At 41.2% G+C, this 72,089-nt stretch overlaps 2 protein-coding genes across 4 annotated transcripts in view; both read right to left on the reverse strand.

Moving 5' to 3' along the window:
• Window positions 1–4,515: 4,515 nt before the first annotated feature.
• Window positions 4,516–33,436, reverse strand: GDPD1 (glycerophosphodiester phosphodiesterase domain containing 1). Of its 2 annotated transcripts, none has more exons than XM_054709151.1 (10): window positions 33,159–33,436; window positions 25,012–25,054; window positions 17,888–18,023; window positions 17,065–17,110; window positions 12,882–13,000; window positions 12,281–12,370; window positions 10,005–10,138; window positions 7,291–7,350; window positions 6,185–6,236; window positions 4,516–4,640 (listed from the first exon to the last, which is right to left on the reverse strand). In XM_054709151.1, the coding sequence occupies exons 1-10, from the start codon at window positions 33,298–33,300 to the stop codon at window positions 4,623–4,625; spliced, it is 840 nt and encodes a 279-aa protein (XP_054565126.1). In that variant the 5' UTR covers window positions 33,301–33,436; the 3' UTR covers window positions 4,516–4,622. The 2 variants fall into 2 exon arrangements, with proteins under 2 accessions (XP_054565126.1, XP_008147701.1); XM_008149479.3 differs by having other exon boundaries at window positions 4,516–5,793.
• A 21,959-nt stretch (window positions 33,437–55,395) lies between these two features.
• GOSR2 (golgi SNAP receptor complex member 2) overlaps window positions 55,396–72,089 on the reverse strand; it is a 17,998-nt gene continuing 1,304 nt past the window's right edge. The window contains exons 2-6 of one of the 2 annotated variants that reach the window (XM_008149477.3): window positions 65,990–66,054; window positions 64,433–64,541; window positions 63,485–63,617; window positions 60,752–60,892; window positions 55,396–57,656 (exon numbers count right to left, since the gene is read on the reverse strand). In XM_008149477.3, the coding sequence (XP_008147699.1) occupies window positions 57,495–57,656; window positions 60,752–60,892; window positions 63,485–63,617; window positions 64,433–64,541; window positions 65,990–66,054 (610 nt within the window). In that variant the 3' untranslated portion in view covers window positions 55,396–57,494. The remainder of the gene's footprint in view (window positions 57,657–60,751; window positions 60,893–63,484; window positions 63,618–64,432; window positions 64,542–65,989; window positions 66,055–72,089) is intronic. The other variant, XM_028157478.2, reaches the window with a different exon arrangement.

The following is a 72,089-nucleotide window of genomic DNA, read 5'->3' on the forward strand; positions in this document are numbered from 1 at the left end:
GCTAGCACTTATTAATTTGTTTAATCAAAAGTTTTACTTGGAAGAAAAAGGAAAACAATGACATGAGAGAAATAATTGGATTTCTTTTAACACACTCTTCCTAGGATCGTATTTAAGAAGTTCAGTGACAAAGATCATGGAGAAAGAATAAGCCTGGGAACAGCAGTGTTGTGTGGTGAAAACAGGTTTGAACTTTGTCTTCGAAGATAAGTTTAAAGGTTTTGCCAAGTAAGTTTGTCACCTTACTAGCTGGGCAATCTGTGCATGAAAAATTTACCCAACCCATCTGAGCTTCCATTTCCTAATCTGTAAATCAGAGATAATATCACTTATTTCACAAGACTGTGGTAAATATTAAATAATAGGTGTAATAATACCTGGCATACAAAAGATACTGGATACATGTTAACTTTATTCCTTTTTCTAAAGTAGGGTTACGGTTGTCTAGTTATTTGGTAGAACTTACAGCATGCATTTCTAACTCTTCTGGATATTGCTTTTCAAAGAGTGACTTGAATTGAAATTTTTCATACTTCCTCCAGAAACTCGTTTCTTTCTCATTTCAGTAACTGGCTCCACCATCCAACTATTCAGTTGTATAAGCCAAACCTACCAATTAACTTAGAGTTTTCCCTCTTCCTTTACCCACCAAGTCCATTGGTTCTACCTCTAAAATAGATCTCAAATCCAGTCACTCACTCCATCTCCACTCCCACTGCCCTAGCTCTATTTCCATCCTGTCCCCTTCCAATCTATTTTTACTTAGCAGCAAGAATAATATTTAGCCCTAGCTGGTTTGGCTCAGTGGATAGAGCGTCGGCCTGCGGACTGAAAGGTCCCAGGTTCGATTCCGGTCAGGGGCATGTACCGTGGTTGCGGGCACATCCCCAGTAGGGGGTGGGCAGGAGGCAGCTGATCGATGTTTCTCTCTCATTGATGTTTCTAACTCTCTCTCCCTCTCCCTTCCTCTCTGTAAAAAAATCAATAAAATATATTTTAAAAAAAGAATAATGTTTAAAAATGCACTACATCAAAAGTACAGCATAGGGAGTACAGTCAATAATCCTATATAATAAAACCCTAATATGCAAATCAACCGAATGGTGGAAAGACGGGTAGAACTACCCGGTTGCTATGATAAGCACTGACCACCAGGGGGCAGCTCCTGCATTGAGTGTCTGCCCCCTGGTGATCAGTGCACAACCACAGGGGGAGCGCCGCTCAGCCAGAAGCTGGGCTCAGGGATGGCAAGTGCAGTGGTGGTGGCAGTGCTAAGGAGCAGCGAGCCAAGTGGTAAGGAGCAGCAAGCAGTTGGGCGGTAAGGAGCGGGCAGTAAGGAGCGAGGGATCCCTGACTGCAAGAGGGTGCAGGCCAGGCTGAGGGACCCCACCAGTGCACAATCGGGGCCTGGGAGGAACCGTGGGAGGGCTCCTGAGCGTGTCTGGCCCATCTCGTCCAGTCCTGATCGGCCGGACCCCAGCAGCAAGTGAACCTACTGGTCAAAGCATCTGCCCCCTGGTGGTCAGTGCGTGTTATAGCAACTGGTCAAACGGTCGTACAAATGGTCCGACACTTAGCATATTAGGCTTTTATTATATAGGATGTTACCCTGGAGTATAAGAAAAAAAAGATACTGCTTCCTCCTTTTCTCTCAGCTCAATTACTTACTAACAAGACCAAAAGCTCTAAGGAGGGCAGGAATTGTTCTGTATGGTTCACAGCTATAACCCACGTGCCAGGCACGGCAGGCGTTCATAAATATTTGTTGAATAAATACAACCCATTCAGTCTTGATAGAGATCTTTTCTCACATGTCCTCTCTCTCCAATATCTCCAATCTCTCTCCACTAGCTCCTTCTCATTTTCACACATTTATAAGCCTCCCCATTTAGAACACAACTCACTTGATACTGCTGTCTTTTCAAATGTCCTGGGTTCTCCAATTCCTTTGAATAAGTGGCTGATTTTTACTAGCCTCATTTAGTACCATTCAGTCCTCTTCAGCCCTTTGCAATCTGGTATCAGTTCCACCAACTAGAGAGATAAGTGAACCACAGTTAAGGAGGCCTCCTTCTAAACCAAATGCAGTCATCCTTTCCCAGGCCCTGCCTTCTCAATGTCCTATTTTGGACACTGCTGATAACCACTTTCTCTCATAAATTCTCTGCTTTCATGGGGTTGAAGATGCTGTGGGCAAATTCAAGGGATTGACTCTGTCACTCTTTTCCCCACACTCTTTTCCTTCAAGAGTTTTTCTTTTTCTCTTAATTTAAATTATCAACTCTTTTGTTGATGAGGCTTAATAAATCTCAAGTGAGTTTATTTCATTTTAAATACAGAATCTCAAGCCTTGAATTAGCATTCAGAACAGTCCAGAGGCAGAAAAGCCTAACATCACTAGCGGCTTTATGAATTGTGTTGGTATGCTCTCAGCATTCTTTAAAACAATTAAATTTTTTTTCTTTAATAATTTTTTTTCAATTACAGTTGATGTACAACGTAAGTTTTTTTTCAATTACAGTTTACATTCAATATTATTTTGTATTAGTTTTAGGTGTACAGTATAGTCGTCAATCAGGTACTTTACAAAGTGTTCCCTCTGATATTTCCAGTACTCATCTGGCACCATTGCTCTCTGCATTCTGATCTCTGACTTTTGAATCTGACTGTTTTAGCTCTGACCTTGTTTTGGTGCCTGGTCTCAGACCGCTATTTACATTTTCCTTTTGTTACTGAAATGATTATGTCATATTATTGCCTAGCAGTTTTAGTTCTTGTTTTTAATGTCTTGAGTTTAGACACCTACTTAAGTCATAAGACTTTCAGTTCAGAACAAACTCTTCAACCTGGCACTCTTCCATTGGCACTCGTATGTACTGCAGATTCTCTCTAGACCATTTAAAAAAATTTTTTTTACTGATCTGATAGAGAGGGAGAGGAAGGGAGAGGGATGTCGGGGGTGTGGCGAGAGAAACATCAATTTGTTGTTTCACTTATTTATGCATTCATTGGTTGATCCTTGTATGTACCCTGACCAGGGATCAAACTCGAAACTTTGGTGTATTGGGATGACGCTCAACCAGCTGAACTACCCAGCTAGGGCCTTTTTTTTTTTTTTTTTAAATGTACCTTCCCAGGGCCACCATGTTATACAACTCTAAGCAGAATCATCATTCACATTGTATTCTGTTAATGGTTTCCCATACTGGAACATACTAAGATTTACGTTTTACGTTCTTTTATCTCAGTTCACTGCTGCCATTCTTTCTCTACAGTTGTGGCTTCTAGATGCCCACTGTTGTCAAAGCCCCACCCCAGTTTCTAGAACCAGCCCTGGCCAGAAATTAGAGATGTAATAGCTCTAGGACTTTGTACCAACTTACTACTATAATTAGTCCAGTGTTATCGCTTTGTTCTTCCGTTCTACTAAATGAGCTTATTTCCAAGACCGGGCGCTAGCTCTGGTTGGTACCTGGTGTTCTGTTTTGCCTTGGTAACGTGCCTAGGACTTTAGTCCTACAAAGAAGCTATTACTATTTCATGTTAAAACTCCCTCATGCCAACTGCTGTCCAACTGCCATGTAATGTACCTGGGATACTACTGACATGCTGGACTAGACCTATAGCTGGTTCTGTCAAATTTAGTGCCAGCTGCACCTCAGCAGAAAGGTCTTCCCCACTATGCTGTCCACCATGCCTACCAATAGCTATCTCAAAATGAAAGGATATTTAGCCGATTTTATTTATTTATAAAAATATATTTTTATTGATTTTAGAGAGGAAGGGAGAGGGAGAGATAGAAACATCAATGATGAGAATCACTGACCAGCTGCCTCCTGCACGACCCACACTGGGGATAGAGCCCACAATCTGGGTATGTGCCTGACTGGGAATCAAACCGTGACCTCCTGGTTCATAGGTTGATACTAAACCACTGAGCCAGGCTGGCCGAGCTATTTAGCCTCTTTTAAAACATGATACCCCAATCAGAAAAGCAGTATTTAAATGTTTTCTGATAGTGAATATCAACTCTCTTGTTAAAGCTACTATACTTTTATTAAGTGATTTAGTCACCTTGACTATAAAATCATCAAACTTCTAAAACATGACTTTCTAAACATCTTTATCACACTGGGTACTTTATCTTCTATTGGTTGACACAAAATATATGCTGGCCCTACAACATGAACTGCTCTGAATCATAACAAAGCAAAATTTGGTAAAAAGAAATAACAAAAAGAATTATATCAAATATGATCCCTAGCAACTATAATAACAAATTATTGTGAAAATGACTGATATAATGGATTACCTGCCCAAGTTATTTGTTCACATGCCAAGAAGCAACTTCTTTACCATAAAAGTGTTTCCACATTTTCTTTACTCTAGAGAGAAATCTCAGGTGCATTTAACTCATCAATTCATCACCTCATCAAATTCTGCAAAAAGAAAAATCTACAAAGTATATGTGAATTTACAACTATAAAAACAAATAATGAAGGACCCTTATTTTGTTCTTGGAAAACTTTATTTCGGTATAAACAAAAAAGGCAAATGTTACTTATATCATCCAGAGATAAGTGGGAGTCTGGTCATCCTTCTTAGCTGTAAACTGGCAGACTCTAAGTGAGAGATGTGATCTAGGTAAAAGATACTTATTAATTCAGATTACATTCATCTCCCAAAGAGATCATGAAAATTAGTCAATAAAATCAGAAACAGATTTACATGAGGTCACATCAGAAAAGCAGAGAAAGTGATGGCTAGTGCCTTGGAAAATTTCATTTCCACATTAATACTCAGAAGAATACATTCTTAAAGATCAGGAACAGGTAGTTTATACTGTAAGTATTAACAAATGATATGCACTTTCATCAGTTTCATGTGATTAGGACTCAAGATGTTACTTAAAATCTAGATGTAGGCCCAAACACTTAGTCATTGCCCAAAATGGAAAATTTAAATTTCTTTACAGAAAACATAAAAATATGACTATTTGGATCTTGTCTTAATTTACAATTGATAAGTCTAGTTTTAATATTTAACCCCCACAAAAAGAAAAAGGACATGTTACACATCTGAAGAGGATTTCAAATAGAATGTCCCCATTAACAACAGCAACTGTGAAATCTAATTCAGTCTACAGATTTTATTTCTGATCAAGTAATAAACTTCCAGTTAATTCTTTGAGTCTGCCTTCATGTACAACTTGTCAGGTAACCACATCAATGATTTCCAAGCTCTCCTTCCACTGTATTTTTTCCCCACCAACTAAGATGTAGCTAGAAATAACAAGACAACTCAAAATAGCTATAGTGGCCTTTAATAGTTTTGTTTTACTAATGAGCTGGCCTTATTCCAGTGAAATTATCAAATTATCCAATAGTCTTTTGATTTCAGAATTACTTATAATATAATCATATACAGAAATCTTGATCAATAATCTTTCTAAATAAACTATTTACAAATGCAAAATATGCAATATTGTTTAAAATAAATATACAATATAGAGTTTCTACATTCTCAGGCAGCTTAAAAATGAGGTAATAAAAACTTAACTGATTAAACCTTTTACCATTCTGAAAATGGCTTAGGAAAATGATTATGAATTTTTTTTTCCCCCTTAGGTCTTTTCATGGTTTCTTTGAATGCTTCTGAATACTTCCTTTTCTATGCTGAAAAACTGTGTAAAAAATTCTTAAGCTTTGTTGGATAATCTGTCATCACCCCAGTTGCTCCCAAATCAAAAGCTCTTTTGTATTCTTGTTCTTCATTTAATACCCAAATATATACCTGAAAATTAGAAGCATGAGAAGTATGAGAACAAATGTTAACATAGAAAATTATTTTAAAAAGAAAATTATTTTTATAATAGCATTTATCTGCAATTTTAAGAAATAATTGAACTCTTTAAAAAATTCCACTTTGCTCATTAAATATGCACTGACCTACCCCTCTGCCTTTAGCTACTCTTACCTCTACATAAGTGGACTTGTAGTTACTGAAATGCCAATGCTTTCTTGTTCACTGTAAGGCAGAACTTAAGATCTTCATATGTCAACCAGTCAAGCATCATCATCAGAGTTGGGACTAAATTAAGTCAATTAAAAGTTCCTGCTCCTTATACTTGTGTTAAACTAGTAAACTAGTCTGTTTCCAAAAATACATCATTCCAGAAACTTACCTGAATGCCTCGGGCAGTAAGGTGGTCAAACAAAGCTTTTCTCATTAATAAACTAGAAGAGAAAAGCAGAACAGATTTAGGTAATTCTTAGCCTTAGGAAGGACTAAAATTAGTCCTTAGTCCTAACTTAGTCCTAATTTAGAGTTTTAAGCAATGGCCTCAAATAATAACCGCTGCTATGGATGCATTTATATCTTAACTGCTGGATCTCTTTTCACTGCTGGCTGGTGAACAACCAGAACCGACTTTCTACTCCTTGCTGCCACTAGATCCTCAAGAGACCCATTCTTATTGGAGCAGCTCACTGGAGTCTGTATTCTTAAGTTTGCAAGTTAAAATAAGACAGCAAACTTGGGCCAAGTTCTATAACATCATAATTCATTTAAGAATGGATTAGTCTTTTGTGAGCTCTCTTAGAAACCTAATGTCCATTAATTACACTATCTATATATAGGGAAAAAAACTTTTTTTAAAGCTCCAAATAACCAATTGAAAGTGAACTTTTAGAATACAAATCACTTGAGCAAGATGAGAACTATTGTACTGAACAGCTTTACATCTAATTTCTTTCTTTTTAAAAAATATATCTATATTGATTTCAGAGAGGAAGGGAGAGGGGAAGAGAGAGAGAGAAACATCAATGATGAGAGACAATCATTGATTTGCTGCCTCCTGCATGTCCCCTACTGGAGATCAAGCCCACAACCCCGGCATTTTTCCCTTGACCAGAATTGAACCTGGGACCCTTCAGTCTGCAGGCTGATGCTCTATCCACTGAGCCAAACCAGCTAGGGCTACATCTAATTTCTATTCCGTTTATGTTTATTAGAATGCTACCAACTAGCTAGATAACCCCAAGTAAATAATTTAACTTTGGATGGGTTGTGTTCAAGTTGAATGAGATTATCTCCCTAAATTCCTCCTAAGGCTTTCTGACTAGTAATTAAACTAATTCTAAATGATTCATACACATTCATTTGTATAAGTGATACTCAACTCATCCTTGTTACAAATTACATGAAGAACGATCACACTAAATTTGAGCATAGTATTTAATAGATATAGTTAAAACACTAACTTGTATATCAAGAAATGAAAATTCTTACATATCAGAAAGCCAGATGAGAAACTTCTGACTTTTGGACATTTTGTGTGGTTCTTTTAACCTGAGACAAAATAAAATTTGAATAAATTAGAAACACAGTGTGATAAAATAAAACAAGTTCAAAAACAGAAAGTGCCTTATACTTAGTATGTACTAAAAAAATATTCCTAAAAGGACAAACATAAATTAAAATAAAGCCCATTTGGGTTCTCTATTTTCCACTGATTTCAGGCTTTTTGCAACCATGACTGAAAGGTTTAAAAAAGTTATCTTTCTAGAGACCCTGAGTGCCTAGGGCTCATGTCTCTTCTTATTTTGGTGAAGCCACTTTCTCTTGCTTTGTCTGCTATGATTTAGTATATAGTAGACTTAAAACACACAACCAAACTTTATATGGATTAAAAGATATTTGGGGTAAAAATGAGACAAAAATATCCCTATAAAAGCATGTGTTTTTTTTCTTTCCCTTTCAATATTTGAAGATCTAGGCCCTGTACTTTTTAATTATTTTTGCTACTGAAAGAGCACACGACTTTTAGACCTATGCTGTTTCTTCTTCAGTCTTACGATGCCCAGAGCAGCACCACTCCTTATGCTATTAACTTTGGGTTGTGACCATAGGAAATCTCTGATTAGCCTCTCTACTATGAAGATTTCTCAGTTTCTTTCTAAGTTTAACAGCACATAGTGATTCTCAATCTCCCCAGATCTTCATTTCTTGTTTTCTTTCTAAAGCCACCTATTTATACTCTTAGTATAATCTTGAGTCCCCACACTTAAATTCATTTTGTTCTTTCTCTCTGAATTCAGTTTTTATTTAGAAGCTCTCTAAATAAAATCCTTTTTTCCCTAACTCTAGCCAAGGTGGAAAGTCCTGGTTGCTATTTCAGGAATCTCAGGGATTTAATACCTCAAATACTAAATTACCTCACTAAACACAAATTATTATGTTGTCTTAGGAAGTTCCCATTGTCTCCCATAAAAGAACCCCAAAACAGTACAGCATACAACATAATGTCTTATCCATGTCTTAATCCATAATCACTCTTTAGAGAAAAGATTAATTCTATGAAGTTTTTTCATGTCTGTGTTTCAATAATATTAGCTTCTAAAAAGAACACATAGAGATAATCTAGAGAGCTCAACAGTTCATCCCAGGCCAGAGAAAAGCTAAGTACACTAGGAATAAATGGTTAGGAATCATTTTATTTTTTAAAATATATTTTATTGATTTTTTACAGAGAGGAAGGGAGAAGGATAGAGAGCCAGAAACATCAATGAGAGAGAAACACCAATCAGCTGCCTCCTGCACACCCCCCACTGGGGATGTGCCCACAACCAAGGTACATGCCCTTGACCGGAATTGAACCTGGGACCTTTGAGTCTGCAGGCCAACACTCTATCCACTGAGCCAAACCGGCTAGGGATGGAATCATTTTAATTTAGCAATGAAAATTATTTCTTTGTAAACAAGAAGTGGTTTCTGTTGCTTTATCTGAGAAATAGCCACAAAGACCGCTAATAAACATAACTAGGAATAGATAAAAATGCTCATCACTAAGTAACTCAAACTGGTATGAAACATAGATGCTGAATACAAGGGTACTGACCAAATTCCTTTTCTTACCAATATTCTCTAATGGTTAATGACTAATATTCAGCTTGTTGTTGTTTTTTAATAAATATTTCTTATTGATTTCAGGGAGGAAGGGAAAGGGAGAGAGAAAACATCAATGATGAAAGAAGATCATTGATTGGCTGCCCCTGCATGCCCCACACTGGGGATCGAGTCCACAACTGGGCATGTGCCCTGACTGGGAATTGAACCTCGACCTCCTGGTTCAGAGGCTGATGCTCAACCACTGAGCAATACCAGACCGGCTCAGCTTGGTTTTTAAAAAAATTCTGTTTGGAGAATGAAAAAAGTTTTCATGCAGGTGAAATCACATTTAAATGATCTCCCAGGAACTCTGAATTTCTTTGTGATGATTCAGTTATTATTATAAATTTATAGCTAGAAATCACATTCTGAGGGTGCAGGAGATGAAACTAGCTGTCTTTAATAATAATGATAAAGATAATTTAACAATAAAAGCTATCATTTATTGAGTGCTTATTATTTGTCAGGCACTAATTATTTTACATATTTTTTTCCTTTGTAGTAAATTAGTATGTGAAAAGCTAGGCTTTGTACCCTGTAGAGAAGTTATGCATACAGAGAAATATCTTATATAAATGAATTCTATCATTTTTCTTTTTCCTATCTCCAGAGGTTTCTTTTGGGTTGTTGTGGGAGTGGTTGTTTTACTTCCTAAATGTATTAATACTAGTGGTGAATTTCAAGTTTAATGGAGTTTCAGCTTCAAATAGTTGTAGGAAGAAGGGAAGTTGGAGGGCAATTGCTACTAGATGTTAGAATAAGAGAATTATTAAACTTCAATAATTAAGCTCAATTCTTTTTATCTGACTTCTGAATACATAGGCACAGAAAGTCATTGTTACGTGAAATGGGCCCAGATTAAATACTTATAATCCTTTGCTAGTATTATTCGTTTTAGAGAATGTCTTAGGGCAAAAAGCACTGTTCTTATAGGTCAGCCAATAAAACACGGACATAACTATAGCAATCTATTCTTTATCATTAATATTGATATTAATGAGCTTTATCTTAGTCCTCCTGTAATTGATAATTGATGAAAACAGGTAACCACTTACTTCAATATGATAGAAGGCATTGGGACTTCAAAAAACTGTTCTCGAATCGGCACAAAGGGCAAGAGACCAGTGAAGAACAGGCCAAGAATGAGCAGAACACGCTGTACACTGAAGAGAATGGGAATATCTGAATTCTAAAAGACACAAACAGTATTATGTTACTTTGCAACTGCTCAAAGAGAGGATTATTTCACAATCCTCAAAATTTCCCAAGACTCTATCGTTTATTTTTTGGGTCAATCCTCACCAGAGGGTACTTTCTCCATTAATTTTTTTAGAGAGTGGAAGGGAGGGAGAGAGACAGAGAGACAGAGAGAGATAGAGAGACTGTGAAACAGCCATGTGAGAGAGACACATCAATTGGTTGCCTCTTGCATGTGCCCTGACCAGGGCGGGGATGGAACCTGCAACCCAGGTGTGTGCTCTTGACTGTGAATCGAACCTGAGACCCTTTGGTGCATGGGCCAATGCTCTAACCACCGAGCATACTGGCTGAGCTACATTTGAGTTTTTTGTATAAAAGTAATATGTTGGGGGGTGGGGGAACATTTAAAAAAGTAATTTATTTTAAATAGTAACTCTAAATTACCCACCTCTTTATTTTCTAAAAAATAGAGTAAATAAGTTTGAGGATCTCTTTTTCCCCTATGTTTGCATGCTGCTTTGTAGTATTTTCAGCTTATTTATATATACAGGTGTGTCAGCTGCAACTTAATATACAAGTCCCTGAAAAATCTTGATTTCTGCAATTTCAGACCCTAAGAATAACAGAACTTATGGGGAAAATGGGGTTAGGGGCTGAAACTCAAAACTTATGCAACTTTGGAACCAGAGAACTAAAAACAGTAACTGGTACTTCTGGAGAGTTGTGCAAGGCTGCTAATGGGGGAGGTGGGGAGGGAATTGGTATATCACTGGCATAACAACTGGCCACACCCCATGTTTTATTTTTTTAAATATATTTTTATTTATTTCAGAGAGGAAGGGAGAGGGAGAGAGAGACAGAAACAACAATGATGAGAGAGAATCACTGATCGGCTGTCTCCTGCACGTTTCACACTGGGGATCAAGCCCACAACCTGGACATGTGGCCTGACTGTGAATTGAACCATAACCTCCTGATTCATAGGTTGACGCTCAACCACTGAGCCATGCCGACCAGGCCCCCATGTTTTTTAAGTAAGAAAATCTGGGATGGGACCCAGGCATCAGTAGTTTTTGTAACTGTTCAGGTAATTCCAATATGCAGCCAAGGTGAAGAACCACTGCATTATCCAGCTGGCATGGCTCAATGGTTGAGCATTGATCTATGAACCAGGAGATCATGGTTCAATTCCTGGTCAGGCACATGCCCGGGTTGCAGCCGATCAATGAATTTTTCTCTCATCATTGACGTTTCTATCTCTCTCTCCCTTCCTCTCTGAAAAAAACACACAAACAAACCAAAAGCCAAAACCATTAAGTAAGAATAGTGCCACATGTTTCCCCATCACCAATGTATAGCTTCCTTTCCTTTCCTCCCCTCCACTCCCCTCCCCTCCCCTCCCCTCCCCTCCCCTCCCCTCTCCTTTCCTTTCCTTAGTTTCTAGCATCTGGGAATTAAAGGGCTAATGTAAAATTCTTGTAAATCACACTTTAAGAATTATAAAAGATGCATGACAATTATATACAGCATTTTCATAATATGAATGACAAACATTATTGACACAATCTTATTTGATGTTTGAAAATTACTGTTGAAAGAAAATATAAAATAAAATAAAACAAACAAAAGAAAATTACTGTTGAAACTTGGAAGTTTTTAAGTTCTAAAATGACAGGAAACTAAAAACAAAATAAAACCAAGTACCTACCTACCTACCTAAATAAATAAATAAAATGATAGAAAGCCAGAGGCTTCTAGAAAAAAATTATGAATCAAAAGTAAAGTTCTGTGATTCTGGGCCAAAAGTGGACTTTTTATTCTGAAATAATTATAGGTTCACAGGAGGTTGTAAAAACATAATAGAGTCCTATATACCCTTAACTTAGCTGCTCCGAATGGTGACAATCCTATAAACCAGTCCAATTATTTTGAACTTTAATTGCAAGGTCCATTATCTCTAAGAAATCCATTATCTATAAATCCATTATCTCTATTATTAGCAAACTCTGGTTAGTTGCTTTCACCCAGTACCATTGGTCTTCATATTAAAAAATTATTACTATAACAACTTACCATTTATAGATATATGATAACAACAAAGGTCATTCTGTATCATTTTTGAAAGAATTACCTCTTTGTAGCACTTTCCTACAATTTCATAATTGGCATTACCCCATACTGTTATGTGTTCTCGTCTGTACTGTTTCACCAACTCTGAAACCTGTAAGTGAAAATTCATATTTTAATGCATGTGCCTACTGTAAATCCACTTACATTATTTCATTTTAAAAATGGGTTATAACTGACTATCTGCCAGTGAATAGTACAAAATCTTAGAAGAACCGATGTATAAATTAAGATTATTTTATAAAATACAAGAAATTAGTTACATTTTACCATTATATCATTTATCTAATAGAATACAACTACTTAATAATTTGACAGGCACTAACTAAAAATGAAACAAGTGACACTAGGAGTTAATTATACAAATGCCAGAACTATTGGCTCACAGGAGCTCACTCTTATCCATGACTGAGACATGACAGCTCTGCAAACAGGCTTTCCTGCAGTGAAGTGATCTCCTTTACCAGGGCATTATTTACAACCCTGGCCCCACAGCATCACGTTTCCTTGCACATTATCAGTCTATGCAGCCACCTACTCTGGCCTTATTAGTTTGTGAAAGTGGATGCATGCAACACATTCAGAGGAGGCAATGCCTTAAGTACCTTCTTAATCAGCACACTGTTGTTGACTTTGATATCGATGTTAATGGGAGTGTTAGGAAAGGCCTCAAAAACTTCCTTCAATAATGGAATTCGGTTATCTTTTCCTTCACATTGGCATGCTGAGAAAGCAAGATTTTTAAATGATTTTTAAAAGATAACTTATTTTTTTGATGATTAGAAGAGATAAAGTAGTAGTCATAATAGGACATTTACAAAATGATGAAAAGCATAAAAAAAAAAGAAGAAAAATCATATAAATGCAACAATTTAGATATAACCATTGTGACCATTTGGTATACTTTCTCTACTCTTTTTCCCCCCCTATGCATAATTTAATAGTTATAGTATACCTACATATTTAACCTGATCTTTTTATGTAAGTAAAAAATAAATATTGCATGTTAATACACTGTATTTATAATTATGTTTTAAGTTTTTTCATTAAACTTTAAAAAAATATGTTTTTTTATTGATTTCAGAGAGGAAGGGAGGGGGAGAGAGAGATAGAAACATCAATGATGAGAATCATTGATAGGCTGCCTCCTGCACCATTTCCTTCCCTAACTAGGGATGGAACCTGCAACCTGAGCATGTGTCCTTGACCAGAATTGAATCCGGGACCCTTCAGTCTGCAGGTTGACACTCTATCCACTGAGCCAAACCAGCTAGGGCTCATTAAACTTTTTGAGATAACTGGATTTACATGAAGTTGTAAGAGATAATAGATATCTGTGCACCCTTTACCAAAGTTCCCCAATGGTGACCCTGCAAAACTGTAATACATTATCATAACCATGATACTGACATTGACATAATCCACCGATCTAATTCTACAATTATTCTTATTTTTGGTTAATCTTCACCTGAGGGTATTTTTCCATCATCATTATTATTATTATTATTTTTTAGAGAGTGGAGGCGGGGGGCGGGTGAGTTTGGGGGGAAGAGAAACACTGATGTGAGAGACAGACGCATTGATTGGTTGCCTCCCGCATGTGCCCACACTGGGACAGGGAAGGAACCTGGAACCCAGGTAACATGCCTTTGACCGGGAATCGAACCCACGACGCTTCAGTGTGCGGGACAATGCTCTATCCCCGACCCACACCAGCCAGGACTACAATTATTATTTTAAAGTTTTAAAAATATTCCACTGAGTAGCCATATATCAATTTAATTACTTTCATTTAACCATTACCCTTGAAAGGTAGCAGTGTCTGCCACTCCAAAATATGCCGCTTTGGTATAAGGATTATTTCTAACTGAAGGCAATGGAGGAGAAGCAGATACAAAAGGGCTCTCTGCCCCTCCCCTTTTTGCTTTAAAACAAGACTTACATTTGTACAAAAATTAATCATCCACAACTATAGACCCTTATCAGCACCAGAGGACTCTATGTAACAAACTAACTAGCCTTTATCTTCCATTATTGTCCCACATATGTTCATTCCCACAATTAGCCACCCTAAAAATTCAAAGTCCTTTTCCTTTGTCTTGTCACTTCTCTAAAAATATATTATTGTTTTGTTAAGATGCTATATAAACTCAGGTTCTAGCCATCTCTGAGTCTCTCCCATGAGACAAAAATATTAATACACTTCTGCTTGTTTTTCTCGTATTAATCTCTCTTTTGTTACAGAGTCTCAGCTGAGAATCTAGAAAGGTAGAAAGAAAAAGTTTTTTTCTTCTCTATAGCCTATCAGTGGTTACTGAGATTGTTTCTAAAGTTCTGCTCTGTTATCATCATTGAATTTTTCAGATGTTGAGAATATGTTTAGGCAAGAGAAATACACGCTACTTTAGTAATATGTTGAGTCCAACTCAATTCAAAGAAAATTGAGTCATGAAAAAATTAAAAGAGGATTTCAATCATCCTTTATATTTCTTTGTATTTCCTGAGGTTTATTTTCTCCAGATGGACAAGCAATATGGTGTAGCTAAATACTGGCCTGGTGAGGAGAAAACCTAGATTAAGTCCCAGCTTTGTCATTTACTGACTGTATGACCTTAATTTACATCTTTAGGCCTCTTTCTTTATCTATAACAGGAAGAGACAGACAGTCTCAAAGGTCTCTTCACAGTCAAAAGTTTTATGACTTTATGAGGGAGGTATAAAAACCAGAAAAAATTAAAACATTTTTTTTTCTCAAGTGATCTTTTCATTTTTATGAGGCTTTGGCTTTGCTCTACAAAGGGAAAAACAGGAAAAACTTCACTTCTGAAATTTTCTTTTACTTAAAAAATTATATTTTATTATTATTATTATTTTAAATCTTTATTGTTGAAAGTATTACATAGGACCCCTTTTGCCCCAAATTGGCCCCTTCTAGCCCGCCCCTACTCTCCACCCATGAAATTCTCTTAACTTTCACAAGTTCACAATTGACACAACTATTAGAAAAGCTTGGCAAGTATAATCCTATTAATTACAAGAATGAGAAAGATATTTCCTCAAACCAACACAGCTTAATGATACTTACCTGGAAGGCAAAAACCAACAAACATCAGATCTAAATATCACTCAGAGATAGCTAATTTAAACAGTTTTCTAATTTTTATTTGCCTTTCTAAAATTTCCCAAAGAGAAATTTTACTGACCAATTTTAAATCTAGCTCACTGAGCAATTAACAGTTCTTTTTGAAAATTAGTATCAATAGATCCTTGACATTTAATCAAAGTTTTAACCTTTGCACTCGGATGTCGAGTGTGACTCGACACGGTTAGCATTAGAATAAAGGAATCGAGAAAAAAGCAAGCGAGTGCAAAGGGTTAAGTATATCCAAGCCATACCATGGACCATAACCTATAGCATCTCATAGCTTTACTGAGTTACATTTGAATCATTCAAAGCACGAGGCTGAACTGTGCTAGTGCGGGAGACTATACCTGCTCAGCAACCTGTATCTCAAGGTGTATTTTCCATTCTAACATCACTAACAAATTGGGGCCAAGGAACACGTTTCTTTGTAAGATATGCTCCCTCAAAGGAAAGAAAACCGTTATGCTGCTAATTGAAAAGTGAAGATGACTAGGAAAAGTATGTGTTTTTTTTAATTAATTAATTAATTAATTAATAATATTTTTATTGATTTCAGAGAGGGAGAAACATCCTATCTAATAAAGAGGGAATATGCAAATTGACCATCACAAAGATGGTGGTGCCCATAGCCACAAGATGGCGGCACCCAGTCCCCTCAGCCCCACCAGAGTCCCACAGTCCTTTCAGCCCAGCCAAGGTGGGGGGGGGGGGGGGGGTCGGTGGGGTCGGTGCAACGGCAGGTGCATGGTGTGGCAAGACCCACCTTCAGCCTCCCAGCAGCCCAGAGGCATAGGCAAGCCTTGGATGTCGGCTGCCCAGCCACCCAGGGCTGCCCAAGGCTCAGGTAACCAGGGCCAGCCGAGGCTTGCACTGCCGGCAGTGGCAGTAGCAGAGGTGTGATGGGGGCGTCGCCTTCCCCTGATCACTGGATCGCCTCCTACCCCTGAGGGCTCCCAGACTGTGAGAGGGGGCAGGCCGGGCTGAGGGACCCCCCCCCCCTCCAGTGCATGAATTTTCATGCCCCAGGCCTCTAGTCAATGATGAGAATCACTGATCAGCTGCCTCCTGCACAACCCCCACTAGGGACCAAGTCAGCAATCCAGGCATATGCCTTGACTGGGAATTAAACCATGACCTCCTGGTTCATAGATTGATGTTCAACCACTGAACCACACTGGCTGGTCTGGAATGATTTATTTGAGAAACAGAATTCTATTTAAAATTTAAAATATGGAGCACCTGAATGACATAGAATCAAATGTGAGACAATTAGTAAGGATCTGAAAGGGGTCCCTTCAATTTATTTTCATTTATTCATTTATTTGACTTATGATTACCATAAGTTATAGTATTCCTGAACTAGAAGCTTTAGAGGTACAAAGTGTCCCTGTAATATATGGGTTTCTTGTCATTAGTATTTGGCTTAAATGAACTGTATATAATTTTAATAGAATGAGCTAATTAAATCTCTGGACTTCATCTTTTCAGGGTCAAGATTTCAGATTAGGCCTGAGAGAATGTTTTGAGGGCAGTACTTTTAGCTGGAACTTACTATAACAAGAGAACACGCCTATATATCTAATTCTCAACATAAATGAATACACTTTAATGTTAATGTTTAAGTTGCAAATGGGAAATATTACCTCTTTGAAATGTGACATCCAGTTTGCCAAGGTAAGGTGGGAGTTCCTTTAAAAGATATTATTGAAAAGAGTTAGCTCTCAAAAAATCAGTATTTTAATGTCTTATATTAAGACATAAATATTTGCTTCTTCAAAAAATAAAAGAACAAAACACTACATATGTAAGGCACCCTGTAGCAGAACATCTCCAAAAGCAATTTAATCATATAATTATGTGAGAATTCTCTATACTTTCTTGCTCAATTTTGCTATAAACCTGTAACTGTTCTAAAAAGTCCATTAAAAACAAAAAGTTCAGAAAATGTGTATCATGTCAAAATATTAAAAAATATAATATATAAAAAAACAGCAGGATCACAACTATATAAAAAACATACAGGATATTCAATAAGATAGTATCCTATTAACATAAGTTTTCTTCAAGTGGTAAAACAGCATTTTTCCTTCTATTTATCAGGATTTACTACTAAAACCAGATTTTTAAAGGGTTCTTTCTCATACTGTAAGAGTAAAACTAATTTATATATTTAATCCAAATAAGATAAATTAAAGAATACTTCAAGGAATTGAACTCTAGTAGTTTTACATTTGAGGACTTTGGTAATTTTGTTACTTACAAAAATAAGACTCTATATATGTACATAGTGAGTAAATCTTTATTGAAAGTCAGAATAGTTTTTTAAAATTTCCTTTGACATTCATTATTTAACCACTGTCATTTATTTTTCATTATTTTATTAGTTATCTGGCATTCACTGTTTTTAAAAATGTTACAGGCCCAAGATCTACTAGGTATCAGTTTATCATGCATTTTTACACTTACACAGTATTTGAGATCTGAGATGTTTACATTGACCCCAGTTGATCTCTTCAGATTCTCATCATGTGACACAACAACTTGCTCATCTTTTGTGATATGACAGTCCAATTCCAGCATATCAGTTCCAATGGTAACTGCACTGAAGAAATACAAAGAATAAAGACATTCTGAAAGTTAAATTTGGAATTATAAATCAAACAGCAAAAAATTAAAAATCCATAATATTAAAATTTCTCAACACTGTCATCTATTATGATTTACTGATATGAAAATATTCTAAAGGAACTCAGAAGAAGAGAAGCATGCTGTCTTTCCATAACTAGCTATCCTAGCTTCTGTCAACCCAATAGAATGGAAAGAACACTGGGCCAGAAGGTAAGAGATCTAGGTATAAGTTCCTGCTTTGCTACAAACTTGCTGTATAACACTGGGCAAGTAAATGCCCCCTCTGGGCCGACATTTCCACATCTATAAAATGAAAGAAGTGAAAAACAAGAAAAGGATGCCAGCGTTTGACACTTTAATTCAACATAGGATTAGAAATTCTAGCCAGGGCAATTAAGCAAGGAGAAAAAAAGAGGGGCGGGGGTCCAAATTGGAAAGGGAATCATAAAACAATTCCATTGACAATAGCATAAAAAGAATAAAAAAACTTAGAAATTAACTTAACCAAGGAGGTGAAAGGCTTATACAAAGAAAGCTACAAAACACTGCTGAAAGAAATTAAATAAGAAATACATAATGGAAAGACATCCCACGTTCAAGAATTAGAATATACTTAACATTGTTAAATGCAAATACTACACTGATCTACAGAGTCAATGTAATTCCCATCAAAATCCCAATGGTATTTTTGGCAAAAACAGAAAAATCCACCCTAAAATTGATATGCAACCTCAAGGAACCCCAAAGAATCAAAACAATCTTGAAAAAGAAGAACAAAGTTGGAGGACTCACACCTCATGACTTCAAAACTTACTACAAAGCTACAGTGTAGTGTAGTGTAAGCCCTGACATTTTTTTCTTGTAATGCAAGTGACTGACTTAAGCTTTGATTGCCAAGGCATCCACTTAAAAGACGTTTGCAAAGCATTATGTCTAAAAAACAATGTAGATGCCTTAATTTAAAAATACTTTTAAAGACGCTAACCATCATCTGAGCCTTCAGTGAGTCATAATCTCTGGTGGTGAAGGGTCTTGCCTCGATGTTGATGGCTGCTGAGTGATCAGGGTGGAGGTGGCTGAAGACAAGTGGCTGTGGCAATTTCTTAAAATAAGACAACAATGAGGTTTGCTACATCGGTTGACTCTTCCTTTCACGAATGATTCCTCTGTAGCATGTGATACTGTTTGATAGTGTTTTATCCAGTCAATCCTCTCAAACCCTGCCACTGCTTTATCAACTAAGTTTTTGTAATACTAGAGGCCCGATGCACGAATTCGTGCACGGAGGGGGGGGGGGTTCCTCAGCCCGGCCTGCACCCTCTCCAATCTGGGACCCTTCAGGGGATGTCTGACTGCCGGTTTAAAACCGGCAGTCAGACATCCCTCTCGCAATCCGGGACGACTGGCTCCTAACCACTCACCGGCCTGCCTGCCTGCCTGATCACCCCTAACCCCTCTGCCTGATTGCCCCTAACCCTCTGCCTGCCGTCCTGATCGCCCCTACCTTGCTCCTCTGCCAGCCTCATCGCCCCTACCTTGCCCCCCTGCCTGATCGCCCCTAACTGATCTGATCACCCCAATCTACCTCTACCTGCCTGATTGCCCCCAACTGCCCTCCCTTGCCGGCCTGATCTCTCCTACAACTGCCCTCCTCTACAGGCCTGATCTCGCCCCCAACTGCCCTCCCCTGCTGGCCCTGTCGCCCCCAACTGCCCTTCCCTGCCGGCCTGATCTCGCCCCCAACTGCCCTCCCCTGCTGGCCCTGTCGCCCCCAACTGTCCTTCCCTGCCGGCCTGATCTCGCCCCCCCACTGCCATCTCCTGCCAGCCTGATCTCATCCTCAACTGCCTCTGCCTTGGCCCCCACCACCATGGCTTTGTTCGGAAGGAAGTCAGACGTCTGGAAGATGGCCGGTCAACCCGGTCTAATTAGCATATTACCCTTTTATTAGTATAGATTCTAAATCCTTTGTTATTTCAACTATTTTGTCAGCATCTTCTCCAGGAATAGACTCCACCTCACATTAGACTTTATGCATATCAGAACACTATTATAAGGAACATTCGAAAACATTAAGATAAAAAATTTAACCATAATCTCACATCCACACTATTTTACATTTTCTCCTCTTTATCCATTTTTTATTTTTGTTAATGCTCACCCAAGGATATTCTTTCCATAGAATTTTAGAGAAAGTGGAAGGGAGGGGGAGGGGAAGGAGGAGGAAGAGTGGGGCAGGGAGAGAGAGAGAGAAACATCTGTGTGAGACAGACACATCGATTGGTTGCCTCCTGCATGTGCCCAGACTACTGGAGTGGGAACAAACCTGCAACCCAGGTATGTGTCCTTGACCAGGAATCGAACCCATGACCCTTGACTGCATAGGCCAGTGGTCGGCAAACTCATTAGTCAACAGAGCCAAATATCAACAGTACAACAACTGAAATTTCTTTTGAGAGCCAAATTTTTTAAACTTAAACTTCTTCTAATGCCACTTCTTCAAAATAGACTCGCCCAGGCTGTGGTATTTTGTGGAAGAGCCACACTCAAGGGGCCAAAGAGCCACATGTGGCTCGCGAGCCGCAGTTTGCCGAACACTGGCATAAGTCAATGCTCTACCACTGAGCCACACTGGCCAGAGCTAATTTTTCTCCCTTTTTTTTCACTTTAGACTTTATTAGATTCCATCCCAAGAAACTACTTTCTTTGCTCACCTATTAGAAGCAACTCCTTATACATTAAAGTTTTATCATGAGATTGCAGCAATTTAGTAATGACTTCAAGCTCCACTTCTAATTCTAGTTCCTTTGCTATTTCCACACATCTGCAGTTACTTCCTCCACTGAAGTCTTGAAGCTCTCAAAGTCATCCACAAGGGTTAGGATCAACTTCTTCCAAACTCTTATTAATACTGATATTCTGACCTCTTCCCATGTATCATAAATGATCTTAACATCTAGAATGGTGAATCTTTTCCATAAGGTTTTCAATTTACTTTGCCCAAATCTATCAGAAAAATCACTAAAGCAGCTATAGCCTTACAAAATATATTTCTTAAATAATAAGACTTGAAAGTTGAAATTACTCCTTGATCCATGAGCTGCAGAATGGATGTTGTGCTAGCAGGAATGAAAACATTAAACTCAGGTCTGGCCAGCGTGGCTCAGTGGTTGAGCTTTGACCTATGAACCAGGAGGACAGTGCACATGCTGGGGTTTCAGGCTTGATCCCCAGTAGATGACGTGCAGGAGGCAGCCAATCAATGATATTCTCTCTCTTTCTTTCTCTCTCTCTCCCTCCCTTCATCTCTGAAATCAATAAAAATATATCTAAAAAAAAGGAAACATGAAACTCAGTGTACATCTCCACCAGAGCTCTTGGGTGACCAGGTACATTGTCAATGAGCAATAATATTTTGAAAGGAAATATTATTGGAAGGGAGGGGGGAGGGGAAGGAGGAGGAAGAGTGGGGCAGGGAGAGAGAGAAACATCTGTGTGAGACAGACACATCCTGAGCATTAAATTCTCAACTTTAAAAGAGAATATTTGTTTGCCAACTATATCTTTGTTAGAGCCACAAATGTGTAAAAGTGAAATCCAAAAAGACACAATAAACAAAAACAGCTTTTAGGTTGGTAGATTATTTTTCTGTATTTTTTAATTTCCTTAAATATTGTTGTCATATAATATTTAGAGAGGAAGGGAGAGGTAGAAAGAGAAACATCAATCAGCTACTTCCTGCATGCCCCACTGCTGGGGATGGAGCCCGGCAAACTGGGCATGTACCCTGACCAGGAATCAAACCAGTGACCTCTTGGTGCATGGCTTGATGCTCAACCACTGAGCCACACTGGCCGGGTGTATGCTTATCTCTTAATAACAAGATAATAAATAAAAATTTAGAGCAATAGCAAGTATACTTAATAAGTTATCCTAATAAATTATCCCAATTTGATATACAAATAGCTAGAACATAGCAAGAAATTTTTTTTTTAATCACTATGGCCTTCAGAAATTTCCATAAGTAACAATAGTATGCATCTACATCAATTGAAACACCAGTTATTTTGTAGCTAAATTTCTGACAAGTTGATGACAAACACTGAAAAAAGTTAGGGAAGCCAGGCTTCAACTTTCTAGAAAAAGAAATTAAAACTCTACCTATAAAAGAAGATGTGAAATTACTTGAAACTCCACAGAAGCTATGCATACAATTTACAACAGGAATTTTGTTAAGGAATTTATCTGAATTTCATTAACTCCTCACAATATTGAGGTTGTATTATCATCCCCATTTCATTGATGAGATAATTGGTATTATATTAACTAGATAGTCTAAAAAATGTAAGAATCAGGCCGCTGATTAATTACTTTGACTGTCTGCCAACTTATACTTCCAGCTATTGCTAATACAATTTGTTTCTTTCTCTCACCATTCATGTTAATACCATACGGATCAAATTGTCCTGTGGGTATTTACAAAGACGGCCTAGTTTAATAACCTAGTTTTATTAGCTCTTAAGAACCAGATTTTACCTACTCAAGGGCTTGGGGTGTGTGTGTGTGTGTGTGTGTGTGTGTGTGTGTGTGTGTGTGTGTGTGTGTGTGTGTGTACAGTGTAATTCCTTAGTCTTTGGTTCTATGTTTATTATGGATGGGGTTCTATATTCTTCATCCTGTCTTCTGCTAATAGTCTGCTTTGTTCTTGAGTACCCCGTTCTGTATCTCATTCAGTAAGCCACTAGTAAGAGCCTGTTAGCACCAGAGCTAGGTGTCAGGGAAAGTTTGATGAGGAATGCTTATTTATGTAGTTTCAAAGTACCTCCCTACAAAAACGCTATTACAAAGAATAAAGGAGTAACTTCCCAGTGGAAAAGTCTCTCAGAAACCACTTTAACCAAATGACCAAGTCAACATCACTGGCTCCTTCAAGCTGACTGCCGTGTCATGTTAATGTCCTTGCTTTTTGGCACAATAAGCAGTGAGTAGTTTAATTTAACAAAGAAAATTAATAACAGTTATCAATTTGGTCAGAATACAAATGATTTCTTTTCTCATATGCATTCTTCTATACTTTACAAACACTCTACAATGAATATGCACTACTTTTAAAATAGAGGGAAGAATCAAAGTCTTTAAGCTCATGCCACATGCCTGGGACTTCCTCTTCACCACTGCCTCCCAATGTTTCTTAACATTAATTCCAGAATGAATTCACTTTGCAACTCCTCCGTGAAAGTACTTTCTTGTTGATTCAGACTACAATGATTCTTATTACAGACAAGAGCTCATTCAACTGGCAGTTGCCAGCCATTTTGGTCTCAGGACTCTTTTATTGACTACCTCAAAGAGCTTCAGAAATTGACTCCTTAAAATTTAATTTATTTATTTGAGAATAAGAGTAAACCCATTTCATGGTAACATACACTTTATGTTAGAGATTGAGAGAGCAATGAGGAAAGAGGCTTGCTCCCAAGAAATTACTGAAGAACTTTTTATAAATTGTGAGATGCATTTATTTCTCTTTGTCAGTCCTAATTATTTCTTTAGCCCCACTACAATACAGTCTTAAGGTCCTTACAATTTCCTAGACATATCTGGTCTACATATCCTCACATCTTAATCTCAAACATTTCACATTCTTCCTCTCTGCCAAATTATAGCTCTTCTAGTCCTGGTATCTTTTCAATTTTCTGGTTAATCTTAACCTGGCTTCCCACACCATTTACACTGAGTGGCCAGATTATTATGATCTCTGAACGCATAATAATCTGGCCACTCAGTGTATATCCTATATAATAAAAGGCTAATATGCAAATTGTCCCCTCGACCAGGAGTTTGACCAGCAGGCAAACCAGCTAACCACCCATGTCCCCTCCCCCTGGCCAGGCTGGCCGGACCCCACCCATGCATGAATTCATGCACCGGGCCTCTAATATTTGTATACATATACACTGAGTGGCCAGATTATTATGTGTTCAGAGATCATAATAATCTGGCCACTCAGTGTATACTTCCTCTAATATCTATCTTCTCATCTTCACCTACATGCCATAATATATATATATATGCTTTACGAAGTGTGTATCTAAATATGTGATTGGGGTGTATCTCAGTGGAAACTGTACACATGAAATTATACACATATTTAGCTATAGCTAGCTAGAAATATAATCTCAGTAGAAAAAATAATTTAAATTAATCTGTTTTACAGTCTATGACAGAAGGAAAGAGTTTGCACTTTAAAGCTATAAGAGACTCTTGAGATTATAGTTAAAAGGCATCATATTATAGAACAGGAAAAGTAAGCCATGACAAATTCAGGGGGATAGGATTTAGATGAAACTATAATGTGGAAAAGCATACCTTTGGACCTGGTAACAGGAAAAATAATGTCTAAAATGTCTTTGAATGATGACAAGCAGGACCAAAACATAAGCCAAGTTTTCCTGATTTCTTAGCTGTCTTTATATACATAAAAATGGTTTTAAAATTTCATAAGAAAAAATCAATATGGATAGATAACGTCTTTCACGGGGTTTAACTTCTCACATTCCCTGTTTTAGATTAGATTATGGGTTCAGGTCTGTACGAGAATTACTGGGTCGACACATAATCCTATTCATAAACAGCAGCCAGTGTAACAGTTGTTTCATTTTCTACTTTTCTCTTTCTCTCCAAGACTAATTAGCATTACACACAGTATGTTCCTTGTTATAAATGTCTTCTTTCAACTTTGGAACTATAGTATCTTTTGATTACCCAAACTCTGATGTAGTTTCTTCAGTTATGCAGAAGCCCGACACACTATTTGTAACACTGGAGACTAACCGCATAAAAAAGCAATTTTAATTATATAGAAACAACTATATTATTCACAAGTGGATGCGACATGTATACTATCTTCATTTTGTGAATCATAATCACTTTAAAGATAAACTGTAAATCTTTAATATACTTACTGCTGAAATGCTGCCATTGTATTCTCCAAATTTTCTCCAGCACCTGTAAAAACATTAAATGTAAACTTCATTTACTTGTATACTCTGAACATTTTATTTTTCTATAAATTCATTTTAATAAGATACATCTTTACAAATGTTCTAAAGAGTATAATGGTATCTTTATTTTTTAGCTGTACCAGGAAGAATCAAAGATCAAAACACAGACACAACAACACAGAAGTGTGAGAGCATCTAAACATGATTTGTAGCCCTAGCTGGTTTGGCTCGGTGGATAGAGCATCAGCCTGCGGACTGAAGGATCGCAGGTTCGATTCCCGTCAAGGGCACATGCCTGGGTTGTGGGCTCAATCCCCAGTAGGGGACATGCAGGAGGCAGCTTGATTCTCTCTCATTGTTGATATTTCTCTCTCTCTCTCCCTCTCCCTTCCTCTCTAAAATCAATAAAAAATATATATATATATAAAAATAAACATGATTTGTAAACTGTCATATCTGCAAGGAAAGACAGAAGAGGACTTGGTACCTATACACCTCCCCAAGCAGAGTTAAAACATCTCTCTTCTGTATTTACACAGTCCCTTATGCACCTACCATGCATTTATCATATTACAGCATAAGTTATTACCTATCTCTCTCCTTCCTTTCCCATGAATTACTTAAGACAAGTGACTGTACTTTAATCACCTTGGCTGAAAGCAGGATACTATAGTAGTTGAGAATGGGACTCCGGAGTTCTGATCTTTGTTCTAAAATCTATTTGATGTTTGTGTCACCTTGGGAAAGTTACCTAATCTCTCTGTTAGACTGAGCTTTCTTACCTATAAGAATGAGGATAATGGTTACTAGAGTTGTTGCATAATAGAAAACAGATGAAGTAAATATGGAAATTATAGTTTTTTTGAAAGAAAGTGCTTTTTTTTTTTAGAAAGTGCAGTTTTGAGGTTAAATGACTTCAAAACATCCAACTGGTGTCTGTCTTAATAAAAAACTATGGAAATATGTTATACTCAGATAACCAATATTTCAAGAACAAAGCACTCTAAAATTACAAAAAACACTAGAGTGCTAAAATGGTTATTGTTAAGTAAACTAGTGACTGCTTGTTGTCTCAAAAACACCCCAAGGAAGTTGAAAGAATTCTGAAGCCAATTAGAAGGCATTTTCACCAGCCAAACCTGAAACATCGTTAGCATCAAACAAATGATAGTAACAAATTTTAAACTACTGGATAAAATAGGAAATTCTCAGTCTATTTTAATAAATGGAAAGTTTGATGAGGAATGCTTATTTATGTAGTTTCAAAGTACCTCCCTACAAAAACGCTATTACAAAGAATAAAGGAGTAACTTCCCAGTGGAAAAGTCTCTCAGAAACCACTTTAACCAAATGACCAAGTCAACATCACTGGCTCCTTCAAGCTGACTGCCGTGTCATGTTAATGTCCTTGCTTTTTGGCACAATAAGCAGTGAGTAGTTTAATTTAACAAAGAAAATTAATAACAGTTATCAATTTGGTCAGAATACAACTGATTTCTTTTCTCATATGCATTCTTCTATACTTTACAAACACTCTACAATGAATATGCACTACTTTTAAAATAGAGGGAAGAATCAAAGTCTTTAAGCTCATGCCACATGCCTGGGACTTCCTCTTCACCACTGCCTCCCAATGTTTCTTAACATTAATTCCAGAATGAATTCACTTTGCAACTCCTCCGTGAAAGTACTTTCTTGTTGATTCAGACTACAATGATTCTTATTACAGACAAGAGCTCATTCAACTGGCAGTTGCCAGCCATTTTGGTCTCAGGACTCTTTTATTGACTACCTCAAAGAGCTTCAGAAATTGACTCCTTAAAATTTAATTTATTTATTTGAAAATAAGAGTTAACCCATTTCATGCTAACATATATTTTATGAAAAACTAGAGGCCCAGTGCATGATTAAATCATGCACGTGTAGGGTCCCCTAGGCCTAACCTGCCATCCAGGCCATATCCACTGCCCCGCAAAGTCTAGCACGCTCCGCGGACACACAGCTCCCCGCTTTCGATCGCGGGGGAGCTGGGTGCCTGTCCGCTGGTGCACCAGGCCTTTCAGAAGCCTCCTGCGCGGCGGAGGCTTCTGAAAGGCCTAGTGCCGGAGCGGACAGGCACCCAGTTCCCCCCCTTTTGATGGTCCGTGGCAGGACATGGGCTCGCTGCCCCAGAGGCCCCTTCTGTGCTGCAGCACAGCCATGGCGCAGACGCTGAGCTCGCGCCGCCACTGGCGACGCAAGCTCAGCATCTCGCCGGCCCAATCGGCCACCCCGGCCACTCCAAGTCCTGCCCCTCCGTGCCTCCTGGCCAATCGTGGGCATAGCGAAAGTACGGTCAATTTGCATATTTGTCTCTTATTAGGTAGGATAACTATCTTCCAAAAAAATTTAATGAGAAGAGTAGTACTGTTTTACATTTTTGTAAATATCTTTAATGTCTGGCTTAATAGAAGGCAGCTAGCCCTGGCCGGTGTGGCTCAGTGGATAGAGCGTCGGCCTGCGGACTGAAAGGTCCCAGGTTCGATTCCGGTCAAGGGCATGTACCTTGGCTGCGGGCACATCCCCAGTGGGGGGTGTGCAGGAGGCAGCTGATCGATGTTTCTCATCGATGTTTCTAACTCTCTATCCCTCTCTCTTTCTCTCTGTGAAAAATCAATAAAATATATTTTAAAAAAAATAAAAAAAAAAGAAGGCAGCTAGATTCTTATATCTGCTTAACATGTACCTGAATTCAATGAGGGAGTTTTATAAGTCAGTTGCAATGTGGAATCTGAACCACATAAATGTCCTCTTCATACTCTATTACATAAAAACCCACTGGTCCACTATGAACTTTGAATGGATCTTTCACCCATTTATGGCTTTATGATATCATCCAGTAATCTTTTGGAAAATACTGATTCACTGAATTCTGCTTATCTTCTAAATGATGATACATATCATTATATAATAGATATTTTTAAATCTCATTTGTTAACATCTGATCTCATTAGGAGAATCTTTGAGAATTGAAAAGCTATCAAGCTCACAGTGGCGGATGCAAAATTCTAATTTTTGCTTAAAAGTTCAAAATTCTAATTTTTGCTTAAAAGTTCAAATTTAATCATTGGCACTACCTTCATAGAAGGCAGCTAGGTTATTTTTTTGCTAACGAGAGATACACTTGATTAATTTTCAAGAACATATCTGCTGAATATTCAAGTATCCATAACCAGTTGTCAGTTTTTTTAAGTAAAAACGGTGTTCTGTGGGAAAAAAAGGTAAATTCAGCTCACAAGTCAAATGACTGCACAAGTGCTTTTTCTCAAGACAACCATCATCATACTTTGGTATGCAGCAAAAGTGAATACCTATAATTATGTCACACAGAATATATATAGTTGAAGGTTGAAATTTAATAACATTAATAATTTTTACTAATACATCAAAGATATTCTTAAGTGAAACTGCCAGCTTTTCTTATTTATTGATTTTAGAGAAAGAAGAAGGGAGAGCGAGATCACTTAGCTGTTCCACTTATTTATGCATTCATTGGTTGATACTTGTATGTGCCCTGACTGGGGATCAAACCAGAGACCTTCTGGTGCAAGGGACAAATTACTTATTAGATTCATATGGGGAAAGCCTAGAGAGTAACTAAATTAAGAGTATGTCACTCCTCTCCAAAGAATTATTTGTTGTTAGCACTTCTCTCATGAAATTCCTTTTTTTTTTTAAAGGAATGGAGATACTTTCATTCCACCTTATTTTTAAAATTTTATTTTATGATTTTAGAGAGAGGAAGGGAGAGGAGGAGAGAGAAACAGCGATTGGTTGCCTTCCACACGCACCACGACCCACCCGGCATCGAACCAGCAACCTGGGTATGTGCCCTGACCAGGAATAGAACTTGCGACCTTTCAGTGCATAGGATGATGCTCAACAAACTGACCCACGTCGGCCAGGGCCCAAAAGCAATCTTTACCCTCAAACTTATCACCTGTTAAATCAATCTGTGGCAACATGCCCAGACTGTGACAGTACTCTTGCTTAAGTGCAAGGGTGAAAAATTAGAAGGAAAGGTTAAGATTTGATCAATTGGTCCAGCTGGTGTGGCTCTGGTTAAATGTCACTGACTCATGCACCAACAGGTCACTGGTTCGATTCCTGGTCAGGGTACATGCCCAGGTTGCAGGCTTGATCCCCAGTAGGGGGCGTGCAGGAAACAGCCGATTGATGTTTCTTTTTAAAAAAATATATTTTATTAATACAGTTCTGCCCCTGATCGGTGTGGCTCAGTTGGTTGAGCATGATCCCAATCCTCATCTGAGAGAGAGGAAGGGAGAGGGATAGAGAGTTAGAAACATCAATGAGAGAGAAACATCGATCAGCTGCCTCCTGCACACTCCCCACTGGGTATGTGCCCGCAACCAAGGTACATGCCCTTGATCGGAATCGAACCTGGGACCCTTGAGTCCACAGGCCGACTATCCACTGAGCCAAACCGGTTAGGGCTGATGTTCTTATTGATGTTTCTATCTCTCTCGTCCGTCTCCTTTCTCTCTCTCTCTCAAAAAAAAAAAAAAATTTTTTTTTAAATAAAAAAAGATTTGATCAGTTGATTTTAAAAAATACTTTGACCATTAATTCCTAGTAAGTAGACTTTCTTTTTTAAGCCTGTTGCTTAATTCAATTGGCTTATAGAGACAGATTAGAGAGTATTAAAGTATGTTATTTCCCTGCTATCCCATCTCTATCTGAAATAAATATATATACCATATAATTCCAAATACAGGACAATATGTACTTAAAGGATACACTTCAAGATGTCCAGATAGCCGAAACCGGTTTGGCTCAGATAGAGCGTCGGCCTGCGGACTCAAGGGTCCCAGGTTCGATTCCGGTCAGGGCATGTACCTTGGTTGCGGGCACACCCCCAGTAGGGGGTGTGCAGGAGGCAGCTCGATGTTTCTCATCGATTTTCTAACTCTCTATCCCTCTCTCTTCCTCTCTGTAAAAAATTAAAATATATTTTTTTAAAAAAATGTCCAGATAGTAAATTTTAGGAGTTATTTTTTCTCTTCTCGTTTCCATATTTCCAAGTTTCCTATAATGAACATGAGTTACTTTTACAATTGGAAAAATAATAACAAAACCCATAATTTCATAAAGGAATTAAGAAAATGGCCCTTGATTATACTGCTTGCTCTCCATTTAATCCAAAGGGTATATCTTTGGTTCTGTTGATGTTTCATCAATACATTGTAGTTATAAAATATGCTCTTGGTCAAATAAATTTAAGAAACACATGGAACATATCTAACATGTAGTAGATAATTAGCAGACAATAAGCTATTATTTTTAAGCTATTATTTTAATTATATATTAGTATCTGTACTAGAGGCTAGAGACAAAATTAATAAAATCTAAAACTTGGCCTAGTAATGGAAGTTGATGTATTAATATATCCTATTACAATATAATGCAATACAATGTATGCTTTAAAGAGGTAAGAGCAAAGCAAGCCTACAGCATTTAATTTCCAAGACAGCCACTTTCAAGGACAATGTTAAAAAAGGCAAAAGTGTTCATTAAAACTTTGAAAACATAAGTATAGGGTGATCTCAATCTTCATAATCAACTCCAAGTTCTATTGCAAAATGCAAATGTGGATTCCCTATATCCATGCTTATATTTTCAATTTTACAAATTTTCAAAGGGCTTTCTATGTCCTTAGTCCTCTAACAACTCAAAGAGAAGCAAGGCAAATGCTCTCCATTTATTGATAAGGAAAACTCAGGCTTATTCCCAAGGCTAATTAGTGGTAGGTCCAGCATCTGACTCAGGAAAATGCTTTTATAGCAGACATAATATAATACACATTAAGAGTTTCAAGTTATAGCAATTCAGGTGTATATACTTTAAACAAATATAGCTATCAATATTTCAGTCTCGGAATGGTTATACATCTGGCTTATATGAAATATCAGGAATTTGTCGTTAGGGCAATTATAGTATTAGCCCAAATGTTAGTCATATGCACAGAGAGACTACTGATTGCTGTTATCAGTGTCCAAGAAAAAAAAAAAAGAAAGCAAGTAGACTCCTTCCCAGTCTATTATTTTCCAGAAACATAGTATCTTGAGTTACAAAGTGTGTGTGTGTGTGTGTGTGTTTAAAATAAATATCTCCTCTATCACTCTGGACTCAACTGTATTATTTGGTGTAGATGCTCCACACAAAAGCATATGAAGTTTAGCAGAGTAAAACAGATTTTGAGCCTGCAGATATTTTAACAAGATTATTTCTTCTAAAATAAAATTTAGATCACCCATAATGACAGATGAGAAAGCTTTTTAGAGGATCTAGTTTTGTTTTGGTCTGGGTTTTAAGCAAGCACACTTTTTGAAAATCAGTCAACACAACTGCAGTGTATACTGCCCATCCCCAGAATAGGACTATCACCACTGAAAATTGCTTCTAGAGCAACTTAAACACTAAAAGTTGGTTTGGGGCTTTAATGGTTGAAGGTGTATTAGCAGTTACATGTACATTTTATAGTTGAACTATGCATTTATTAAAATGCAGATAAATCAAATGAGAAATAACATGGCGTTTAGCCGGTGACATCTGAAAACCTTTGATACTTCTCATGAGTCGGAGACTAGCATAACCATGGAAGTTAGTCTTTAGTACTATGTGTAACTGATAAAATTATACAGATGAATGCTAAAGTATTCTGTGACATTTAAAACCTTATTTCTGCCCTAACTGGTTTGGCTCAGTGGCTAGAGGGTCAACCTGCGGACTCAAGGGTCCCAGGTTCGATTCCAGTCAAGGGCATGTACCTTGGTTGCGGCCACATGACCAGTGGGGAGTGTGCAGAAGGCAGCTGATCAATGTTTCTCTCTCATCGATGTTTCTAACTCTCTATCCCTCTCTCCCCTCCTCTCTGTAAAAAAATCAATAAAATGTTTAAAAAAAAAAAAAGGCAAAAACAAAAAACCTTATTCCTGGCCAGTTCTTGTTAGAAAAGGAGTGATGGTACTAAATCAAGTTTTAGACTATAAATCTAGAAATTTACCATTTTAAGTATTAGGCTACAAATTCCAAGCCATTTTAACCTAGTGTTACATTCATTTCTAAAGAAGAGTTAACGTTGATTGAAATAATCCAATTTGACGACGTTTTATACATCCCACTTCAAAGGAAATAGACACTTAATAATGAAGAGGCAAAGACTGGACCTGCTGTGACTGCCGTCTGGGAAATCAGAGGGTGGACTAGCTAGTCTCCTTCTAGCAAGACATCTTTCCAAAAGAAACTTTTAGCTTTCTTTAAACAATACCGTCCCGTCATAAACGAAATCATCTTTTCACCTTCTCGAAATCCACGTGTCATTGCTGGGGTGTGGGTGGGGCTTTTAAATAACCCACAGGTTTGCAGCCTGGGGCACCTGGCCGTTCCCGTTCCTGTCCCGGCCCGGCCCGGCCCGGGCTCTAAAGGTGCCCCGGGAAAGGGTACCTGGCTCGGGGCCGCCTCCCTCTCACTAATGACCACGCTCTGAGGGCGGGGGGGGGGGGTGCGGCTGGCCCGGGGTCTGCAACACCAGGGCGGCAGCGCGCTCCGGGTTCCCGCGGTTCCTCAGCCCCGAAGACTGCGCCCAGGATCTCCCCACCAGCTCCCCCCGCCCCCTCCCGGCTCCCTGGGAGCAGCCCGTTCCCGGCCCCCCGGCCCCCCGGCCCCCCGGCCCCGAGCCTTCCGGTTCCCCCCTCCCCGCTGGTGCCTCGCTGCGCGACCCTCCTCGCGTCCGCTGACAAACTCTCCGTCCACCCCATTCTCACCCGGCCCCGCCTCCTCCTGAGAATCCCGACATCGCTGCACCCGAGAAATCCTCACCTTGGCTTTGTCCCAAGACCCCCTTCCTGCCCCAGGAGACCTCCCCTCCACATCGCCTTCACCTCCGGGGGAGCCCCCTCTTCACACATCCCCCTTCCTCCTCAAACTCTGGGCGTCTTTCCACCCGCCAGCCTTTTGCGGGGCTCCGAAGGACCGAAGGGGAGGGGGGTGGGGCACACAAGAGAAAGGCTCCCCCCATTTCCGCCGTCGGGTTCCGGGGACCCCCTCACCTCCGCGGTGAGAGATGTGTTTACTGAGGAACCGCTGTTTCTTCCTCTGGTGCAGCAAGGTCGGGTACTTGAGCAACAGGAACGAGGTCACCAAGTACCCCCCCAGGGTGGAGAGAAGGTAATAAGCCGCGGTGGACGACATCTCGGCAAAGTGTGGCAAGTCTCCCGCCGCCAGGCCCGCTCAACTCCGCTGCGGCGGTCGCGAGGACGGCGGCGGCGGCTCCGGGCCAGCTCGCCCCCCGCCGGTGCCTGCGGCGCAGCGCACTTGTTCGCGCCCGCCCACCACGCAGGCGCAGCCGGCCCGGCCCCGGCAACAAAGGGGCTGCGGCACGCAGGCGCGCTCCGCGCCGCTGCGGGGAAGGCGCCGGCCGGGACCTGGCTTTGTGGTCAGAGGCAGCTCCACACTGCGGCGAGAGCTTGGAAACCTGACGACGCCTTCGCCATCACTCGGGCAGGAAGGGCCTGGCATAATTGGAAAACCCACGTAAAAAAGGAATGATTCCACCGTGCGTCTTAGCCTCTGCTCTAGGAAATGCAAGGAACTGTAACCGATGGAGGAGTTAAAGCTTGTGAAAACAAGTAATAAACCCATCCATTTGTCTAGCCGAGAGAGAACTTCCCCTATAGTAACATGTACCCATGCCAGGTACCGATTTACCAGTCAAATATTTGAGGGACTGGCTCCTCTTTAATTTATTGTGAAAATACAATCCCCATGCTTTCTACACGTTAGGCAGTCAAGAAATATTTGTTGACTTACGAGTCCATTTAAAATAAGGAAATGCTGACAAGGCCATAGTTTATCACTCAGAAGTCTTAGGAAGACAGGAAACTGAATTCCAACTAGTTCCCCTTTTACCCCACAGATTCCAGTCTATTCTAAGTTCTAGTTTAAATGCAAAAGAATTAACCCCGGGGCAGAAAATTTGGCCAGAGCAAGTCTTCCACTGAGGTAGAATGCAGAATGATTATTTAAAATCTTGTGGTTCTTTTCTCTGGCCTTAAGCAAATTATTCTCTTCTGTTCCTTTATCTGTAAAATGAGGTTTTTGTGTTTTTTTTTGTTTTTTTTTACTAAATAAAAACCTCAACTCTCACATACTATTATTGATCTTGATTCCCCGAAATTCTAGCTTCCTTGAAGAGGAGTAAATATTTAGAAGATTTTTTAAATCAGGGGCCTTCACTAGATTTTTAAAAATAGCAGAAAAAGATTTTGTTCAGTTTATCATCAGCAATAATCTATTTCTTTTTAAATTTAAATTTTTATGTATTTTTAACGATTTTTAAATTTATTTTAGAGAGAGAGAGAGAAACGTTGATGTGAGAGCAATACATGGATCAGCTGCCTCCTGAAATCGCCCTACTGGGGATCGAGCCTGCAACCCTGGCATGCCCCATGGGAATCGGTGACCTCCTGGTTCATAGGTGGATGCTCAACCACTGAGCAACACCGGATTTGAAAACAATCAAGGCCCAGCAGGCTCAGGAAGAACCTACAGAGGATCTGTAGGGAAATATCATTTTTGATAACTAAGGTATAATCTGAATTAGGTGTGGTAGACAGAGAGTGTTAAAGACAAAAAACCACAGGCCCAAAATGGCATCATTCATGCTAAAAGCCCATGATAAACCTAGATTTTTTTTTTTTAATATTTTTATTGAGGTATTATATGTGTACATATCTTACCATTACCCCCCCACCCCACACCCACACATGCCCTCCCCCCCAGAGTTTTGCGTCCATTGTTTATGCTTATATGCATGCATACAAGTCCTTCGTTTGATTTCATAACTCCCCCACCTTTCCCAAACTTTCCCCCTGTACTTTGAAAGTCTGTTTGATGCTTTACTGTCTCTGTATCTATCTTTTTGTTCACCACTTTATAATGTTCTTTACTATCCCTAAATGAGTGAGATCATGTGGTATTTTTCTTTCATTGACTGGCTTATTTCACTTAGCATAATGTTCTCCAATTCCATCCAGGTTGCTGCAAATGATGAGAATTCCTTCTTTTTTATGGCAGCATAGTATTCCATTGTGTAGATGTACCACAGTTTTCCGATCCAGTCATCTGCTGATGGGCATCTAGGCTGTTTCCAAATCTTAGCTATTGTAAATTGTGCTGCTATGAACATAGTGGTGCATATATCCTTTCTGATTGGTGTTTCTAGTTTCTTCGGATATATTCCCAGGAGTGGGATTACTGGGTCAAATGGGAGTTCCATTTTCAGTTTTTTGAGGAAACTCCATACTGTTCTCCACAGTGGCTGCACCAGTCTGCATTCCCACCAGCAGTGCACGAGGGTTCCTTTTTCTCCGCATCCTCGCCAACACTTGTTGTTTGTTGATTTGTTGATGATAGCCATTCTGACAGGTGTGAGATGGTACCTCATTGTTGTTTTGATTTGCATCTCTCGGATAATAAGTGACTTTGAACATGTTTTCATGTGTCTCTTGGCCTTCCTTCTGTCTTCTTTTGAAAATATTCTGTTTAGGTCTGTTGCCCATTTTTTTATTGGATCATTTATCTTCCTCTTATTAAGTTGCATAAGCTGCCTGTAGATGTTGGAGATTAAACCTTTATCAGTGATAGCATTTGCAAATATGTTTTCCCATGCAGTGGGCTTTCTTGTTGTTTTGTTGATGGTTTCTTTTGCTGTAAAAAAGCTTTTTATTTTGATGTAGTCCCATTTGTTAATTTTCTCTTTAGCTTCCATTGCCCTAGGGGCAGTGTCAGTGAAGAAGTTCTTGTGGCATATGTCTGAGATTTTGTTGCCTGTAGATTCCTCTAGTATTTTTATGGTTTCCCGTCTTATGTTTAAGTCCTGTATCCATTTTGAGTTTATTTTTGTGTATGGTGTAAGTTGGTGATCTAGTTTCATTTTTTTGCATGTATCTGTCCAGTTTTCCCAACACCATTTATTGAAGAGACTGTCTTGACTCCATTGTATGTTCATGCCTCCTTTGTCAAATATTAATTGAGCATAGTGGTTTGGGTCGATATCTGGGTTCTCTATTCTGTTCCATTGATCAATATGTCTGTTCTTGTGCCAGTACCAGGCTGTTTTGAGAACAGTGGCTTTGTAATACAGCTTGAAATCTGGTATTGAGATCCCACCTACTTTATTCTTCTTTCTGAGGATTGCTGAGGCTAGTCGGGGTCTTTTTTTATTCCAGATGAATTTTTGGAGAGTTCTTTCTAGGTCTGTGAAATATGCTGTTGGTATTTTGATGGGGAGTGCATTGAATCTGTAGATTGCTTTGGGTAGTATGGACATTTTAATGATGTTGATTCTACCAATCCAGGAACATGGTATGTTCTTCCATCTGTTTACGTCTTCCTCTATCTCTTTTTTCAGTGTCCTGTAGTTTTCTGCGTATAGGTCTTTTACCTCCTTAGTTAAGTTTATTCCTAGGTATCTTAATTTTTTTGGTGCGATGGTAAATGGGATTGCTTTTTTAGTCTCTCTTTCTGTAAGTTCATTATTGGTGTATAGAAAAGCCATAGATTTCTTGGCGTTAATTTTGTATCCCGCTACATTGCCGAATTCATTTATTAAGTCTATTAGTTTTTTGATGGAATCTTTTGGGTTTTTTATGTACAATATCATGTCATCTGCAAATAAGGACAGCTTCACTTCTTCTTTTCCAATTTGGATGCCTCTTATTTCTTCTTCTTGCCTAATTGCGATAGCTAATACTTCCAGTACTATGTCAAACAGGAGTGGTGAGAGTGGGCATCCCTGTCTTGTTCCTGTTCTTAGGGGAAATGGTTTTAGTTTTTGCCCATTGAGTATGATGTTTGCTGTGGGTTTATCATAAATAGCTTTTATTATGTTGAGGTATGAGCCTTCTATTCCCACCTTGTTGAGAGTTTTTATCAAGAAAGGGTGTTGGATTTTGTCAAATGCTTTTTCTGCATCTATTGATATGACTATGTGATTTTTATCTCTCAATTTGTTTATGTGATGTATCACGTTTATTGATTTGCGGATATTGTACCATCCTTGCATTCCTGGAATAAATCCTACTTGGTCATGGTGTATGATCTTTCTGATGTACTGCTGGAGCCGATTTGCTAGAATTTTGTTGAGGATTTTGGCATCAATGTTCATGAGGGATATTGGCCTGTAATTCTCTTTCATTGAGTTGTCTTTATCTGGTTTTGGTATTAGGGTGATGCTGGCTTCATAGAAGGAGCCTGGAAGTGTTCCTTCCTCTTGAATTTTTTGGAATAGTCTGAGGAGGATAGGTTTTAGTTCTTCCTTGAAAGTTTGATAAAACTCTCCTGTGAAGCCATCTGGCCCCGGGCTTTTGTTTGCCGGAAGCTTTTTGATGACTGCTTCAATTTCTTCCATAGTTACTGGCATGTTGAGCTGTTTAGAATCTTCCTGATTGAGTTTTGGAAGGTTGTATTTTTCTAGGAATATGTCGATTTCCTCTAGGTTGTCCAGTTTGTTGGAATAGAGTTGTTCGTAGTATTTTGTAACAATCCTTTGTATTTCGTCGGGGTCTGTTGTTATTTCACCTCTTTCATTTCTGATTTTGTTTATTTGGGTCCTCTCTCTTTGCTTCTTGGTGAGCCTGGCTAGAGGTCCATCAATCTTGTTTATCCTTTCAAAGAACCAGCTCTTGGTTTTGTTGATCTTTTGTATTGTTTCTTTGGTCTCTATGTCGTTTATCTCCGCTCTGATCTTTATTATTTCTTTCCTTCTGCTTACACTGGGCTTATCTTGTTGCTCTCTCTCTAACTCTTTGAGTTGTTGGGTTAGGTAATTTATTACCATTGTTTCTTGTTTTTTGAAGTAGGCTTGTAGAGCTATGAACTTCCCTCTCAGGACTGCTTTCATTGTGTCCCATAGATTTTGGATTGTTGTGTTTTCATTGTCGTTTGTTGCCATGATGTTTTTTATTTCTTCCTTGATGTCTTTGGTAACCCAGTCATGGTTTAATAACATGCTGTTTAGTCTCCAAGTGTTTGATTTCTTTGGGTTGTTTTTATTGTAGTTGATTTCCAGTTTTATGCCACTGTGATCTGAGAAGATACTTGATATGATTTCTATCTTCTTGAATTTGGAGAGACTTTGCCTATGTCCTAACATATGGTCTATCTTTGAAAATGACCCATGTGCACTTGAGAAGAATGTATATTCTGTGGCTTTGGGGTGAAATGTTCTGAAGATGTCGATTAATTCCATCTGTTCTAGTGAGTCATTTAGGATTGATGTTTCTTTGCTGATTTTTTGTTTAGAGGATTTGTCCAATGGTGATAGTGGGGTATTGAAGTCTCCTACTATGATTGTATTACTGTCAATCTCTCCTTTGATATCTTCCAGGAGTTTTTTAATGTATCTTGGTGCTCCTGTATTGGGTGCATATATGTTTACCAGAGTTATTTCTTCTTGTTGGATTTCTCCCTTTAGTATTATGAAGTGGCCTTCATTATCTCTTGTTATGTCCTTCACTTTGAGATCTAATTTGTCAGATATAAGTATTGCAACCCCAGCTTTTTTTTCATTTCCATTTGCCTGGAAAACCTTTTTCCATCCCTTTACTCTCAGTCTGTATGCATCCTTTTTTTTGAGGTGGGTTTCCTGTAGACAGCAGATATCTGGGTTTTGTTTACTTATCCAGTCTGTTACCCTGTGTCTTTTGATTGGGGCATTCAATCCATTTACATTTAAAGTTATTATTGATAGGAACTTATTTGACGCCATTTTTATTCTATACCCCTGTGTACCTTTTTTGCTTCCTATTTCTTTCTTTCTTTTTTTTTTTTTTTTACAGCAGACCCTTTAGCATTTCTTTCATTGCTGGTTTGTTGGTGATAAACTCCCTTAGTCCTTTTTTGTCTCTGAAGCTCCTGATTTCACCTTCAATTTTGATTGATAGCCTTGCTGGGTACAGTATTCTTGGATTTAGACCCTTCCTTTGCATGACTTGGTATATTTCGTTCCATTCCCTTCTGGCCTGATGAGTTTCTGTTGAGAAATCAGTTGCTAGTCTGATGGGGGTTCCTTTGTATGTAACTGTCTGTCTCTCTCTGGCCGCTTGTAAGATTCTTACTTTGTCGTTGGTGTTTGCCAACTTAACTATAATGTGCCTTGGCGTCGGTCTTTTGGGGTTCATTTTGCTTGGAACTCTGTGAGCTTCTTGGATTTGTGTGGGTTTTTTCTTCCCTATATCAGGGAAGTTTTCTGTTATTATTTCTTCAAACAGGTTTTCTATTCCTTGCTCAGTTTCCTTTCCTTCTGGCACCCCTATTATCCTGATGTTGTTTTGTTTTGTATTGTCCCGAAGTTCCCTTACGCTCTCCTCAATCTTTCTAATTTTTGTTTCTAGAAGCTGTTGTAATTGGGTATTTTTTTCCATCTTGTCTTCTAGCTCACTTATGCGGTCCTCTGCTTCATCTAGTCTACTCTTGATGCTTTCTATTGAGTTCTTTACAGCAGCGATGTCATTTTTCATTTCTTCTTGGTTCTTCTTCATTTCTTCTTGGTTCTTACTCATATTGTCGAATTTGTCTTCCATCCTTTTCAGCCACTTTATGACCATTTCTCTGAATTCTTTCTCTGATAGGTTGTTTGCCTCTAAATCGTTTACTTCCTTTTCTGGTGATGCCTGCTTCTCTTTCCTGTGGGGGCTGTTTCTTTGTCTCCCCATGGTCTCTCTTCTCCGGATGTCTGGTTATATAGATTTCTCTCTCTGGCGTTGATTTAAAGGTATAAAATACAACACAACCGGGCACAACAGACAAGGCACTGAACAGAATTGTATTCACGATATTAATAACCTCCAATAAAGGTAACCACCAGAGAAAGACAAATTAGGGAATAGGAGTGGAAGAGGGAGAGTAAAAAGAAAGAACAACAACGAAGAAAAAAAAAAAAACAACAACAACAAAGAGTGTGAATCTGAACTTGGGAAAAGAGCAGAAAGAAAGAAAAGAAATAACAGAAAAGAAAAAGAAAAGAAAAAAAAGTAAGAGAGACAAGAATGATACTAAGAGAGAAAAGGGGAACAAACTATATATATGGGGAGTAAACTCCACTAGAACAACCACTATTCCCAGCAAATTCCAGCAACACGAGCCTGGAGATTAATACAAACTGCAACAGCAGCTAATATCAAGTGAGGCAAGGGAAAACAAAAGTAAAAAACAAACAAAAACAAAGCAAACAAAAGAACCAACCAAACCAACAAAAAGAATAATCAAAACAATCTCCTAAAAAAGCATAAAAATTCAATCTAATCAACATTCAAGCAAACAACAACAAAAGGCCCGAGAGAAAAATAATTTTTTAAAGGTAGCGTAGAGAGAGGTTTGTATGGATTTGGAGCAGGGGGTTGGGATTAGATATATAAGTAGGGTGAAGTTTTAGCAGGGAGTAAACTGAAAAAGTAGGGAAAATCTAAAGCCAGAAAGGGTTAAGATAAACTGGGGAACAAGGGGGAAAGGTTAGGAGGAGAGTGATGGCATAATGTTAGCTTTGAGATAGGGTAAAGCGATTGTAAGGGAAAGATGCAAATCGAATGTAGGACACTAATCCAAAAATAAAAGAAAGAGAAAATCAAATGACATTAAAAAAAAAAAAAAGTAAAATAATAGTAATAATATTGCTGATTGGAAATAAAAATGTAATAATTAAAAAGGTGAAAATCAAGTGAGGAAAAAGAAAAAATATTAGTTTCTTAAGTATAAGATGCAAAAAATGAAAATAAAAAATATGAGAATAAAAAATTTAAAAAATTGAAAAAAGAATTGAAAATTAAAAAATAGGAAGACTAAAATGTGCAGTAGCGGCTGTCATTCACTTCCTCTATTATTCTGTTTGGTACGCCTTTTTCCCAGTCTGGGCGGTATATCAGTTCAGCTTCATTCCAGGGCTCCTCAGTGTTGGAAGCCAGTCCTGCTTTTTAAGCCAGCCCTGTCTTAATTTCTCGTATTTATTTTTGATTACACCAGAGACAATTAGCGTTTCAGCCCCTGGGTGGCAGTGTTTCTGAATTGACTTCCGGGCCTCTCTAGCTCTTTTTTCTTTTTTTTTTTTTCCCCTTCTATGGCACTCACTACCGGTTTGTAGAGGTGTGCGCCTCAGAGCTGCCTCTCTGATGGTCACACGCAGCTCTGGCCCCAGGTTCCGAAAAAAACACCTTCCCCCTGCAGTCTTTCAGGGTTTCCACCTGGGTTTGCCTCTGTATTGGGCTTAGCAATCAGAGTCGGAAAGAGCCCAGGTGTGCGGACCGTGGGTCTGTGCCCCAGACTAAGGAGCCTGCACTCCTTTGAAAATTCTTAGTCTGACCCTCCTCGTCAGATTAAAATGAGTTGCTTTCAAGAGGTCACTTCTGTTAGCAGCTCAGAAGACCCCCCTCCTCATTCACGGATCACGGCAGTTCCAACTGCCGCTGATTTTTCTAGGCACAGACCTCCCGGCTCCTGCCGGTCCTGCGGCTGCCGCACTTCCCTCACCCAGGGCTTCCCTCACCCACCGCGGGGATTAGAAACCGCAGCTTATTTCAGACAAAATCTGACCTTTCCGTGGTGCAGTGAAGAGTTTCTTTGAATCCAAATGTTTGCGCTGATAGGGGACCGGTGGTCTGGTGCTCCCAGCAGTTCAGTGTTTGCAGTTGTCGCGGAAAGTCAGGTTTCCCCTAAAATCCTCCTTTCCTTGCAAGATGGCAAGGCGCCCGGCGAGCCCGCAGCTCCAAGAGGGGACCCAGCCCCTGTGGGTGCTGCGTGGTCAGAGGAACACTGCCCAGCACTCCCCCGCCTTCTCCTGGAGTTTAGCTGTCCCTTGGCTTGCCCACATACACTCGCTCTGCGAGCCTCTGCTGCTCCAACTCTCCGCCCCAGGAACAGACTCCAAACCCGACTCTATTCCGTCGCCATTTTTTTTCACCCTGTCCCTAATCTTCTAACCGTAACCCTAAACCTAGCTCTAACCTGAACCTGAACCCCGCAAGCCGGAACCCTTATCCTAACCCTAACCCTAGCCCGAACCCCAATTCTCTAACCCTCTAGATTTTTTTTTCCAAGAAAAACGATTTTAAGTATAATGTTACATGCAATAAATGATAGATCCTCCCTTCCCCCAACTGACGGACGGAGTATGACGTAAATTGCACTGGCGGCCTGGACATTCCTGAGCACCTAACCAGGGACCTAATATGGACTATACATTGAACCACCAATCAGCACCTGCCAAATACCCTAAGCTCTTGATTCCTAAGTACCTAATCATGTGCCTTATATGAAACCCCCAATCAGGGCTTGCCGAGTACCCTAAGCCCCATCCCTTCCCATTCCTCCCCTCAAAAGGCGTGTTCACCTCTACACGTGTTGCTACTCCCCCTTTCGTGGCAGCCCGGCAGGGTTCTTCTCCTCTAATAAAGCCTGTAGTCCTGGTTTTCGGCCCTCTGTCTCATCTTTCAATAAACATTAATATTTCGAGAAAAACTACTTTAAATATAATAATGTTACATGCAATAAACATCAATATTCCAAGAATGTTTATTGCATCTAACAGACCTAGATTTAATGCCTAATCTAACTGGAGTTTCAGCCTCTCCCAGAAACATAACCTTAACCACCAGTATGGAATTTTCTGGTCATCTGTAATCTGTCAGGTGGGGTAATCTGTATGATAAACCTTTCTCTTTTCCTAAAGGAAAGGGTACCCCAGCCCTGCTCTGTGATACACTCTGGCTCTTTAAGTTCCCCCAACGAGGCAGGAGGATGGTACATCTGGGGGCTCCCCTGCCCTTCTCTCAGAACCAGAGAAGGAGAGATACGGGGAGTCCCTGCTGAGTTGGCTACAGCGTGAGCTCCGCGGAGATAGTCGTCTCGGTCTTCAGAAGCTTTTGGTGGGGGGCACTTTGCTACAGGGTGTACCCCTCTGGTCTGTGGTCCAGCGCCTCCGCGCGGAGGCGCCTCAGTTCCCTGACCGACCTGGCTCCCGAGCTCCCCCTAGCGGTCGCCGCACGTCCTTGCTCTGGCCCAGGCTCTTCACTGGCGCTGCTCACGTGACTGTAGTTCAGAGTCACCAAGGGAGCGGGAAGAAAGGAGATGGCGGCTGAACACGATCCAAGTGGGTCCCAGTATTGTATTTAGGATTGAGCCTTCTCCTTCCACCTACTTCCGCCTCCAGGCGCTCCCCTCTCACCCCGTACCCCTCCCAAAATGCAGAAGGGAGGAAGAACTTTTGTCAGTGGCCTACGTTTGCTTTTATTTCAGCTTTGGGAACCATCCAAAAGCTTCTGACTACGTGAAGGTCAAGTGTACCATTGTGCAGCTGTGTTTCTTTTCCAGAAGAACTAAAAATATTGCTGGTGGTGATGAGGGTCAGAGAAGGAGGTAAGGGTCCTGAGAAAGGAGGTGCATGGACTTGCGGAGAGCCCAAAACTGGGAGCTGGAGACCAGGGTACTAGGTGACAGCTCTTAGCCCTTTCTTTCTTGTTTTTACTCACCTGGAAAAGGAGATTAAAATGCCTGTTCTGCCCACTGTTGGGGCAGAAGGGAGTAATATAATTAGTCAAAACATTGTTTTGAAAAATAAGCAGCACTGTCTTTATATAAGTAAGCACAGTGTCATTATTTATGATGTACCCCAGATCACTGACAGAAACCGTATTCAAGCTATCTGGGCATGAAAGCACACTTTGGAAGTTATCAAGTAGCTGCCAATAAACCTAATATATAGAAAAATACTTAAAAGCACATGAGTGTTTGGTGGTTAGAAAACCATGAGCTTCAGAGCAAGTTAGAGTTGGGCAGTCAAAGAATACAAGAGCCCTCCCACGCATTAGAAGGGCTTGGTAGCAGCTTTCAGTGATGGATCCAAAAACTCTCATGTTCCAAAAATCCTTACATAAAACAGCATCATTTATACTCTTTTTATAAACTTGCAAAAACAAACAAAATAAAAGTATATCTATAATTGTCCTACAAGAGAAATGAAACCTAATGCATACAAAACCAGTTTAAACCTTATGGTAAAGAGCAATTGAAACCTAGTGCACACAAAACCAATTTACCAACTGTGACACACTAATGAACAGGTACTCATTTGGAAGTAAAGCACTCGGGAGGGATAGTTAGCTCCAGGTCCAAAAATCGAAAGGTTGGCTGCTGAGCTTGAACAGGCCCTGGAAGTGGAAGTGTCCCCTCAGGGTGCTTTGGGGGAGCTGCAGTCAGCTGCAATACAGTAGCATCAACCTCTGAAGTAGGCTGAGCTGGGGTGGAAGTATGACCTCTTCAGTGGACTGTGGGAGGATGAGCTGAGACCTCCTTCTCAGTTGCAGATGGTTCAACCATTTTAGGGGGCTCTAAAATTAACACTGATAGGCACTGGCTGCTGAGTTTCACCTAAACCTAGAGGTGAAACTGTCACCTCAGGATGTACTGAAGGTTGAGCTACAACATCCATAGAGGATTTTGGAGACTGAGCTCAATCCTCTGCTGCACTGGAGAAGGCTGTACATCAGCAAGAGGCACCTAAGGCAGAGCTGAGCTCTTCGCTGGATTAAAGATTGAGGGTAGGGTGGATGCCTATCTGGAACTCCCTAGTGGACTAACACAAATTTCAATGACTCAGAGGATGCTGTAGACTAAGTTGAGGCTCTGGAAGCTGAGCTGAAGCCTCCTAAAGGTTTATAGAAGGTTCCATTTTCTCAGGGGCCTCTGTAGGCAGAGCTGAGGCTTCCTGTTGGAATGATGCAAGTTCAACCTCTTCACAAGAGTTTTGCGGATCCCAAGGCCAGGCTTGGTGGGTCCCCCGGGCATGGAGGTCACCAGGACAGAGTGCAGGGCCAACTCCAGAGGCTGAGCTACCTGGACCTATAGGCACAACAGCTGCTATGTGAACAGGAGATGTAGGGCCCACAGGTGCAGCCCAGACATGAAGGGCAGAGGTCCGAGCACAGCAAGTGACCCAGGCAAGTGGGTGCCAGCATGTGCTGAGTGGGAGCCCAACAATTGGCAGCCATGTCACAAATGGCAACCATGTCATGCATGGGCCCCTTAGCACCCAAGCACCCCTCCCCCACCTCAGGTTTCAATCTTTATTTAGGCAACCTTTATTATTCTTGGGCTGAGTGATTGCACAAGAGTGAGCCTTTTTGTGGTTTTGTTTTGTTACCAGAATCACCAGCGACCAAGTGGTTCTTTTCCCCTGCAGAAAAGACAACTACCTCCCGATGGATGTCCCCTTCCCCCTCACAGTGAGGCAGGATTTTGGTTGCACCTCTGGGTGACCTCAGAGGCCCATAGATGGTGGGATGGGGTTTTTTAAGAAAGGTGGGGGTTAGGGGGGTGCTGCAGAGCTTCCCAAGGAAGCCACATGGCCTGGCATCCCAGAAAATTCAGAAGGGCCAGTCCAGTCTGGCAATCTGAACTCCTCCTCAAAGCTAAAATCTGCAAGACATTCTTCCTCCCCTTGGCCATACTGCTTCCAAGATAAGTAGCTGACCTATAAAATACACCAGTAAGGGCGGAGGGGAGGGAAATGTTGCTATTTCTTCTAAATTCTCAGTATCTATGTCTGATTATTTTTTTAAAAAATCCTCACCCAAGGGTAGGTTTATTGATTTGAGAGACAGACAGAAACATGGATACGAGAGAGAAACATCGATAGGTTGCCTCCCGTACATGCCCAGACCGGGGATCAAACCTGCAACTTAGGTATGTGCCCTGACCAGAAATCGAACCTGCAACTCCTAGGTGCATAGGACTATGCTCCAACCAAATGAGCCACCCGGCCAGGGCTCCATGTCTGATTCTTAGTTCACCGCTCTATAGACAGGGGCTACCACTGAATCAGAGATGACTCCAGGGTCAGCAGTTCGTTCTGGGAAACAGCGTCTGAAACCAAGTGAATAACCCTTTACAGTGGTGTGGGAAAACATCCCCTCCCACCTTGGCTCAACACAGTCATTGATCTAGAAAAGTAAAGCATCCAACAAGTTAACACTACATCCAATAAAGAAAGGAAAATGCCTGGCAAGCATATGAAGTAGCACTCAAAACACACTAACTCTGCTACTAAAAACATTCACTGATCAAATTGCCTATCAAAATCAAATCAGACCATTTTTTAGTTTCCCAAATCCAAAATATTTAGAGTATGGCACCCACTGAATAATTATCAAAACTTCATCTATTACAAGTTCTCACCTACTGACAATGATTTATTCAACCAATCTTTGATGGGTACCTGCTAATGCTATGTGCAAGACACTGTGCTAGGAGATACAGGGGATATAAGGTTAATATTCTATATAATAAGAGATGAATATGCTAATTATCCGTTATGCCCTGAGGTATAATGACCTACTGCATAACAACCGGATCACAGATCTGCAGGAGGGTGGGGCAGTGAACTACAAGTGGGCAGCAGAGAGTTACAGGGCTGGGCAGGGCAGCAAGCAAGTGGGAGGCGGAGAGTTACAGAAGCAGGCAGGGCAGCAAGCTATGAGGAGGGGCGCGGGGAGCTACAGGAGGGCAGCGCAGCGGGTGGAGAGCTACAGGAGGGCGGCAGTGACATACTGGTGCACAGATTTGTGCGCAGGGCTACTAGTAAGGATATATAACCCTTAATTTCATATAAAGATAGGACAAGTATATACAAGGTAGACTGAGTGTCATTAAGAAAAACAAAATGCCAAGTAAGTATGTAAATATACAAGTTCTTTTTTAAAGGAAACCCAACCACAAATTGTAATTTAACTGAGCATATACAAAGCTATCAATCCTAATACTATTTGCTAGGCCTTCAAAGAGAAATTAATGTTAGCTGAACTGCCCTTCCAAAATGCCCTGAGATAGTGTAATTCAGTCTCTTAGGGCCTTTCAATTACGGGCTCTTGGGGGGCATGAGAGAGGCAGCTGATCAGTGATTCTTTCTCATCATTGATATATCTCTCTCTCTCTCCCCTCTCCATTCCTCTCTGAACTCAATAAAAATATATTTAAAAGAAGAGAGAAAACCACACCTGATTTCTTTTTTTTTTAAATATTTTTATTGATTTCAGAGAGGAAGGGAGAGGGGGAGAGAGATGGAAACATCAATGATGAGAGAGAATCATTTATTGGCTGCCTCCTGCACACCCCCTACTGGGGATTGAGCCCGAAACCCAGGCATGTGCCCTTGGCTGGAATCGAACCTGGGACCTCTCAGTCCACAGGCTGATGCTCTATCCATTGAGCCAAACCAGCTAGGGCCATACCTGATTTCTTAAAGTAAAAACTATAACTATAGAAGATGTACTACAATCAAGTGGCATAGTCCCCTCTACATACAACACATAAATACTTGACCCTTAATTCATTCCCTTCATTTTCCAAACAACCCTCCAGCAAACAGACTCCTCTGAAGCCTGCAAGGAGTCAGAGCCTGCTCTATCAGACTAACCTGCCAATCCCTGCACTTGATGGTGCACTTACAAAATGGCATTTCCCACTTGCAGATGACTGGATCATTAGCACTATTTTTTATCATATCTCTCTCCTATCCAAGATCTGGCCTCGTCTCCTCATTGCTTTTAAAAAATATATATATTTTATTTTTTTTACAGAGAGGAAGGGAGAGGGATAGAGAGCTAGAAACATCAATGAGAGAGAAACATCGACCAGCCTGCCTCCTGCACACCCCCCACTGGGGATGTGCCCACAACCAAGGTACATACCCTTGACCGGAATCGAACCTGGGACCTTTCAGTCCGCAGGCCAACGCCCTATCCACTGAGCCAAACCGGTTTCGGCTCCTCATTGCTTTTTGTAGGAAGCCACCCATTGTCTTCACTATCAGAGAAGTATAAACAAGGAGCCCGGAACGCTGGTGAACCTTGAGCCCTGGCAAGGGCCAGAGCTATGCACCGATTGTTTAGTCCAGACAATGGTGGCTCAAACAATTTCCTGACCAAATAGTCTCAGAGTAAATCTTTCTAATATTTACTGACCTTTAAGATAGTCTGTCTGTTACCGCAATTAACTGCCTAAGGGCTAGATGTGTATCCAAAATTGAATAAAAGGTTGGCAAGGCCTGAGCACGAGTGGAAGTCCTTCCCCTTGCATTGGGCTTCCTGCCTGGCCTCCAATATTTCTAAATTATTATTTCTTGTCTCGTCTGTCATTTGTGCGTGGCCCTTCTCCAGATCCTGAACCCTGAACCACACAGGATGTGGCTCTCACAGCTTTTTCTATCAAATACAGACTCAACTTTATTTCAAGGACTTCTATCAACTCTCCCACCAACCAAACCAGCCCACATGTCCTCTCGGCCTCATCCCGCCTCACCTTTGTTCTCTGCTCTCTGTAGTTCTAATCCAGCTCTCTGAGGGCAGCCTCACCACCTCACTCACACTGCCATTACTCAGGGATCTGTCCTTCCTATGGCTTTCACTAAGTCTTTTGGGAATCCATCACCTCCTTCAAGACCCTTCATTAGCATCCTTCCTCAACTATTACGTCACTGCTTTTAGTGTTGGGAAGGGATGGGTATACAAGAGAGTAGGGTGTTGAATAGAGAAGGATGGTGGTGTCCCTCCCCACAGACACTGTCAGCTACACAGGATACTCCAGGGCTACCATCCAACAGGAGCCACAAGACAGTAAACCAGTGGTCGGCAAACTCATTAGTCAATAGAGCCAAATATCAACAGTACACGATTGAAATTTCTTTTGAGAGCCAAATTTTTTAAAAATTTAAACTATATAGGTAGGTACATTGTTACTAACTTAACTAGGGTACTCCTAAGCTGGCCTTTGCTAAAAACTCAAGGGGCCAAAGAGCTGCATGTGGCTCGAGAGCCGCAGTTTGCCGACCACTGCAGTAAACACATGGCCACCCCCTTGATGTCTACTCAGATTTGACAAGCTTCCCAATGAAGGATTCATCATTACACAATAGTCAAGGAATGAGGGAAATAGGAAAGCTGGTAAGGCAGAATTGTGGCCTTATGTGGGGAGAAAAATTCTGTTTATATTGCTACACAGGAGGGAACAGGATCTGAGTTAGAATATTACAAGAGTTGTTTAATAAGAGATTCTGGTCCAGAGCTAATCAGATGGCAGAGACATGGCCCCTGTTCTAAAAGCTCTTCAGTCAGTTGGCGGGGGATGGGGAGGGTGGGGTGTGGGTGGTGGTGGTGGAGACACACAGCTATACTTAAATGATATATCAAACCAAAGTGTTAATGAAAGAAAGTGATCACAAGGGTAGGAGGATGATGGAGTTCAGACCTGGTTGGGAAGGCTTCCTGGAGGAGGTGAGTACTGAAGGCATGGTTTGGTGAAGAGAAGGGATTCCAAGCCATGCACTATCTCAGAGATGAGCTTGGCCTGAAATATTCATAAAGAACTAGTGAGTTTATTCCTTAATGTATCTCTTCAGATATCTAGTCCTTTCAAGCTCTTTGACTCTTATTGAGATAAGATTTGGGGGCTCCAAGTCTATTTGAATTAATACTGAATGCCAGCTTTGCATCTATCTTATAATGTGGGTAGCTTGGAAGAGGAGAGAAACAGACTAAAACATGGTTTTGGTCTTGTGAAGGGTTCCTTCAGAGCTTTTCCACTGAAAGGGACAGAAAGCCGATGTAAACTGCTTAAGCGGGAAAGGGATAAAGGGATTCACTGGTTTCCCAAGTTGGGAAGTTCTGAGGCTTTAGGCACGGCTCATCCAGGGCCGTAGTGATAGTCACCTCTCTCTCTCAACTATGTGGGGCAGCAGAGTGTGGGTTGGGGTCCAGTAGGCAGGGAAGAGGACCCAAGAATCCTGTTGGGAGCGAGGGATGGAAAGAGGTGATTCAGGTACTGTGATCAGCTCCTGTGGATTCTTCTAGAGACACTGAAAAATGCTGGAAAGCCAGAAACTAAGAAAAAGGACCTCAAGTTCCTACAGTAAGAAAGAGAGCACTCGCCTGTCTTCATCCCATGCCACCTCCAGAGGACCTGTTACATCACTCTGGGATTTGGCTTCCTTTTTTTGACAGACACTGTTCACACACATTTTAATCTGTATTTATTAAGTGCCCACTGTGTGCAGAGGGGCAGGGAATGGAGGGAGTTATTGAGCCTGCTCTCAGACACCCCATATCTGGCCCCCCAGCCTAAGCTCCAGCCACAGGGATTCCCCTGAGCTCACACTATTTCCTCTGCTGAGACCTTCCTCCCAAGCTGCACCTGGTCAACTCGGACTCAGCTGAGGTTCAGCTCAAAAGCCTCCCCTCCTCAGGAGAGTCAGATGCTACCTGGTACCTATGGTGATGGAGTTTGTGCATTTTATTGTTGTGAGCTAGACATGTGCAGTATTCAAGGGGAGTGTGGCAGACTCTACTTTCCAAAGATGGCTATACCCGTGGATTTATCCCGTCTCATGTGCTCGTCTTAACACTGTGACCAACACTCCTGCCAAGCGGTGGAGGGGGCTTGTGACTACCACAGCCCAAGGAATATGGCAGAACTGATGCCATGTGATTTTTGAAGCTTGACTATAAAAAGGATACAGCTCTCACCTGGCTCTTTCCCTCAAGCTGTTCACCATGGGAACCCGGCCACATGCAGAAGCCCTGAGCAGGTGTTCCAGTGGACGGCCCCAGCCAAGGAGCTCAGCCAACACTGAGCCAAAGACATTCAAGTGAACCTTCAGATGATTCTCCTCCCCAGCCTTGGAATCTTCCAACCGAGGCCCCGGACAGCATGGAGCAGAGACGAGCCATCCCAGCTATGCCCTGTCCTCAGTCCAGATCTCCAGAAATTACGAGGGGGCCTTGTTGAATCAGGTTTATACTACAAGGCCAGCCCCATGACTGGCACATAATGGGTGCTCAATTAGTATTTATTGAATGAATGAAAACGTTGGCAGTGACAATTCCAGTCTGACCTTTCAACCATCACTCTTGCCTCTCCTGCCTCCCCTTCTCAGAGTTCCACTGCTCTGAGGGAACCTAGGCAGTTACAAGCCTGCCCCGGAAGACTAAGGGCACTGAGCCCTGAACCAAGCAACCCTGCTGCCTGCCCAAGCTCCATGAATTCTTACTGCTTAAGCTACTTGGAGAAGGGGTAGCTGGTACTTGCAGCCCAGAGCATCCTCACTGATCCATATGCTTAATCGTTTTACCCTCACAACAGTTCTGTAAAGGAGGTCACTAACACCATCCCCATTTCACATATGAGGACACTGAGGCTAAGCGAGAGGGAGGGAGCAAGTGGTAGTAAATAATGAAGTGGGGATATGAATTCAGGTCTTCTGATGCCAAACTCAGTATTATGGCCACGACACTGTACCTGTTCACAAATAAAGTCTAAATAGTGAATGAATGCTGGCTAGTCCTTGACTAACAACCACATCAGATGAATAAGAAGGGATGAGACCCAGGCCTCATGCAATGCTAATTAATGAGAAAACTTCAGCTGCCATCTTTTATGTCCCAGGCTGTACACCAAGCACTTTACACTGCAGTGTTCACTGGCTCTCAGCCATCCTGTGAGATGGCATCATTTATCCCTAGAAGGTAGGAGAGCAGACTTGGAGAGGTAAAGTGATTTGCTCAAGGCCACACAACTAGTAAGGGGGAGACTGCACACCTTCCTCCTGCACTTACACCAGGAGGTTTGAAACCAGACTCGGGAGGGGAGACTGGTTTAGGAGTGCCCCCACATCCCCTTCCTGGGCAGCGGCTCTTGGATCCAGAGTCCAGGGCATGAGCAGGGATCCCTCCAGGCACTTCTGGTTTCAGGATGACAGCTAAGGGTCCCGACATCTGCCCTCAGGTCAGGGTCTCCGGGACCTCCTCCATTACCCGCCTCCAGCTTCCCATCCAATACTTCCTCACTCTTTCCTCAGGCCACCCCCAAACCCAGTCAGCTGAGAACTGAGCTCACACTCCTTCCCTTCACACCAGTTCCTCTCCCTGATTCCCCAGGGACATGGCAGTGCCACCCTCAGGTCCCCTAGTCCATCCACTATTGGACTCAGGTCCTCCCTCCTCCAGGAGGCGCTGTCACCACTCCCACGGGCTGGATAAGGTCTCTGCCCCTGAATGCAGTCTCTGGTATCTACCCTACTGCCTTGCCACCTATCATTACTCCATGAAATATTGTCTAATTATTAAATTGATATTTTATATTGAAAGGGTACAAAACTGGAGTTGAGCTCCTCCCACCCCCCTTAAGTGAATATCCTAGGCCTCTACATCTTTAACCAAGTGCTGGTCTCTCCAAATGGGTGACCTCAGAAAACTTATTCCAAGGTGCTTTCTCATGGAGGGGGTGGTCATGGCTCCGGTTCTGGAATTCTGCTCTGGGGGCTGCCTTCTAAGGGTCTCTCAGGCTGCTCTCTGCTGCAGGGGTAAAGGAGGGGGGGGGGGAAATGGTTTCCTGAAAGCAATCACCATGGACACTGAGTTTACGCCCACCCAGGCATACGGCAACAAGAACTTGGACAACATCCAGGGACATTCAGGGTCTTATCTTTAGATATTCACAACACTGAGAGGTCTGAGAGACAGTGATTTTTGTCCCCTCCTACAAAGGTCCCCACTACCTGACCGCTCACACCTCTGTCCCCACATATGCTCTGGGCATGAGAAACTTAGCAAAGCATGCTGAAAGGTGCCAAGTGAGTGGGGCCAGAGGGTGGGCTCTGCCCATGCTGTCTTGGCTGAAAGGATGTGGAGCCCATTGCCTGGGCTGCAAAGGAAAATAAGGGGGAAACTTCCTCCCTTCTGCACAGCCCACCACTGTCTGTCTCCAAGTTACAGCCACTAAGGGTTCAGCTCTATTTCAGGCTTCTTGGGCCTGAGCAGCAACCATCTCTTACATGGACTGAACCAGCCCTCCCTCATGGACCTTTGGTAGATAAAGGCTGACTAGAGCTTATTAATTCCCCCAGGCTGCACCCTTCCCCTACTCTTCCTCTCCTTCCATTGTCCAGATCACCTGGCTCTCTCCCAGAAAGCCCCTCCTAGTTAATGCCCCCATTGCCACAGCCACAGACATAGCCACTCTACACTCTTGCCCCTCAGCCTTGGAGATTCTGTTCCTCTGTCCTCTGGTTGTTCCAAGCGAACAGTTCTTGCCTTTCTAGTTAAACAGGAATAAAAAGCCATCACACCTGGAGGGCACTTCAGGCAATGGTTCTCAACCTTCAAAGCACAGAATCTCTTGGAAAGTTAGGGGGAAAAAAATTCCTGAAACCTAGGCCACACATGAGATCAGGTAGCTCAAAGCCTCTGGGGACAAGCCCCAGAATGGGAACTGGTTACGCTCTCTGGTGATCGCAAAGAGGCCAAGGCTGAGACTCCTCACTGCAGGCCTCTAGAGTCTGCCAAACACTGTCTTTTGGGCCCCTGTCCAACTGGGAGGGGAGGCAGGACAGCTGTTACCCTATTCTAAGAAGAGAAAGACAAGGCTCAGGAGAAAGATGTGGTTGCCACCAGCAGAGCTGGCTGGGACTTGAAGCCAAGCGTCTGCATCCTGGGTCCAGGGCTTTCACCGCAGCCTCTGTAGCTATGCCCAGTGCAGAGGGCAGAAGTTGCTTCCAACTCATCTGCCCTGAAACAGCTAACACGGTGCCAGGCATATGCCAGGGCTCTGGCAGCTGGATACTGAGGAGATGGGAGGGCTTCCCTGCTGGGCCCAATGTAGAACCAAGGTTGAGAATCTGTACTAGAGGCTTAGGGATGAAGTGGGGAGGGCCTGATGAGGCCCTATGGCCTGGGACTTACCAACTGCACTTGGGGGGCCGAGGACCTGCCACACTCCCCCACCCCATCGCATTTCCCTCTTCTCCCATGTGCCATATAAAATGAAAGGACACACAAAAAAGGAGAAGGAACTTTAGACCTAAAAAGAACTGACTCAAACCTGCAATTGTTTCCTCTTCCAACACCAGGCCTAAGACACAGGGTTCTGGGCAGACCAACGAGTAGAGTTATGTCGCTCTCTGGTGGCAGGGCCCGAGTATAGCTTCCATTCTCCATTCCCAGAAATTCCTGGCCAAACAGCCTCTCCCCTTTCACTTAGGAAAATATTTTAGGACAGAGAACCTGCCATATAAGGTGCAATAAATGCCTTATAGCCCTTTACCCAATCCTGGCAGGCTGCCTTGATCCCCGCATCTCATACTGAGCACAGGAGTCAAGTCAGTGCAGTGATCATGAGCGTGGGCTAAGAAACCAGACAGAAGAGAGGCCAGCTCCTCCAGGCCTTGGGAAAGTCACTAAAGCCCAGCCTCCTCACATGCACAATGGGGACAATACAGGACCTAACGCAGAGGGTTTGTGAAGATCAGAGGGGCAGCCCAGGAAAATAACCATGGCTGACTTCCAGTAAGGGCTCCAAGCAAGCCAGCAGTATTAAAGGTCTGGGCTCCCCCCTGAGCAAATAAGACATCCTCATCCTCACCCCCCCTCATTTAGACACTAACAAATGATGCTTCTCTCTTTGCTTTGGGGGCTCACAGACAAATTAGGGATTCCCCAGAGCACTTCAGTAGGGCTTCATGATTTAAATTGAGTCTTTTCCTTGGTATTGATATTCTACTCTGATTTGTTCTTGATCATTTCTTTATATTTCACTGTTTTAGTTATTTCCTATAATTCTCCTTAAATCTTTTCTGAGATAGGATGTAAACAAATAAGACTTACTGGGGACTTTATAAGTTGTTCTTCACTCATATATGCGGAACTAGTTCAGCATACATTTGCAAATGCTATCATCTTTGATTAACACGAATATTCTAATTCAGAAGGTTTGGGGTAGACCCCCAAGAATCATAATTAAAAGTTTCCCAGCTGCTTCTGAAGCAGCCAGACCAGCCCCTCGCCATGGAGCAATGTCTGAGAATGTCTGGCCTGAAAACATTAAAAAGGGGATCATTAGCATGGCTTTGAACCAGGTCTACCTATAAACCAGGAGATCAGGGTTCGATTCTCATAAGGGCATGTGCCTGGGTTGCAGGTTCGATCCCTAGTAGGGTGTGTGCAGGAGGCAGCCAATCAATGCTTCTCTCTCATCATTAATGTTTCTCTCTCTCTCTCCCTCTTCCTTCCTCTCTGAAATCAATAAAAATAAAAAGGAGATCATTAGTTACAACATTCTAAATAAAACAAATCTCAATTTTATTCAACCGATATGTTTAAAAAACAATGGGTTTAAGTCCAAATTTGCAAATAAAACCCATTTAAATTCATTAGGGCAGAGGACTTAGGAAAAATCCCAGCAATGAAGCCTATAAAAATCAAGACTCTCCTATTTATTTGGTCTTCGAATTTGGCTTTTCTTAAGGTGGTCACTCAAGTAAATTCCACAGAAAGAAGATATTCCCAAGTTCCTTGACAACCCACTTGTCTTAAACCACAACAGGCAAACCTTTTACCAAAAGCCTGGACAAGGTCACAGATTGTCAAATGGAGATTCTCGCACCAGCTCAACCTGGTAAATTCACCCTGACTCCACTAGGTGGTGCTCCTGTCCTGGCCTCAGACCCTTCCCTACATGGGATTGTGGAGACAAGCATTCAGTTAGGCGTTTCTCACAGACACACTGTGACTGCAGTTCCCTGGCCAGGATGGAAGACCCACAAAATGCCTCCACAATTTTTATTACAAAGTAGGGAGAATGGCTCTGAAGGTGGGGGAAGGCCTTACTGCTGGTTCATCAAGGCTAACAATCACTATAAAGACAAGTGTGGAAACCCAGTGGTGCATACTAAAAACAGATGTCACATCAGCCAATAGAGGGAGGGTGGGCAGGCGAGTTTTGCTCTCCCAGAGTTCAAGTCCAAATGGCTTAGCTGCTCCTTTTGCACCTTCCTCCAAAATGCACTGTCTGGCAAGATCTTCGAGAGTCCAGGTCTGTGCAGTTTAAAAACCCATTTTTATGGACTGCTAAGAGGCCTATGTGACTATTAAGAATCATTTACCAAAAGGGGATCTATGCCACAGATGTTGCTTAAAAGACCAATACTGCTACAGAAACAGGTGGGAGGTGAAAAGGGAAGCTGAATGGAACACACACAGAAAAGGGAAAGAAACAGAAGACCGTCCAAGTAACAAGAAATAAAGACAGTAGGTGGGGCAACACAATCAAAGGTGGCAGTAATACGGACCAGGTTTCCGGTCTGGGAAATTCTGAGTGCTAGCTTATGTCTTGCCATAAAGCTACTGAGCATAGGGCTGGGAGGGCCTGTGATCGATGAAAAAAATATGCTAAACAGGACTTTCTGGTACTTTCAGCAATTAATCAAAACAGACTGCCTTTACAATAAATTCCACGATACACCATTCTTAATCCAGGGTTGGTCAGAAAAGGGAAAAGGGTCTGGTCTCACAAGGATACCAGAGACAGTTTTAGGGTGGCACCTGCCCACACTGGCTGGGCAGAGGGGGGGCTTGGCTGGCAGTTGCTAATATATTTCCAGGGAAGAAAAGAGAGCCAAAGAGTTACAGATGTTAAAACTAGAGGTGAGATTGTAATGAAAAAATCACTAACCTTTGCTCACAGCTACTTTCTAAGGGGCCAAAGCCCAACAAAGCCTGGGCATGGGTGCCAGGCTGCAGTCTTAGAACCTTAAAAGCCAACCATTCCAGTAACTAGGGTCTTTAGTCTTAAGACTGCACATGCCCAGAGAGTAACAGTGGCCTCAGTTTAGAAAGGAGCAACACCCAACAGCTGTAATGTGGAAAATCTTACTCGTCAGCAACAGCACCAATGCTCTACGGAGCTGCTTCTGGGGAAGGGTGACAAGTATGAGCTGTCAGTCATCTGCATGTCATTTTGGGGGTGGGGTGGCTAGTTGCATGTGAATCCATTTACTGTAATGAATGCAGGAAAAGAAGACCTCTTTCCCCTCCTTCTCTCCGCTTCTGCTCCATCCTGTCCATTAGGAGCTGGAAAAGCTGGATGATGACAAAAGTGTGGGCAGTCCTGTCCGAAAGGGTCACCGTGAAAGCCTTCCAGGGGTGTGCATCATGTATGTGGACAAAACCACCAAAGCCGTTCTTTTCCTTTCCTTACTTCATCCCCTACCATTACATCACTTCCACCCCCAGTGAGAGTGAGAGTGACAAAGAGAGAAGAGGTACTTCGTTCATTTCCTATGCACCGTGAATCTTGGTAGCACTCGCATCCTCTCCAAGATGTCACAAACAGAGCAGGTTTGAAACGCTCACTGGGTTACAGGTCACAATTACTTCTGAGTGGTTTTCACAGTTAAGACGGACATACATTTCAAAACATGGCCTCTGGGCCCCCCTTCTCTCTTTCACGCACACATACACAGTCACACACGCTCATGCCGTGGGAACGTTGTCCAGCTGCTGGGCTTAGCTGGCTCATGTCAGGTACTGCACCACGAAGAACATGACCACACAGGTGAGCAGCATCCCACCAATCATAAAGTACTTGTCCTGGAAAGCCCGTTTCTCAATGAGCCGCATCACTGTGTTGGACAAGCCCAGCATGTTGGCAATGTCAAGGATCCTCTTCTGAGTCCCCTGGGGCAGAAAAGAGAAAGAAAAACAGGGTGGGTGAACATTATTATGAGGTGGGGCTTTACCAACAATAGTGTCTTAGTCAAGCCTAAAGCATATACAAAGCAGCATCAACCAGAAATAGATCACTCGCATATGGTCAAGTGACTTTTGATCAAGATATCAGAGCAACACAAGGGGGAAAGAAAAGTCTTTTCCACCAATGTGCTGGAACAACTGGTTATATAATAAATATCACATGTATGTATCACACACACACACGTCTTGTATAAATTATATATAAGTATCTATGTATATGCATATATATTTGTGTAAAAAAATGATCCTCGACCTGGGGTGGGAGCGAGCTAGAAGGGGTCAATGGGGGAGGGGGGGGGGGGAGAGGGGAACGGGACATATGTAATACTTTCAATAAAGATTTAATTTAAAAAAAAGATCCTCGATTCATATTATATATAAAACTTAATTTGGATCATAGAATTAAACATAAAAGCTACAATGTAGTAAAGCTTCCAGAAGAAAACACAGGAGAATATCTTAAAACTGGAAAGAATGCAGATGTCTAACACCAGAGGATGGATCAACAATTTGTGATACATTTGACAATGGGATGCTGCTTGGCAATAAAAAGGACCTAATTACCAACATGTAACAGTATGAAAGAGCCTGGAAAACACTGAGAAGAAGGTACACACAAAATAGTAACATCAATAACAGGCAAAATTAATTGATGGTGAAATAAATCAGAACCGTGGTTGGCTGTGGAAAGGGGCAGACTGACTTGGAAAGGGCACCAGGGATCTTTTAGGGGTGATGAAAACAGCCTATGTCTTGATACAGTGTGGATTACAAAGATGCATGCATTTGTCAAAATTCAATGACCTATACAAATAAGATCTGTATACCTCCTTGCATGTACATAATACCTCAATAAAAAATTTTAAATTATCGAATATTTTATATTAAACAGTCTCTGCTCCCTAGCTCCAAAATCCTTTCTATCAGGATGTTGCTGAGTACAACACGTGGGCTAGTGCCCAGGTTTACGAGAAGGTTTGAAGTGGGCAAGATGGAATGACAGAAACACAACTGACAGACACCAACACAATGATCTAAAACCCCTTATATAAATGTCACCACCCACCACCAATAACAAAAGGGTGTTTTCTTCCTAAACCAAGAGCCCAAACCGCCCAGCCTGCTCTTCCTCTTTGCTTTCTAATTTTCATTTTTAATCACATTCAAACTCTTATGAAACAAGAAATAGAGATGAATGCAAGGGAGACCCCAAGTTACTTCTACACACATCACCAACTGCATCTGTATGGATGGCATCTAACCTAATGCCCCACACCCATTTTTTAAATGAACAACACAGTAACAAGCAAATGAGAAGAAGCAAGAGAAGCGAGAATGACACAAGGCACTAGCGACAGGAATTCAGACCTACGTGCTGCCCAGACAATGATCTCAAAGCCTCACTGAGAGAGATCTCAGAAGTCAAACTTGATTATTGCCAGAGGAGAGCAGAGACATGCTTTCCATACGGTGATGGTGACTACTAGACTCTCACTAAGATTCTGCTTAGCTCTGAAAGTGCGTATTATTTCCTCACCATATGAAGTTCAAGCATCAAGCTTCTAAAATCACCTAAAAATTACCATAACTTGCCCCCAAAATAAACATTTTCAACTAGGAATTGCTCCAAATCATGGCCCACCTCCTTTATGTTCTCTCCCATGTTAATTTCAAACGGTTAAAGCCAAAAACTTCTCTTCCAGAGGTGGGTGGAGGGCAGGTGGAGGGAAGAAGGCAGATAGTGGTGTGTGTAAAGGACACGGGATTAGCAACTTCATTCCAGCCTCTGACCACCTCACAGGCTTCCTAGCACTTCACTTCCGGGGACCGTGCAGGGGCCGGAGTTGCTTGCACTACTCAGTGATACCAGACTGCAGTAGGAAGCCAACATTAGCCTTAACAATAAGCTCTAACCCCCACTGCTCGACGTTAGCGTGACATGGTGAGCCCTGTCCTGAAAGGGTTTTACTGCTTTTCTGAGATATGGGAAGGAGGCCAGCCGTTTTCTACAGAAAGGGCGGATTAACCAACGTGTGTCGGTTTAGATTACTGCAGGTGGCTGTTCTGAAAGGAGGGCACCGTGAAGCTGTCAGAGACCCCGCTTCAGGCCGTCAGCAGGTTACATGTCACTCGTGGCTTGCCTGACCTTCCCCCTGGTGAAGGTGGCAGAAACGTACTGAAGGCCCGTGAAGCTGACTGCCTCAACATGGTCCAAGAAAAACTAAGATAAAGCTCACGCTTCCGAGTGACTGTTTCTCACAGCTCAGTGGCTGGGAGTGCTTCGTTCACAGGGAACCACACCCTGATAATAAGGCACAGTCCACACCCCATTATCCATCGGAGTTGATACAGGAAAAGGGCTGAGGCTGAAACATCACGACTGGCATCAGAGTCTGTGTAATGTTTCTGTAAACTACTCCCAGGGGGTTGGAGTCTCAGCCAATGGCGTAGGGCTTCCAGCAATACCTGGGGCTAAAGAGTGAGTGAAGAGTTACTGGGGATCACCAGCATGTGCTCAAGAAGCTATCTCCTGCAAAACAACCAGGGCAGCCCTGAGACCCCAGCCCTGGGTGTTCAGTTACGACAGCACAAAAAGGTCTCAGTTATAAAGCACACAGCAGAGGCCCTTAGGAGAAAACACCTGACTGTGAGGTGCCCAAGTACAGCCACGTCTTCTTTCTTATGAGAGTGGATTAAATAATAGAATTTCTTAGTCTATTATTGGTTCCTCTCAGAGCAGCAGTCACCTTCAGTAAGTGGGACAAGACTTGGGATACCAAAAGATGCCACATTATGATTCATTGCAAGCACAAGAAATACCTACTAGCAAAGGCAATTGGGCTACTTTTAGACTCATAATAATTTGACACCAAAGGAAGGATCCCAAACTAAAGGGCTCCGTCTCACCATCACAGCATCACAATTTGGGAATACGTAACCAAAATGCAACTGCAGGTACCAAGCTGTTGGATTAGGCCAACACAAGAGGCCTTCTCCCTGTCCCCCAGAAGGGCCCCCACCTTCAAGGTCATTCTCTGGGCCCTCAATCCCTCCAGAATACTGTGCCCGCCTCCAATGAGGTCATCCATGCCGTGGTGAATGTTCTGGAGGGAGGAGTTAAACTGCAGTGATTCATCCATTGGTATGGTGGTGTCAGAGTCCTGTGAAAGAAACGCAGGCACTTGATTAACTTTGCTTGCTGGTCAGCCCCTGCGGTCCCACTGCGTTTGACAGCTCTGCCTGTTGGCCAAGGCCAAGCCAGAAGAATAGCCAGAGGGAATGGTGCAAGAATCAGAGGAACCTAACAGAGGGAAAAAAAAAGCAAAGCAAAGCAAAGATCTGGAGTGGCCTCTGGCACTTTCCTCAGACTTCCATTACACAAGTCTTGTTAATTCCTGCCTCTTATCATTACCCCCACTTGGGAAAAGCGATTGCTTCAAGACCTCATGGGCTTCTCTCAAAGTCTTTCTCTGACTGCTCACTAACCTAGCTTGTTTCAAATGTTCCTTTACTTGGTTTCCCCTTAATACCACGTTAAATGTTTGCTTTTGTTCTTTAGCTATTTTATCCATAGCTTATCCCTCCACTTAGACTGATACTAAGGACAGAAGAGACAGTGCTTTCCTACTGATGCCCAAATAATGTTCAGATGGGACTGGTCTCCTGAGCAGGCAAGAAAAATCTGCACAAAAAGGAAGGGAAACAAAAACTACTGACCAAGTTACTTTCCACTTTGCATGCTCATTACCCTAAGCTCACTTAATCCTCATCCTAACCTTATGAAGTAGTTAACATATTATCCCCATTTAGAGATGAGGAAACTGAAGCCCAGATAGTTGGAATACCTTGTTCAAGTTCTCACAGAGCTGGTAAGAAGTCCAGGAAGGCAAGAATCCCAGTACTGAGTGCAGAGTCTGCTCTCTTAGCCATTCTGTCTGGAGAAACATCAGGACCAATCCTAGGCTCTAAACTGACACTGAAAGTGCACTGTACACAGAAGCAATTCATGACCAGCCGTAATACTGTTCTCTTTCCTGCCTCCTGATGATCACAAACTCTTCTGTCTACCAGAGCCATTCTTACCACATGTCCTGAGCCACCCCAGGACATGTTCACTGATTTTTAGAGAAAGGGAGAGGGAGAGGAAGGTGGAGAGAGAGAAAGAGAGAAAGAGGAAGAAAGAGAGAGAGAGAGAAAAAACATCGATCCGTTTCCTGCATGCAACCTGCCAAGGCCAGGGATCAAACCTGCAACCTAGGTATGTGCCCTGACCAGGAATCGAACTCTCAACCTTTTGGTGTTCAGGACGACGTTCCAACCAACTGAGCCATACCAGCCAGGGCCATTTTTACCACTTTTAACCACTACAAAGAGATCAAACCATCTTTTCTTTGATGTTCAAGTTGAAAATTAATTAATGCACACATGTTCAATCTCCCTTGATAACACAGGAGTTTCTCACATCCTCTATTCTCAGCACCTTAAATAGTGTTCTACATATAGCTAATGCTCAGTGGGTCAGAAGACTGCAGTGTTTGAATCAATTAAAGATTTCATTTATTTGGCAAGCATTTATTGAATGCCTTTTACATACAAATCTTTCTTACTTTCCCACCTGAAAGGGTAGAGCTGATGAGCCACTATCTCAGAAAAATGTATGATAGTTCCAGATCATAGAATAAATAGAAAGTTCATTTAGTAAGTCCCAAGCCTAAAAAATGCCTAAGTAACAATCAAAAGCCCACATAACATCTTCCAGAGTGTCATAGAGTTCATTACATTATTGGAAATTGGCCATGCTTAGCACTATACCACCAACACATCTCCATCACACTTTTGAATTGTTAGTCATTGTTACTTGACTGCTTACTCTAGAGACACAGAAACTACAGAGGTACATTCTGAAACACTTGGGGAAATTTACTACAAGTGTGGACACAGCAAAGAGAGTTAAACATCTGCAAATTGGGAACTGATTTGTTCTGATGTCAGGCTTAGAAAGCTAAGACCTCTTTAGAAAACAAACATCTCCATTAAAACACACACACACAAACAAAACAAAACAAAAAACAAAAAACCACCCCAAAACCCACCTCATTTGGCGGAATATAATATGCAGAACATGAAAAAGGTCAGTATGTCCTACATCATGTGCAGAAAATGATCCTATTGAAACCAAAGGGCAAGGACAATGGTGTTCTACAAAATCAAACGAGAAAACCAGTAGGCCACTTTCAAATAGGCTCAAAACAAGTAATCCTCTAAAACAAAAAAGTCTGTTAACAAATTCCTCCAAAATTGCGCTCAGCCTAGGGACAAAAACATTGTAATGCATCTGACACTAGAACCACACACATACACAGCACAAAGGCAACTGCCCCAAGGCAGCTTTCAAATGCTGCCCTCACTAAAAATGGCCTAAGTTCTAATCATCTGTCTCTATCTGATCAGAAAAAAACGTTTCTACCATGTCAACCACGACCTCTCTGCATCGGCCCAGTCAAACCAGGCAATTTTTACCCCCGCTCATTCCCTCAAGTTAACTGCTTCCTCTTCAGGTTTCTGTGTTAGAAAAGAGATTCCCCGTCTAGTTATAGTCTCTGTGGCAATGCACAAGGTCCACTGTCATTTCCAGTTGGTCTCCTCATCAGTCTGCTTCAGACACCACCTAAAAGGATGACGCTCAGACCCTGAGCTCCAGCTTCTATGAGCTGTTGAGTACCTGCAGACTCCCACCCTGGTGCCTGGCTTACGTTGGGGGTGAAGGTGCGAGACAGAAGCTCCTCTCGCTGTCTCTCTTGCTGCTCCCTTGTGTATCGCCGATGCTGGAAGTTTCTGAGGGCAGTCTGCAGGTGCTGGACATCATACTTTAACTGGTCAACACGACTGGAATTGAGAGAGAGAGAGATATTACATCCCAGGAACCCAGAGTGGCACAATTTGAGGTCACCAGGCTTTGTCTTCAGGAAAGAAGACTTTCCTTACTTCTTCCTATGCCACTCCATGCCACCCTCCCACCCCAAATAATCTGATTTTGATCAATTACGTTGAAAATAAAGAAGTAGCTTGTGGTTAAAGTAGGGTTGTAGCACACGAGATTCCAGCAGCTTTACTTAAATACCTGCTGGTCTCTGATTCTGGATGCATGACAGAGAACAGGTGACAGGAAACAGGCTCAATGACCTCTTCCTGACCTCCTATGGATTATATCACTCCCCTGGAAGAAGCCCAAGGGCATCTTTGGCGTAAAGCATCAGCAAAGTTTCATAAAACTTTTGGGAGCAGGGGCTGGGGTAGAGGTGGTGAGGGTGGTTTCATTTTAATTTCATGGGGGACTATCAAACATTAGATCGGTATTTCATTATAATTAGACTGATTGAAGTGATTAAGAGCAAGATTCATTTCAACCCAAGAATGTAGTGGGAGCCAAAGGGTAAACTCACTTAGGCTTCAAGTGGCCATGGGTTTGGACAGAAAAACAGTACTGGAGGCAAATTTTCAAAATGACACCAATGAGGTAAGGAGACACAAAACTTCTGAGCCACTAAATTACAGAATTTTTATTTTGAGAGAATAAAATTGCACCCTTTACGGGGACTTTACAGTCTCCGTTTTCCAAAGTGTAAATGAATTTCCAGAGCATTCAATAGCCCCTGCGGAGAAAGACCGGTCTTCAGGACTAGGGTTGTTAGAGTACTCACAGTCTGGCATTCTGTCTTTTACTGGGGGGCTCCTTGCTGGACAAAATCTCCAGACGTTCTAGCTGGCTGAATATCTGGTCTATGCTTGCTTGGATTTCGTTTTCTACTACTGCACAAAAGAGAAAAAAGAATAATTGCTGGAAAAGAGATAGTGAACTTAAATTAGAATGGTAAATCAAACATATCTTTTTCCACACCCAATACTCAAAATATGTATTTCAAAAGGAGAAAAATGCATATGCTATTGAATAATAGAAAAAGTTCAAGTTTTACTAAGTGACTCTGTAAATGCTGTTTCAAATATGTATATATAGTTGTTAATGATATAACAATGCCAATTTTTAAGAGGGTAAATCTGCAGAAATAAATTTCCTGCTGTTAGAAAATAAAATGAACATTTAAATGTTATCCAAAAAGTTTTTAAGCAAAAGTCAGTATTTTCTGATACAGCATGAGGTCTCTTTTCCTTTGAGATTATTCTCAGATATAGATTATAAATATCTAGTAAAAAGACTGCCTATTGAATTCCCTATAGTAATAAGGTCAAAAAACAACAACACACACACACAAAGGGGAAGATTAGTAATCGAAACAGAGGAGAGTTCCCTTAAGGCTTTCCATAAGAATGGGTGGGCTGAAGCTGGAGTCCCCAAAATAGACCAAGTATCAGTAGGAAAGGCCCAGGAAAGAATCCATAGCAGTAAAGATATGATAAACACAGTCATTTTCCTTATCCCTTGTGATAAACCGTCAAAATGACCTCTTTCCATTTCTAATCATGTAACAATGAGATTATTGGGAAGGCAAACAAAGTCAATGGACAGAAACTAAACTGTGCACAAAAGCAGATTGCTTCTTGCCCCATAAATAAGTGACAGCAATGTCACCTTTGTAGGTTAGCTAACAAATACAGATTAGAACAAAGTGGGGCACAGAACCAAGAGAAGAGATGCTCTGAAGCTGTGGAAAGGAGACAGAGAAACGGGCATGGTGACAGCCAAGCAGCGAGGTGAGAAGGCAGCTTCGGCAGTGTGTGGGTAGCCAGCAGTGTCTGCATGACCGACTCAGAAAAAGGACCTTTTCTTATGATAGAAAAGACACTAAAAACCACAAAGCAGCCCTCTACTCAAAAGAAATCAGGGTGTGAGAACTAAATTAATTAATATTGCTATTCATTTCTGAATAGGCCTTCTAAAAAGCCACAGTCCTCACTCAGAAGAAATGACCAATTCCAGTTAAACATGTCCGACTTTTTATGGAGCACACTCCTCTAAGGACTAGGTAATGAGATTAAGACAGGTGGAGGAAAGAACTTCCACTCCCACAGGGCCATGTCAGGTTGAGTGGAGGGGTAATGGGGGATGCGACTTGGGGGATTCCAAAGGGCACAATCAGGGAAATCAGTGACTGGGCCACAGGGTTTTCTGCACCTTAACAACAGAACTCATTCCTCGCTGAATCATTAAGCCCCTGAGGCAGAAAGGCAGTCAGGAAACCCAGCCCATTAGCACCGTGTCATCAGAGAAAGGACTCTGGTCTCCATAGCTAATTACTCACAGTGCACAGACTGCTTGTCTGCCGTCTCCAGGCGTCCCATGTGAGACTGGATCTGGTGGACCTGCCTATCAAAGGAAAAGGGAGGAAATGGGTGAGACAGGAGTAATCAACAGCACTTCAGTCAGGAAAGTCAATTTTTCTGATGCCAACATGTAACTGATTTAAATTGACAGCATCACTGAACTGTAAAATTTGTATGTGGCACTTGAGGCCACATGTTTTGGCATGGTTTATAGTATCTTAACATTAATATTAATAATAATACTGACAGGCAGCATTTATTGAGTGCTCCCCCCATCTGAGACATTCTGCAAAGTCAATACCCTATGAGGAAAGTATTATTATTCTTATTTTATAAACAAGACAACTGAAGTCCAGAAAGGTTATGTAACTTGTTCAAGGTCACATAACAAGTGATAAACCTCAATCTGGACCCAGCCAATCCCACTCTCTGTTGTTTGACCCAATGTGCTGAGCACTGGTCTGTACTGGGCAGAGTCAAAGGGTGAGAGAGAGATAATCCTTGTTCTTGAGAAACAATGTAATTAGGAATGACAGGCTAGATAGAAAGAAAAGTCCCAAGAAGATTTAAGAGAAAACTAACACATGCAAGTGTAAACAAATAGAAAGCTGAGGAGCTAAGCACAGTGGTGTCATGCAAAGGCAAGTGAATGAAAGGGCTGGGGCTGAGACAGAGTAAGCTGGAGTTTTGTGGGTGAAGGGAGTTCTGAACATCATTTTGAAGGGAGACATGATTTGGTGAAGGAAGATATAAAGAAAATGATATGCAAAAAGACATGCAAACCATGTCATGGGGATTAAAAGGAGGCCAGCCTGTCTGGAAGTCAGGGTCAGAGGGGAAGGGTGGATGAGGCGATTAGTTGGACCATCAGAGGAGGGCCCTCAATGAAAGGGATCTCCTACTTGGTAAACATCTTTCCCAGGCAATATGAGGCCACCGCCATCTCATTTGGAAATGACACTATACCTTGGACCTCTGGCATGGTCCCAGACATCAGGCTCCAGAGCACCCTCAGAAGGCTCCCCAAAGCTTGGCCAAGGTCACCCTCAGAACCTTTCCTAGTGGTCCCTGGGATTAGTCCTTGGAATTGCTTATGCTACCCCCAACAACCGCCTCCTGGTGCTTATAGTCTCTCCATGTTAGAGCCATGTGAAAGGGACCTGCTGAGCTCTTATATCATCCCCAACTCAAGGGAAAAGTCACCAATCATCTTCCACCATGAGTACCACAAACTGTGACCACAGATGTACCAATGCGAGCCAGGAGCCCACATTTGGTTTCTCTAGTCTTTTTCTGGGCTTTCTTGTGGCCTCTAAGCATGACCCATGGCACCAGAAGCAAGGACAGCCTTTTAATGACTCCCAGAGTGATCCTGGGCAAGACTCATGCCCCCTAGAAATCACCACTAGAATCTGAGAGACCAGACTGCTACTTCAGCAGGTAAGTCCAGAATGGGGCACATGGAGACATGGAGGCAAAGGTAGAATGCAGCTTGAGGTAATGAACATCTGGATCAGGGCAACTGTGGAAACAGCTATAGAGGACTGGATGGTAATGCCGATCAAAGGGAGAATTAGAACTTTAATGAAGTCCTGGATGTAGGCAGTGAGGTAAATTTTCAATGGCAGCTTAACAGAGTAAATCTGAAAATTGGTGGCATTACTGACAGGAACAGAAATAAAATAAAATAAAATGGAGTGGGGTGAAAAATAGCCAAGACACTCTGAATAGGTATGAAAGGAATGACCTATCCTACCTGCTATTAAGACTTATTACAAAGACATAATAATGAAAACAATATGGCAACATGCAGGGAGAGACAGACAAAGATAGACAAACCCCAACCCTGACTCAAGAGGAAAGAATAAAGACCAGAAACTGTCCTACATATTTGGGGACTTGGTGACATACCAGTTGATCGGTGGGAAAACCATGAACTAGAAATTTATTTATTTTTTTTTTTTACAACGAAGGCACCATAAAATATAAAAAGACAGGCAGAGACTGGAAGATATCTTCAGCAGATAACAAAGAACTAATGTCGAGAATATATAACAAACAGCTACAAATCAGTAGGAAAAGTCAAACAAAGCAATATTTTTTCTTTTTGTCCAGTACAATTGATTTCTCTAGAGTATTTGCTTATTTTGATTGGCCAATTTAAATTAGTCTGAAAACTTGACTACTATTTTACTGTCAAATTTAATACTCTAACAACCATCTTGTTTTACCTTGTAAATATTAGTGGAGAGGATTATTTGCCTTCTTGAGCAGACCCTGAGCATTCCTGGTGCTAGGCTGGATTTAGATATCATAGACCCCAGTTCCCCAGATCATGGGTGCAAGACATCTCCATCAAGTCTTATTGCAGTGAGAGGGCATCTGCTGTCAGCCAAGTCTCTGTTACCTGGGACCCGATTTGAGCTGGGCATGTGAAGCTGAGCAGCCATGGGGGCAGGAGATCTCCCTCAGCAGGGGTGAAACAAAGCAATTTTTAAAAAATGAGCAAAGGGCAACTGACAAAAAAGAAAACCCAAATGCTCAGTAAACATATGAAGAGATACTCAACTTTATTAGTAATCAGGAAAGTGCAAATTAAAAATAAGGAGATATGCCTGGCCAAGCTCAGCAGTTGAATGTTGACCCATGAACAGGAGGTCACGGTTCGATTCCCAGTTGGATGACCAGATTGCAGGCTCTATCCCCAGTGTGAGGCATGCAGGAGGAAGCCGATTAATGATTCTCTCTCATCACTGATGTTTCTATCACTCTCTCCCTCTCCCTTCCTCTCTTAAATCATTAAAAATATTTTTTAAAAATAAAAATAAGGAGATATCACATTTCTCCTATTTGATTGGCAAATATTTTAAAGTCTGATAACACACATTGATATAAGGATGTGGGGAAACTAGAACTCTCATACATGGCCGGTAGGATTATAAACTGGTAGAAACCCTTTTAGTAGGTTTTTGATAAAAACTGGTAGAGTGAGCCCTAACCAATCTGGCTCAGTGGATAGAGCATCAGCCTGCGGACAGAAGGGTCCCAGATTCCATTCAAGGGCATGTACCTTGGTTGAGGGCACATCCCCAGTAGGAGACGTGCAGGAGGCAGCTAATGGATGTTTCTCATCGATGTTTCTAACTCTCTATCCCTCTCCCTTCTTCTCTGTAAAAAATCAATAAAGTATATTTAAAAAATAAATAAAGACATATTTCTAAAAAAAAAAACAAAAACCACACACACACCAAAAAATAAACAAAAAACTGGTAGAGTGAAATATGTGTATATCCAATGAGCCAGCATTCCACTTCTAGGACCAGGTCCTTGAAAGGAAAAGAATGGGTGTAGGATTCAGTTCTACTCTGTCTTTAAATACCTGAAGCATATGTATTAAATATGAGGCCTAACACATGTTATATTATTCTCTATTTTTATGTTTGAAATATTTCATACATAAAATAATTTTTTTTTCAGATGAGATTATTGGGAAGGCAATTTCAGATGCTGAATCAATGGTTTAACAAGGATCATTTATTTATCTATCACTCAGCCATTTGTTCATCCACTCATTCAACAAATAAGTGGGCTAGACAATCACAATGGTCCATGGGGAAATAAAACCACAGGTGTGCCTGTAGTGGGACAGGAGTGATATGCTGAGGATACCACAGTAAGTTTATGTTTATGTCAGGAGATATTTGATAGCCTCTCAAGATATTTTGTAGTAAATTTGGTTTGATGATAATACGGGTTGAGGGATTGATTTCCAGTGTTCCACCATAGCACTGCCTTTTGTTCTGTGTCATTCAATATTGAAAAAAAAAAAAAAATCAACTTATATTTATAAAACCTGCACATGATTTGTGATAGAATGAGGGGTTAAGATGTGACAAAACAAACATTAACATTTTCTATTTATGCTAAAATAGGGATTAAAAAGTATCCTGTCTTCAGATGTTAAAAAAAAAAAAAGTCAAATGCACACTATAAAATGCCATTCAATTCTGGGAGCCAACATGTCAAAGAAACCCTATCAATTAAAGGTTTACCCCAATGGGAGATGAACAGGATGATTGAGGGAGAGTTTAGGAATCAAGCCATGAAGACAGACTGTCAAAAGAGTCTTCCTGACCGGAGTGAAGTGAAATGGAAGATCTTGCCAGTCGCTTTCAATTCTTAAATTCTATGAGGACAGCAGGAGAGATGAGGCCAATACTCACAAAACCCTCTTCAGCTGGCTTTTACTATTTCCTAAGCTAAAAAGGATCAACTTTAATAAGTTGCAGGGAAACATTACTGACTTTTCCCATCCAATCTCTTCTTGCTTCGAATGAACTAGAAAAAAATATGGCCAATAAAGTGATTCCAATCTCTACATTTCATGCCTGAGAGGAAATATATGCAAAACAACAAAGCAAGTATGCATGGCAGGATGGGAACTACTATGTGCCAAGTGGAAAATCTGTTTTAAACTGAACTGGAAATTCAGACAACACAGTTGAAGCCAGCAAGAAACAGATACACTAGTAAGACCTGCGAGTGTGGACATCAGAAATCAGAAGTCCTAGATGTGTCTAGCATGGGGTCCGTGGTGGGCTTGGGTGATAACATAACTAAGCAGAGACCTAGGAGCAAGTAGGCAAGGGTCACTGTTGCTAATCTTTTTTAAAGCGTCAGTAGAAAATCTGGGAAGTACTTTAAAACAGAATTGCTTTTAAAATTCCATCCATGTTGCCTCTGACTGCCATGTGGAAAGATCTGGGTTGAAGTTCTAGTTCCACTATATACTAGCGAAGGTACACTGAACAAGTAATTTAACCCCCTGATGCCTCAGCTTCCTCAACTGTTAAAATAGAGATACTAATAATCACAATTATTTAAAGGGTGGTAGGTCCAAATGCAATATGAAAATGCTCTGTGCCTCATTAGCCGAAGCCGGTTTGGCTCAGTGGATAGAGCGTCGGCCTGCGGACTGAAGGGTCCCGGGTTCGATTCCGGTCAAGGGCATGTATCTTGGTTGCGGGCACGTCCCCAGTAGGGGGTGTGCGGGAGGCAGCTGATCAATGTTTCTCTTTCATCGATGTTTCTAACTCTCTATCACTCTCCCTTTCTCTCTGTAAAAAACCAATAAAGTGTATAAAAATTTTTTTAAAAAGAAAATGCTCTGTACCCTATACAGCATCATACAAGTTTGTTGTTTTAACCTTACTTATAAATAGTAAAACCGTCTGGTCATTTTCACTTTACCCACTTTGCCTCTACTATACAGTATGTAGCCTCTGATCAGAGGCAAAATTAAAAATGGAAAAACTGGTCTTGACATAAGGTAAAGTTCTTAAGTGCAACTGCTCATAAAAATCATCTGGAGAGCTTGTTAAAAACAGAGCTTCTTGTACTCCAGACCCACTGAATCAGAATCTCTAGGACTACAAGTGGGGCACCTATACAACACCGGGATCTCAAAAACAGAAGCCTGCCCATTGGCTCCTCTTTAAAGTTCATTCTAATGCGTTAAGTATAAAATGTTTATTCCACTTTTCATTTTTTCCCTCCATTCACTCTTCAGGCAGTTCAGGAGTTTGTAAGATACGTTAACTTTAAAATGTTTATCTAATTCCAATGTCCTGTACATTGGAATTAGATAAACATTTTAAAGCTATGTATCTTGCAAGAGATAATCACAAAGTGGGTTCAAACTTCAAGTAAAATTAATATGTTCAGTTAATGTTGTGTCAATTCAGCTACAATCATTAATTTCTGACACTCCCAGGACTTGGTGTGTTTCCTGTGTTTTAAATCCTCACTCAAGGATATTTTTCCATTGATTTTTAGAGAGAATGGAAGAGAGAGGGAAAGACAGAGTTGTTAAAGTAGGATTCGTGTAGATATATACTAAAAAAAAAAAAAAAAAAATTGAAAACAGGGACTTAGATTTACACCAATGTTCATATTAGCATTATTCATAATAGCCAAAAGGTAGAAACCCAAGTATCCATCTGCAGATGAATGGATAACAAAATCTGGTTGGTGTTCACACACAGGATTATTATTCAACCATAAAAGGAATGATATTCT

This window comes from Eptesicus fuscus, chromosome 20, assembly GCF_027574615.1.
Source record: "Eptesicus fuscus isolate TK198812 chromosome 20, DD_ASM_mEF_20220401, whole genome shotgun sequence".
In the NCBI taxonomy this organism is placed as follows: domain Eukaryota; kingdom Metazoa; phylum Chordata; class Mammalia; order Chiroptera; family Vespertilionidae; genus Eptesicus; species Eptesicus fuscus.

Bases quoted from the DNA above. Each gene is read 5' to 3' on its own strand.
- GDPD1 (XM_008149479.3), bottom strand. From the start codon at position 33,300: ATGTCGTCCACCGCGGCTTATTACCTTCTCTCCACCCTGGGGGGGTAC. The intron at 18,024-25,011 runs GTAAGTATATTA...GTATTTCTTCAG, and splicing joins ACAATGGCAGCATTTCAGCA to TGCAGTTACCATTGGAACTG. The intron at 5,794-6,184 runs GTAAGTTTCTGG...TCTAATTTTCAG, and splicing joins TTACTGCCCGAGGCATTCAG to GTATATATTTGGGTATTAAA.